Source organism: Mercenaria mercenaria, chromosome 9 (genome assembly GCF_021730395.1).
Source record: "Mercenaria mercenaria strain notata chromosome 9, MADL_Memer_1, whole genome shotgun sequence".
NCBI classification, from domain to species: Eukaryota; Metazoa; Mollusca; class Bivalvia; order Venerida; family Veneridae; genus Mercenaria; species Mercenaria mercenaria.
In genome coordinates, this window is record NC_069369.1 from 50,413,859 (window position 1) to 50,485,947 (window position 72,089).

Below are 72,089 nucleotides of genomic sequence, written 5' to 3' on the forward strand. Positions count from 1 at the left end.
TATATATATATATATATATATATATATATAAAGCTATTAACAATTGTAGACTGCCAGAATGCAACTTTTTGATATATATAGCTAAATACAGTATTGATAAATGCATTATTATAATTGCAGTACATAAGGTTGATATAAAGAGCAGCTCTGCATTGACCAACACTGGTATTAACCTTCTCTTGTGTATTATTAAAATACAAGTTTCATTAGTACCATATATATGTCATGCATTTCATTTGTTTATTAATTTCCTTCCTTTAATCAGATGAAATATTTCATTATATATTTTTATATATTATCTTACCAATTTGAATCATCTCGTTAAATCTTTAAAAATACAGATATTAACATTTGAAAGCCTTCATCAATTACAGACTTCCTGGCATGTTCAAATTACATCACTTCTTGATAAATTATATGATATATATAGTAAAGATTTATGCACATTGTTAGTATGTTGTTCCCTTTACTTAGAAGATGTTGTATTTGCATGCAATACGTTTGTGATAAATTTTCCTAGGCGGGACGTTAGTAACTGTTACAAATTTTTGTTCTAACATGAAATTAAGGTTAGCTAACTTAGTTTTTTCCACTTTTTCTAACACGAAATTAAAGAGTATTCAATTCATGTTTTCAAACAAAAATCTTAAATAATTTTCAGTATGGCCATAACACACTGACCGTATTTTTGCTCAGGCTTTTGTCTGTGTATTTTGGGAAAAGGGCATCTGATGAAATTGGGATTTTTTGAGGCAATAAATATGCACAATTAGGAAAAAACAACATATATATTAATCAAGAACCATTTTCTTTCTTAGTATTTTCATGAAATGACAAGGAAAGATTTGTTTCATAATCAAATCTTAAATTTTCATAGTCACAGTATTTTTGCTTATATAGCATTCTTAAACTACAAGCCCATCGTGAACCACGATAATGTAAAGGCTTGGTACATGTCAATGACCCTCAGTATATAGTAATCAAAATTAAGACATAAGAAACATTTTGATCTATTCTAAAAGAGATGAAGCGTTTTGCATTGTGAGTCTAAAATTGGCTTCATAAATGTGAGGTCTACAGAATTTTACACTCCCTTTACCAAAATAAAGTAAAACAAAATGATGCTGGCAATAATGTATGTATTAGGCTGAAAAACAAAATAACTTAAATTAGGGAAATTAGCATCTATACAAATAAGGCCAGGTTCTGTAACAAAAAAAATAATAAAGATAAAAAACATTTTAACTCAAAAGCGGCAAAATTAACTGGAGATGTTGTTTTAATTGCGTTAGAAATCAACGACTGAAAGAAACAGAATGTAGTTCTTTCAGCATGCCCCGTCAATTGGTTCTATTCGTGCCCTTAAGCCGGAGCTACATCGGCTATATACACCGGTGTAGAGACTGTAAAATGTCTCCCCGTACTTGGTCCTTTGGGATCATGGAGAACATTCCATTCGGCTACAATAAAATTCCGCATAAGTCGGTGCTAGGGTGTTTGAGGGGTGTTGCACATTTCATTACCTCTCTCTCTCTCATGAACAGACCAATCAAACCGAGTCTGCTATTTTTTCCCTTGTTGTCTTCTATGCTTCCAACAGATTTTATTGACATACGCGTAAAAAGCAAAGACAAATATCAAACAGGGAATGCCACACACCAAAAACGCAGCCTCCCCAAAACGAAACCCACAGCACGCAGACGCGCACATCACAAACACACACTCACAAAGCCAACACACGAGGACAAAACGAACAAACAAAGGAACACAGTGGGGCACCGCCTTGGAACGGTCAGTGGCAAAAACACCACTGGGGAGCTTAAACTAGTTTATGGTGCTCACCCAACCTCACTCTTACCCCCACCATGTTCCAAAGACAGGGACAGTGTAAATAAAAGTAATCCCCTCCAGGTGAATCTCTAACATACGTAATGAAAACAAAAAGGCATGGTATGTAAAACACAAAAATGCTCGTGTATAAATATATTAGCCCATTGTAAACGTGGATGGAATATAAAAGAATGCCGTGTACTGTTCATGATAAAGAGTAATATTTTGTTTAATAAACTGGACAATAAATTATGTTTGAAAAACTCATGGAACATAAATTTACGATGGGTCCATCAAAACAATAAATGAGCGTCCCCACACCCCTCCACCACAACCACCAGGATTTGTTTTGCAAAAAAGGGACCTGAAGAGTAAAAATGGCACAGTATCTTACTGCACTCTACACATCTTACTGTTTTATCACAGTAGTGACTAGAGTCCCGGTAACCGTTTTGGGGGCCGAATTTCGGACCAATTTCCCCATCCAAAAATGTGTTGAAGATTGTTACCCCTCCAACATTTTTTGTAGTTTCCAGTTAAAAGTATTATACATTGTAGATATGTAAACCTTACACTGTAAACAAGCGTGTAAACATTAATTATAAGAACCTGTATTTTGCAACAGTCACATTTTTTTCATTAAAACAAATCTCCTTTCACATGAAAATGACGGGATAATTCCCCTTAGAGCCAGAAGCCCCAAATTGAAGAGATGGTCCTAGGTATGACTATGACGCTTGTTTTACAGGTAGAGACCTAGATCTCTAAACATTTCCAAATTATTTTAGTCTCTGAACTTTCACCATCAAGTAATTTGTGGCCTGTTTCACTGAGTAGTGCAGAGAAGAAGGATATATTAACTATTATTCCGCAATTTCAAAGCCAAAAGCATCTGTTCTCTTTGCAGTTAAAAGACATTGGAAATACTGAACAGGAAGAATGGTCGATTTTAATTGTCATAATAGATAAAAAAAATAAAATCTGTAAGATCAAAGGTGTAGTTTAAATTAATCCACTGTTCATAACATTGACGGTTGTACGCCCGTCATTATGCTTGCTTGCAAAATCCAAAAGGTGACGGAGGGCTAGTGCTGTGCATGTACAAAAATAGACGAAACGGTACACAAAATGATGAAACGTAAGTATGTTGAGGATTTCAATGAACGTATATTACAAATAAGCTTCTTCCACAGGGCTACGGTTATCATAAATTACGAAAATACCTTGCCAAATTGTACTATCGTAATTCAGATTTGCCACTGACCGTTTCAAAGCGATGCTCCACTGTGTTCCTTTAATTGTTTGTTTTGTCCTTGTGTGTTTACTTTGTGTGTGTGTATGTTGGTCGTGTGCGCGTCCGCGCGTACTGGGTTTGCGTTTGGGGAGGCTGCGTTTTTAGAACGTGGCTTTCCCTGTTGGATATTCATCCTTGTTTTTGTGCAAAAATATATAATGATGGAAATTCCCAAGTAATAAATTCAAAATATAAAAGTCATATTTCTTTCTATAACTATACTGGTAATATCTATATCACCTTAATAACCAAAAGAGATATAATATGTACGAAAATATATGACCAGAGATATTTTAATTTTGATGTTCACTCGCCTTGTTGTAGATATACCCCTTGCTAATCCTTAAGGTATTTATAGGAAGTAATTTTAGTTACACTGCCTTTTTATGAAAGAACAGCGAGGTTTGACGCCGGGAAAAAAGTTTGAACTACCCAGTTGTGTTGTTTTGCCACTGACCATTCCAAGGCGGTGCCCTGCTGTATTCCCTTCTCCGGTATGTTTTTGTTTTATTGTATTCGTTTACGTGAATGTGTACATGTGCTCAATAGTTCGGTACGTGTAAACATTTACCCATACATACATGTGGGTTGCTGTATTCTTCGAATGTGGTTTATCCTGGTCCATTTCTTCGCACAAGTTTTTTTCTTCTGGATATTTATCCTTTTTTTTTCAATCATTCGATATAAATGTATAAGGGTTAAGGCCAAATCATACACATAACAGATCTTGTAACGCAACACTATCATAATGATTACTAAGAGCAACATAATTATCATACTTTATGAAGAATGATTATGTTTTAGATGAGATACATGTATCAAATTTCGCCAATTATGCAATGACATCAACGCTTAAAAAGTACAATTGGGGCCTCCGTGGCCGTGTGGTTAAGATCGCTGACTTCAAATCACTTGCCCCTCATCGATGTGGGTTCAAACGTTACTTGGGGCGTTGAATTCTCCGTGTGAGGAAGCCATCCAGCTGACTTTCGGAATGTCGCTGATTCTACCCAGGTGCCCGCTCGTGATGAAATTATGCTAGGAGGGGCACATAGGGTCTTCCTCCACCATAAAAAAGCAGGAATGTCGCCGTATGACCTATAATTGTGTCTATGCGACGTTAAACTCAACAAAACAAATAAATAAAAAGTACAATAATCGAATATATATGTATGAACAATTGAATTTAATTCTTCTTCTTCTAAATACGCCTATACGAAAAGCACAAATTCGATATATAGTTAATAAAATAGTTTTTTTCTACAAGGCATCAGAAGTAACTATATTATTTTGACAAAATAGCTTATTTACAAAATGTAACCTAAAATCGTTTAAATTGTTTAGTGTGATTTTGTACCTAAAATGCTGATTGTCAGATTTTTTTCAAGTGAAAGACAAATAACGTAGAATTAGGCATTATTAAATGCGAATTTTGCACATTTATAGAGGATATTGAAGACATGAATGTCTTTTCATACTGAATTTATTAAACTGAGTAAAATGCGAGGCCCGATCAAGAATTTTAAATTTTTAATGAGAACACAATTGTAATATTAGTTTTAACACTTGTTAGCTTTTTTTCAGCTTTCTAGATTCTCTACTTGTTGTAGACATGCAGATATAGTCAGTTCAACATAATATTATGTCCTCTATACTTAAAAGGACGTCGATTGCAAAATGTGATTACATTAGTGTAATAATATGAAATAAGGCACTGCCTAAATCGGGAATTGATCAGACTTCAATTCATTCCATAACATTTGAAAAGAACTGTCTAATGACGGCACGGACCGAATGACACAATATTCAAGTCGATAGTAAATATCTCATTCGGTATATCGCATGATACCGTAGAGGGATTGATTCCGATTTTCGTCACTTCGCGCAGGATCGATTCCCTATCAATTTAAAGGTAGGTTTTGGAATAAAAACAACACTGCCCATATGTGTACTGATGTGAAAGACGTTGCGGTTCGGACAAGGTATGTGGACGCTTATTAGGCACAAGGAAAAAGCGTATTCTTCCAAAAAATCCTAAGTCTGAAGCTCTGTGCACGCGCCGGAAGTACACATATTTTAATTCGATAGTATATATCTCATTCGGTATATCGCATGTAACCGTAGAGGGATCGATCCCGATTTTCGTAGCTTCGCGACAAAAATCGGTAGGATCGATTTCCTAATAAATTAATCCAGGGCTTCATACGACATCGGACATGTAATAAATATGTGACGTCAGACATGTATGTGACGTCAGACAAGTAATAAATAGACAATATAATAAATATGTGACGTCAGACACAATAAATATAAATCAACATATACAAGTATTATCTTTGTGGCATCGTTTGGAGCGCATAATACCATTTATATGACATCAAAGATTTTAAAGAACCGCATTTAAGTTAGAATTTTATCTTCATGGACTACAGGAAACGTCTAAAAGCACGCCATGTAAATGCCTTTCACATTTCTATGGATTATAAGAAAAGAGTAAAGACAACGATACCGTTTTAATTACTCCCGTATTTCACTATGAATTCTATATTTGTTGAAGAGGTATCAACTCGTTAGTAATTGTGTGAGCAAGAAGTTGATCCGGCTAGCAGTTTTTCAGTCAGGCTTTACTTGTAAATTAACGCAATGTCAGACATTTTGTCTCCTGAAGAAGAACATCAAAAGTCAGGTACTTCTATAAGTGTCACACTCTTCAACTAATGTGACATTAGGCTGTCCGTTTCTACCAACTAATCTTATCATAACAATGTTTTTCCGTATATATTCGGGTTAATTTATTTCATTAACTTTTCATTGCCACATAACAATAGTGTTTTTAGAATTACTTAGCACTAAAATTTTATAGCTCTATTTTGTATGTAAATTTCAATGACAATTTCTCTAATTGAAGTCAAAGCTTGTTTCATTCTACAAGACGGGTTTTTTGCATGCAACATGCTTTTGGACTTTTATTGTCACTTGAATATATTTGATTGTTGGCAAATTAATGTACGCAAGTGCCTTTAAAACAAATCTGTTAAATTAGATATTACCCAGGAACAACATTATTCAAGACGAGCGCAACTGGAGCAGAACATACGTTCGATTAATTTGAAAATACTCTGTGTAACAATATAAAGGCATAGTGAATCAATTATTCGAACAAAACTTCCAAGTAATTTCATATTGTTTTCGAATTATAAATATATGATATATAGAAATATATAATAAAGTAAATACAGATTTATCACATGTTTGACGTCACGGGAGTGTAATAAAGCCATTGAATAAAAATATAATACACTAGTTTAATAAAGCTTTGACGTCGACGTCAGTTTTACTATAGACGACGTCGGTCAAATTGTCTTGTTTATATAGTAAAAGAAAGTCGATTTTTTTTATTTTTGGACAAGAAAGGCTAACATGTGATAAAAAGAATATTACATTTGTGACTTTCCATATTGAATTTATTAAACTCGTTGAATAAAATTGATAAAATGCTCGGCAGAGCCTCGCATTTTATTATTTTATTCAACTCGTTTGATAAATTCAATATGAAAAGACACTCATGTAATATCCTCTATATCTAGTATGTTTTACGTATTCATTAACAAATTCAGAATTGTAAACAAATTATATAAATTTGGTCTTCTTTATCTTGCAAACGTATTGAAACAATGACAATAACATGGGCACATTTAAGGAATGCCAGTGTTTTACAATATGTATGATTATTTTACACAAGTAGTTGTTTAAAAGAAACGAAGTCGTTTCATATATCAGTTGTAATTGAAACTGTATCGCGATATCAATTTGTACAACTTACAAGAGGGGTTCATAAAGTTAGATAGGGAAGCTATAACTTTCGTTCGAAGAATAGAATGCAACAAAGCAAATAGCAGCAAAGGAACATTATAGCTGCAAAAATCCATCATCAAGCCACTATTTTATCACGATGAAATCAATGTAAAGTAGGGCTTGGGATTTGGGAGCACCTTAAAGATACTACAACGTACATAGCAAATAAAATCTGGAAAGTAGATCCCTCTGAAGCACCGAGAACAAGGCAGATAGTGCAAATTGCAGACTCGGTTTGATTGAGTCTGTTCATGGGCAGTAATGGAAAAAGCAACACTGCCCACGCCCCCTAGCACCGGCTTAAGCAGTATTCAATCTTCAAATCTAAATGAGTTGAAATCAATGATCCCGAAGGACCAGAAAATATAACAACACTGAGATGAAGTCGGGGCGACTTTTTACGGCCGCCACACAGCACTTAACACACGCTGTTGTGAAGTAAATAAAATCTGGAAAGTAGATCCCTCGGAAGCACCGAGAACAAGGCAAATAGTGAAAATTGCAGACTCGGTTTGATTGAACACTGGTAGGACAAAGGAGCAGGTTGAAAAAAAATGAGCTCTGTTTCATGAACAGTATTAACATAATTTGTTTATTGGATTAAAGGAATATCTGAATATATATTGTAAATAACTTTAGGATAATGAATATCGATGTGCTTTTTTTCACACACAATCTTCTTTTCATGATTAAATAAATTAAATACGTTGACATCTCTAAATTGGGCAAGCTCAAAAAGGAAGTAATCCTGTTAAAGCGCGTACATTATCATAGAAAGACAACGGTCAAATTAGAAAAAGCACATTCTACGCACACAGTCCACTCGAATCGGGGACCAGAAGCGCTGTAATAATGTATATGCTTATTAGTCTAAGTTACAAAAAGTAACCCTTTAGAGATTTTATGTACCAAACATATAATAAAGCTGGATTTTGCCTTAAACGTATTGCATGATCATTATTTGAAATAGACTCGTGTAATTATTTAGAAGTTTAAGAAATATATTTGGAATGGAATATGTTGTCAGCAGAGTTTGTTTATTTTTATAATATAATATGTTCTGTAAGCTTATCAATTGCGCTCCAATACGGTGATCTGCTACCAGTGCTTACCGTGTTGGTTGGTATATTTGTTGTGTTTGCGGTTTCCTCTTTTTTTGCAAGAAATAACACATTTTCTATAAATACAGTGATATTAATTCATAATACTGGCTTGATTATACTCATTTCTAAAGTAAAACCAGTCGAAATGAGATGATGTTTGGTGTATTTTAGAGTGTTAATGAGGGACACCTCATAACCTTTTACTAGAACATAAAAAATGAACTGTATTTAATATAAAATATCTATCTTTTTATAATTTTTGTAGTCCTTATGAGAATAAAAATGGATTATTTTTAATATTACTTTCTTTTTCAAAGGTATGGGACCTGAAGGGTGTTGGTTGCACCTTTCATTATCTCTCAAGATCAGATTCAATTTAACCGAGTTTGCCCCATTATTTTGCTTGGTTGCGTTATAAGCTTCAAAGGATCTTTTCACAGATTTTTTTTAAACATATTTCGTGGAAATGGACCAACTATTGCGCTGTTTTTAATTTTCAACAGAAGCATAATTCTGTATTTTAGCACATCTGTTTCATCAATTTGTTAAGTTTATTTCATTTGGGACATTTTTACTTATATTTTTAACGTTGTTTTATTGCCAGGACATACTTCAGTCATCATTAAGTCTAAATGCCACCCTGTCACTTGGTTGTTGATATTTGACATTTACGTTTTTTGTTTCCCCCATAATTGGAATCTTATTTTACAGTTTTTATTAATTTTTGCAAGTATTTAGTAATTCTTGTGTTTTTGTTGTTGCAAGACCCTTATACAAACGAGTCAAAATTAATGGCAAAGTCCTTAACATCCGCCAACACTGTCAAATAATTATAGTCCGTAATTGCTGGTACCTGACATATGCGGTTAATAGAAATCTTTTTGTTAAAAAGCACATCTTTTTAATTAGTTTTTCCTCTGAATTTTTCAACTCCATGAAGAAGAAAAACTGTACAATTAAGAACGAAATAAAAACTGATGGCTAGCATAATGTTTTAGACGTCTCCTTTCTTTTCTAACCGTCCTAAAACAGTATGATTAATAGCTTGTCATATTAATGCCAGCAGCACTGCTTTAGTAATAGTTACATTTTCAGGAAGGCAGAAAATGTGTTGCACGTAGGAATGCACCCGTGTGGAACATCATTTACAACATAGCCTATATATGCAAAATAAATTTATAATCATAATGAACGAATTTTAAATCCTGTTTAAAGAAAAACACAAACAAACAGGTTCAATTTGAATAGCTACTTTCCAAGCAGGCAGCATGTACAAGTCCATGCCAAACCGCACAACCGATTACGTTTTGATGAGACAATGGTCAAAATCTTAGAAAAATATTAAATTTTAGAACCGAATAATCGATATTAGACACAGAAGTTAATTTGTGACAAAAAAAAAATGTTTTTCTGTGGTTTCTAGTAGCATAATAGTACTCTTTTTCCGACAAAGGATATTAGCTATTCATTAAGAAATATTGATGGAAAATGAGGTAAATGTGTTGCGTTGTCACCTCGGGAACAGAAGAATGATCGTTCGAGCCCTATTGGGATCCATTTACAATGCGACCGATTCTGAATGTTGCCTGGCATTAACGAAAGGAATTCGGGCGGTATATGTGCACAGGACATTGATTTTGGTGATTCAAAGTGGCTGTTGACAGTGTAATTAAAAAAAAAACACTTAACCTTTAACCTTTAACAATTATAATAAAACTTTATTACAATTCATAGAGTTTAGACACACCCCAGGTCAGCTTCGTCTTATTTACAGGTATCCAGCATTTGCCGAAAAGGTTGTTTTGAATCTGACTATTACACATGCTTTAAATTTTATTACAAAGGCTGGTAGATTCAAAGTTACGGCACTTGTAAAACCTTCGATAGAATATGACGTATATTTTCATTGGTAGGGCGACCAATTAATAAAAACTATCGCATGGTTGTTATTTTATGGTAGTTATTCGTAATACCATTGCAGCAGGTATATTTTTTTTCAGAATAACCCCTTCATGTATTAAGCAAAAACTGATTTCGGTATTCCGCCTGTGGCCTATATTTACAAGCATGCTTATTACTTCTTTAATATATCTCCAGATGCCATTGGTAAATGTGAATCTTGTTGCTAGAAATAATTGTCTTAATTCTTATTTTATGACAACTTACATATCTACTTTGCTGGGTTAACAAAAACTTACTTGTTTTTTTTTGCAATTAACGTAAAACAAAATTCATTAAAAGTCTTGACATTTTTACCAAGGAAATACTAATAGTTCAGCAATTTGCATAAAATATGCGTAGAGAAAGAAATATAAAAAAGAACAGATTTATTAAGAACATGTTTCAAAGATATGACTTATGTTGTTTATGTTATTTTGAAACCCTTAAAAAGATATTGTGCTGTAATGCCTAAATTTAAAATAATTTAATGGACAAAGCAGAGACATTGATGGAAGATAATTGTATATAATACTAAACAGGCTGGCAATTAACATTTTGACATTTTGCATATGTCAAGAAAAAACTTCCAAACTAGACATGGTGGAGAACATTATGAGCTTAATTATGACTAAATCAAAATACAATGTACATAAAATACACTTGTAATTCCTAAAACAGGAATGAGTGGATGATACGTTTGATTGATTTTACTGGTTTGCAAAATAACAACTAGTATATAATGTACATTCTGCAATTTATTGTAACCTTCTTAAAATTAAATAACCTTTAGGAATCCATTGTGTAAACATCCCAGAACTGTTGAAGAATTGTTTGATTTCATATTTCCAAAAGCAGCTACTATAAACTATTATTTATCGAGTACTTTTGTTGCGTTCTTTTCAACATTCACTTAGTACGCCGTATACACCTACTCGTATCTTGAACATTATGGTGTATATGCTGCTCAACGCTTGCTCAGTATACTTATTACAGTTGCTAAATGCTTGCTAAGTACGCTGAATGCAGATGCCAAACTCTCGCAAAGCATGCTGAACGTTTTAAAATTATGCTGTCGCCGGCTCAGTATGTTGTATACAGCTGTTCAACGCTCGTACAGTGTGGTATATACAGCTGATAAAAGCTTGCATATTATGCTTTACACAGTTGCTCAATGCTTGCTTAAGACGCTGTACAGAGTTGCTAAACGTTCGCACAGTATGCTGTATTCAGTTGCTTAACACTTGCTCAGTATGCTATATACAATTGCTTAACATTTGCTCAGTATGCTATACAAATTTGCTTAACACTTGTTCAGTATGCTGTATTCAGTTGCTTTACACTTGCTCAGTATGCTGTATACAGCTGCTTAACATTTGCTTAGTATGCTATATGCAATTGCTTAACATTTTTTCAGTATGCTGTATACAGTTGCTTAACACTTGTTCAGTATGCTGTATACAGTTGCTTAACACTTGCTCAATACGCTATATAAAATTGCTTAACACTTGCTCAATACGCTATATAAAATTGCTTAAAACTTGTTCAGTATGCTGTATACAGTTGCTTAACTCTTGCTCAATACGCTATATAAAATTGCTTAACACTTGTTCAGTATGCTGTATACAGTTGCTTAACACTTGCTCAATACGCTATATAAAATTGCTTAACACTTGTTCAGTATGCTGTATACAGTTGCTTAAAACTTGCTCAGTATGCTGTATACAATTGCTTAACACTTGCTCAATATGCTATATAAAATTGCTTAACACTTGTTCAGTATGCTGTATACAGTTGCTTAAAACTTGCTCAGTATGCTATATACAATTGCTTAACACTTGCTCAGTATGCTGTATACAGTTGCTTAAAACTTGCTCAGTATGCTGTATACAATTGCTTAACACTTGCTCAGTATGCTGCATACAATTGCTTAACACTTGCTCAGTATGTTATATACAGTTGCCTAACGCTAACTCAGTATGCTGTATACAGTTGCTCAACACTCGCACAGTATGCTGTATACATCAGCTCAATGACTGCTCAGTAGTTGTTTATAGCTACTTCATATTTGCACAGATGATTCAAAACAGAGATTAATGAAAAATGACAATTAACCTATGCTTTTGCTCTGAACGCGTTATAAAATGAGCATTTAAATAACACGTATATTACTTTTTAGTTTCATAATTTTGATATTGTTGAAGCACATACATCACAGACTGACGCGAAAAACTTTAAGCTTTTGTTTAGTGAAGTTTAAATAGAATAATTTATTGTTCAAAGTGGGCCGGTGGTCTAGTGGTAACACGCTTGACTGTCAATCCAGAAGTCCGGGGTTCGAATCCCGGTCCAGGCACTGGAAATTACTGAGTTGCTATAGAGTGTCTCTCACCTAACTAAGAAGCCTGTACTGGTTCTTCCCAGAAACGATGGCTTCGCGTGTACCGGTGCTATACACCGGGCACGTTATAGAACCAGACTGTCTATTCGCAAAGAGCTAGGCTAAGTTAGCCGGACAGGTCTGTATCTAAAAAGAATTTCTCTCTATCTGAAAATGGGTGGAGGGGGCTTTATCTCACTCTGTCCCTCTGGTCAGATCGCTCTGTGTCTGTACTAGTAGAGGATGAATTTCGCGCCCTGTGTGGCTGCGTTTGCTTTATGTAACGCGCCTTTGAACGTGTTTTTCAAGAAAAGTGCGCTCTATAAATCTGGTATGATGATGATAATAATAATAATAATAATAATAAAACGTGATGGTAACTATACTCATATACATGCTACTGTCACGTGAACAATTACGCCGACAAATATTTATGAAATTTAAATCAGAAATGGATTACTCTGACATTGCCCAATTACTATTTTAAATGTTGTATAAATTCAGAATTCTTTTTAGTGCAAACATGGAAAACTTATTATGGTTATATTTACTTTGCCATTATCTGAAATACGTTTACCAAAATTATGGAGAATTATGTTGACTCATATAATGCTATGAACAAAACTTGACTAACTTTCGGATGGTGTGAATTTGGACATTATTGCCAGTATCAGTTTATTCAGAATGGGTTGTTTCAAACTAACTGAAACCCCTGTCCGTTCTGCATTCTGATGCATGCTTTTCTTTTTTTCTCGAGATGATAAGATCATAACCTCTGTGGAGGAGTTTTGTGTGTAAATTGGGATAACATCACATGATAGTTTTCGGAGTAGTTTAGTCAACATGATCAAATTTTATGATTTATCACAAGTGTATTCAAAGTGGAATTTCAAATGCATAGCGAAAGGCGTCGTATGTCGAGTTTATAAATATTTTATTGAGATAAATTTTCAAGAATCTGAATTTACACATACATAAATGATAATGTATGCGAATGACATGAATACGATTATTATGCTTAATTAAATCATTAAAGCAGACGACACTTCAAATTCCATTTAACTTCTTTTTTATTCGCCCGAAAAATTGATATTACAGCAACATCATTTCTAGTAATGCATCATAATAACACATTTGACGGTAACCACTAAATAACAATAAAATTTTACCTACGCAGTTTGGAACCTTAATACATTTACCGAGTAGGTAACAAATAAATGTATATTGATGTTTTTATATATATATTGTTGTATATTTACATGTTGTAACAGTTTGATTATTTTGTTTACATGTAAATTGTTGTTCTTGATAATAAATTGTTGTTCTGGGTGTTTTGATTTCACATACAGTTAAGTCATAAACAGGTCATAAAACTGTTTTGATAGCGGTGAGATTCAAACAATTCCACTTGGAACATGATCGCATGTGAAAAGAAGTTCTTGTTTTATAACGAAATAGTCTCTTTCAATGTCATAACTGCAATTTCTCAGCATCAAGAGTGAAAAGAGGACCTATTTTGAAACAAAACAATAAATAGCACAACAAGTACACAATACCATTTCACTAAAAAAGCACTAATAGACACAAACTTATTTTCAATTTATACATTGTTAGCATAATTAACTAATCTTATAATCAGCGTCTCTCCTACGATGCAAATCTGAGGTCAATGAAAGACATTGGCGCCTTTCAGCGCAGCATGTATTTCACAGAACTCAATAGACTGTACACTTTATATTGTCTCTAATCTAGCTGTTAATTAAGGCACAACTAATGAAGCACAATATCAGGTCTATATCGGAAACAAACTGTGAAACAAAAGACTTTCAGTACAGTATAAATAACTAGATGCGCTATTTTGATAGTATAAGTTTATCTACTTCAAAGACTTGTTACCCTAGTTACATATTTGAAAATAGAATAATTACTACACAGTAGTTTTAGTTAAAAGTTTAAGTCTCATTAGTGTACAATGCACAGGTGGGTACATTTTTAAATTAATGTTTAACATACTGTAAAATCATTTAATTTCGTGGGCATGAAATTTCGTGGTTTTGGTCAAAACAGCAATTTCGTGAGGATGTGAATTCGTGGATTTGAACTTTTGAACATAAAATGAATGGGAATTTTACTTGTTCGTTGGGATTAAATTTCGTGGATTGACTCAACCACGAAATCCACGAAAATTAGTCCCCCGCGAATATTAATGATTTCACAGTATATATGCACACTGTCATATAAATAAAGAATTAGAGGAGACTACATAACTACACAGACATATGATATACTTTCCAAGATAAGACCATTCTCACGTAGAATAAGATGTATACTACAATGCAAAATTAACTGAATGATATACTGCCACACTGTTGTATTATGTAATAAGGTGTATACAACAAATTAGATGGTACATCAATATACTGATAGATTATTTGAAAAGCACTGAATTCCATAAATGCGTATCATAGATTTAAATTATCGACCTCATTAAAAATCATTGAAAAAAATATTACTATGAAAACACCCCAGTCTACAGCAATTTGAATACACTTTGCCTAGCTGTATTTATTAAAATACGCATTAAAAAAATTGTGGAACTCTGTTAATTCTGACAACTACAATATATGGTGGTGTCTAAAACTACTTTATCTAAGAAATAGAGATGATCTGTCACAGGTGCACAAATGGTACACAAGTATGAAATTCAAATACTGTGTATCTTCTCTGATCAGATCAAGAATGAACAGAGTAACAAATTTCTCCAAATATCTAGTAAACCGATTTTCTAAGAGTAAAACAATTCCATACCGTAAATAAATGTAACAACTGCCTTTATAACATATTATCGCAATGAGCTCTGTTAACTGATCTCAAAAAGGCTTGAAACTTGTTAAGATACTTTAAGTTAGGTCTGAGATATGACTCGTCTTACATATTTTTAAATACAACAAATTATTTCTAACTTTTAACATTTCAAAGCAGGTTCTTGCTAATATACTTGTCATAAACAAGTATTTAAGGTTTTAAAATTCACTTAAGCTACTACAATCAATTGGATATAACGTATTCACCCTGGCAAGTAGCTGCTGTCTTTCCAACATGTACATAGGACAGTCAAGCAATGCATGCTTTTTTTTAATTTTCAATGGTACAAGCACAGAATTGACAGACCAGCTCATTCTCTGGTGTGTTAGTGTAACGCCCTGTTTGCATCCTCATTGGGCCACGCCACACCTGAATTTAGCTAAAGATGATCTGTAGGCAAATGCCATATAACTTTCACAATAATATTCTGTTCCGTAGGAATTCTTAAAAAGCCTGTATGTTCTAAGCTTACCTATGGGTTTTTTAGTCACATCGGTATTCCATTTAATAATATGTTCATGAATAAGTACCTTACCTTCTTTATCTATGAATTTGCTTTATGAAAACGGTATATCAAAATATGCATGTAAACGAAAAAAGATTTTAACTTCTCTTGCACTGTAAATTTCCAGTTCCTACACGTTGCATTCCCAAAGTTTGTAATTGATTCTAGCAGCATCATACCTTAAACACCTATTCCAATTTCAGTTGATCAACTATAATAGGCTTCCAACCCATGCACTGCAGCATTTGGCGTGTACTTCCCTATACCCGTAACGAATCTCATTGTCCTGTTTTGTATAGCATTGGCACATGGCAATCTGCGCTCACCCTATACGTAGGACCCATAAGATGTAGCTGTGACTACGCACGAGTAATACAACTTTGTATTAACGCTATAGGGTAAGCCACCGCTATTTTTGAAACAAGCAATGAGAAGCCCCAAGGCACGACCAGCACTCTGAGCAAACACTTCTGCTGTTACATTGTAATCAAGAACGCCCAATTAGTATAATGCCAATTGTTGTTGTGTGGAAGACCCCGGCCTCTCCATGCATCATTTCGTCACTGGCGGGCGCACGGGTAGAACCACTTACCTTCCGTAAGCCAACTGATTTGCTTTCTCACATGAAGAATTCATTGAGAAATGACAACATCAACCGAAAGTCGCAGTTTTTAGAATAATATCACCAGCGTACAGTAAAATACAGATTAGTTCATTACCATTCTGAGTATTCTTTAAAAAAAAACCTGCCAGATCATTGATGTATAAATTAAACAGCAACAGTTGATAATGAACAATCCGACGGAAACCGGTGTTTACAGCGAACCGATATGTATAAGGCCATTGATTCAAATACAAGATGAAATCTCATGGTACAACGCTTTTACTGCAAAGAGCATTTTTGACATGCAAATATCGGCTAATTTACCCCAAAAGACAATTACTGGTCTTTCTACGGAAACTTATTTGCTCCTGGACAACAAGATTGTTAGCATTTCATAATCTCTCATCTAATATACTTGTATGTACTTTGTACATAATTACAGCTGATATAATTCCACGGTATGCCAATAGATCTCTGGGATCTTAGAACCAGACTTCGGTATTGGGTTAATAATACGTTTAGATTTTTTTCCTGTTTAGAAACAAACATTACATTGGCTATGTAATACTAAACAGATTTTAATAACCGCTGAAGGTATCATATCAACCCCATCAGCTTTACCATTTTAAGCTTTTTCAATCGCCTTAACTATTTCGAGAATGTTTAATATTTTGGTCCAACTCATCATTTACAAAAGTGACATCAGAAGCACTCCTTTCTAACCTGTTATAACTATCAACATTCAATAAGCTACACAAATCATGTTTCCATTTATCAAGAACATCTTTCAAATTGCTTGCTGTAATACCATCATCTAGAACAACCTGTATTGGTATGGAATTATAGCGGTCAGAAACAATGCCCCTATATTCTGGTCAGTTTCTAAAAACAAAGACAAATATCAAACGGAATGCCACGTACCAAAATCGTAGCCTCCCCAAAACGAAACCTACAGCACGCAGACGTGCACACCACAAACACACACACACACACACACACGTGCAGACACACAAAGCCAACACACGAGGACAAAACGAACAAACAGAGGAACACACACACATACACGCGCGCACTAAGTCTAATAGCAAGTACTTCTGTATAGTAGCTTAAACCAGTGTGCTCTTTTACATATTTGCACCTCTCTGTCACACTGTTTCCTAATACATACATATTCATATTTCAACAAGCCTTTGCATTTAAACCATTTTCTTACAGCAGCATGTACATTTTGAAAAAAATTCTGGGAGGTCGGCTATTCCAACATGGTTTTGGCTTTCTAATTTTCTCAGCAAAATACAAACTAGGTGTAACAGATTTATATGGTAACATGAAATAAATCTCCTTCTTAAGAATGTCACACCAGCCATCATGGACTGTGTCAATGTCTGACTGCTTCCGGAATCCCTGTTCTAGTTTGTCAATCAGACAATTAATTTCTGCTAAAGTACTATTATCTATCAAAAGTGAATCTGGTATATTCTCCAGAACGAATTTATCAAAATTCATTGGGTGATTATTTTGTTAGAGCTTTGGAATGCAAAACGACATCCATAGCAATATGAAACAGAAGAACAGAATGGTCAGGCACATTTTTGCAAACGTATTTTGAATACCTAATGACATCAAAACATCAGATACATGTAGGTCAGCAAAACCAGTAAAATACTGCAAGTTTTCATGACGTATTACATAATTGTCAACAACATGAGTGTGTTTATAAAAAGTATTGTGTATAGATATAAAATACTTCACACTAGATCACGTTATGAATATAAAGGACCTCTCAAAACTGGATGTTTTATAATAAATAGTTGTTACTAGGTATGTTGCTTAATTGTGATTTTATCTTGCAACTTTTTCTAGACTTAAATCAGTAGATAATAAACATTTTTTATAAAAGTAAGCATAGTAAATATTGAAGAACGCAACATGTCAGTAAACGTTATTGGCAGCGGACGATTTCAACGCATAGGTTCGTTCTTTCTTAGTGCAAAGATTTATTGTTGTAATAAATTTCAAAACGTTCGAAACACATCCGGTACAAAGACTTTAACACTTATTTAATATAACTTCATTTGCATGTTTTGAATTTTCTCCGAAAAGATAAACATGCCATATTTCTTTACTTTCTGTACCCATTCCACCCGTAAAGTGGTTTAATTTATAAAAGCCGATTCCGTCCAGATCAGTAAATATCGTAAGACTTCAGTAATTTCATTTGGCAGTAAATGAAACTAGAACATATACCATCTCATTCTCAAAGAAACTAACTGGAAAAGACCACACTGGTGACTGCTAAAGGACGATGAAAAACAAACTTTCTTAAAACACTAAAATTATAACTGATTTCCAAGAAGCAAGTGAAGAAAAATATACCTGTCAACGACAAGTCAGCTAAAGAACAAATGAAATGAGCCTGATTGCTATAGTGTTTGAAAACAGATGGAACAAACGGTAATCAAAAATCTATAAATACATTTCGGGGAATAAATTACTTTACCTGTTAAAAACTACCTGGAAAAGCGAATAAAATTTTGACCTATTGCTTTGAAATCGGCTTTATGAAAACGATTCATTAGGCATACAGTTTTAGAGGTTACGACATTTTACTGATGGCATTCAATATCAAAAGGAGAAATAATTGGTCTTTTTGCTACATGTTCCTGCCATCAAGTTCTAATGAATCGCAGGAAAAAGCAATATCTTCATGATTTACGTTCCATAAAAACAACTTTTATAGTCTTGCACTTAACAAGCTTAATATAAATGACATTTACATTTTAATAAGTATTGTTCAGGGCCGTTGTAAACAAAAGACACCCAATCATAGTCGAACGGATTGCTTTAAATGACGCGATAATGAATTTAATCATTACAACAAATATACACGTAAACCATTCATGTCACAATATAAATATGACATTGGAGATATAAAAAGCATCGCACCTTAGTTTACTAAAGCATAAAATATGAAAGATGCTATCTCTGGAGTCAAAGTGGGTACATTCGCCTTAAATCATATCTTAAAATCATATAGTTATATCGCCATGCCAGAACTCACAAGTAGAACCATAAATCTTTTGGAAACTGAATCACGAGCTTCACTCTGTTTTTTGCAGCGCAGATGTAATCTACATTCCCTATTCATGTGGTATTTATTGCTACATTTTGATTCAGAATGGTACTTTTCAGTCTAAAATGACTAAAATATTGCATAATTTAATCATACAAATATTTAAGCAGTATAATATGCATTTATCTACAAAATAACAAGAATGTTAAATTCAGTTTAAAGGTGTAATTACTGTTTTAAATATGCAGTAGTGGAAGTCATTTGTGATACAAAATTAGCAAAAGAGTTATCGCATTAAAATAGAACCTAAGGAACACTTGTAAAAGACGTAACCCAAACGTTGTATTACTTAAACCTACCTTTGTACAACTTGAAGGAAAATTATTCAAAATAAATTATAACGCATGTGTTCTGCGTAAACTGTGAACAAATGTCTTTGTAGAAACAGAGTACACATTTGCAAAGTTTATTACTGTACAAATGAATTACATTTAAAGAAGTACCCGATTTTTCACGTTAAGAAAAGAAAACGAATGGCAGAGAAAATGAATGGCACAGCGGACACAGATGCATATTTTAGGATTAGCTATTATTTGGTCCACTTTGTAGTGGTATTCTAATAAATAAAAGTGTATGGAAAGAATAAATGTTATGTAAGATCTCATAATAAAGTTTGATAATCTGAAATTGGTGTATAGTTTTGTTATCAGAGTAATTATTAAGCTGTTTATTTAGTCTATTTTGACATTACCTTCTTCAGCCGCGTTCAATTTATTCAAATTCAAAAATATTAATTCCCTCAAAAGACTATAAAGAATGGATCGATCAGAAGAAAATAGCGTCCATTTTGCATTGAAATATTTTTGACTTGCCGGTGCGTAATTGAATGGTGCAAGGAGATATAAATGTAGGTCTTTAATACAGTAGAACTTTCTGGAATAATAATACGTATGTTACAGATATATTAAAGTAAGCAAACTATATTCAAGCTTCGTTAAAGGATATGAGTCTAAAGCAAACATTTATTACTGATACTTATTTATACTAAATGTAAACAAGGACAAATATTCAAAACGAATAGAACGGAGAACCCTAAATCAAAACCCTACAGGAGTGTATGATTTTCGTGTGAACATAATGGATATATTCGCACAAAAAGAACAGAGACAAAAGTGAACAAAGACGATAGGGATAAAGGAACATATTCACACACCACTAACCATTCAAAGGTGTTGCCCTACTGTGTTCCTTTGTTCGTTTTGTCCTCGTGCGTATGTTCTGTTTGTGTCTATGCATGTGTGTGTGCTGTCTAGTGAGCGTCCGGATGCTGGCTGTGGGTTGTGCTTCTGGGAGGTTTTTGGAACGTGGCTTTGCTTATTGGATATTCATCCTTGTTTTTTGAATGAACACAACTTCAAACTACAACTAAAGTCAAATTCCTTTTATAAATAAGTGTTTTACTGCGGGTTTCAACTATTTTTATTGAGTTAAAAATACAAATATATGAACTGATTTTTTTATATAACTGTTTCACATTTTTTTATTTTTGACGGCTTTAGAATATATTAGAAATAGACGTGATGATTATTATTATTTTAAATACATTTCAAAGATTATTCTACCTCAAAACTCTTGTGATCTTTGTCTTTCAACTTCAAGACAGACTTAAATAGACAACACTGTTCAAAGAAAATCAGTCATTATTTCATGTCTTTAAATGTAATTAAAATGGATTTTAGTGATTTTATATAATATTTCTAAAGGGATCATTGAAAAAGGGAAAATAATATAAGGCAAATTAAGGATATAAATGACAGTATATATGACGTTCGTTTGAATCTTATTAAAGTTTGAGCAGATATAAAGAGTTTAGACGTAAAATTGTTTTCAGTTTCTAAAGTAGACATTAAATATCATACATTAAAATCAGAAATTACATATTATATGTTACAAAACTAACCATAGATTATAAGTAAACTTGGTTGCATAATGTGTAGGTTGGCAACTCTTATAACAAGAGTCGAATATATTTAGACCTAGCTATTGTTACAATTCACTTCCACCTGTTGTTAGTTTAGAAAAGAACTATTCATTTACCAGGTCATGAGTATTAATGAAATTAGTCCAGGTAGGGGCAAAATATGGACACGGATTTGCACCCAGTCATGCTAACGCAATACTGAATTTTGATTTCGTATTTATTCATGAAGTAAAATCCGTTTGATTTTTTAAGCAACCCGTCTACAATATTTTTCTTTTACAGCTTCTTTTTGTTGTGGGTTTTGGGTACTCTGTGCTTCCGGGAAATGTATCCTTACCTTTTATCTTTACACTACTTTCGAAGAGCACAGGTTCATTTATTGCTTCATGTTGTTAGAAAAACATTTATAACTCATCTTTCTCTTCGCTTATCAATTTCCATGACAATTTCAAATCCTTATTTATTACTTTGACATTGTTACGAAATCTCTAGCAATGCGTCATTGTGTAAACCTCGTGTTGTCTTGTTCTCAAGCTGTTGACACTTACCAAGTAAGTTATATTTTTATTACCTTTATATAAAAGACGAGTTACATTCAGTTTTTTAAGTATGTTCTTGAAACGTAACTTTTTTACTTTTAGCTGTTTGTTTTGATTTACGATATTTGTAATCTTTGCTGCCTTTCTTCAGTCACTCCTCCTGTCTTGATACAGAAAACAATGTTTTAATGCAGCCTATTACATGTACAAAATCGCAGACACGTTAATTAGATGAAATAGGAGAATATTTTAATTTTAGATTTTTTTTTCAAATTTAGTACAGTTTAATATTTCCTTCATCACGAGCGAAGCATCCTAAAAATCTTAACAAAAACAGGTCATCAGGATATTATTGCTGTCCAAGTCATATTTTAAAAATATTTTTTTTTGCAAAATATTGCCTCAGTACCAATACTTGATTTGTTTTAAACTATTTACATTGAAAGATAGTACAGTCTGATTCGTATGTAATCTAAGGAATTTCTTCCTTTATCGTTCTAAATATCAGTGTGGTAGATGGTAGTTTTGGATTTCATAAATACTTATAGCTGTTCTGGTTCTGCTGCTAACATTTTTTTATAGGAACACATCTATGAATGTTACAGATTGTTCATATCAACACATTGTCTTTATTGTGTTACTGTGTTATATAAACATTTCAACCGAATTGTGAAAAGAAAATCTTGTCACTGAATATGTGAGGATTACAGTGGAATTATCTGAATTCACGGCTTTTTATCATGTTTACAAGAACAACAAGATACGTGAATTTTAAAATCATCTTTATTTTTAGATCACATGACATGTCACTAATGAGGCTTCTGTGGTGGGTCTGTTTTACGACATTTTATAGTACCATCAACGCTTAATCGCCTCGGATCAATGCAAAAATGATGACAATGGTGCACGTTATGCATGACTTAGAGCATGTCTGGTCTAGATTACAAGATTAAATATTGACGTTTTCCTAAAAGATCGGGAAAATAGCAGTAACTAACACACAAATATAGCTTGAGTTAAGCTTGTTGTATGAATGTTGCTTGCATAATTTTATGGATTATATAGCCTGTATTACCATTGTCATTTCGAACAGTGTTAGACAGGTTTCGAGCACGGCAATTAAAGTGGTTTTTTTTTCTGCAGATGATATTGATGAATTCATTAAATGACTCTTTTTTTTGATAGATGTGTCCTCCTAAATTTTATTAGCATTCATCTTACAGCTGTTTTTGCAACATAAATGATTATAAAATTTGACTTATTTAATTTGCTGCTTGTTGATTCCATTTTGATCATATATACCGATATGTATGAATATATATTTACTTGGCACATCTGCAAAGTTGTATGGTATAGAGCCTGCTTTAGATAATGAAACAAAAACGGCTTGTAACGGCGCTTAAGGCTGTTTCCCTTGTTGCTCTGTCTTATGCAAAGGCATTGAGTACATCCGTTTTAGGTTCTTAAGGGTTGCATTTGTATATATATACAAGAGCATTTTTGTGTTTTACATTACATGCCTTCTGTTGCCTTTGCGTATGTTAGGGTTTCACCTGGTAGGGATAACTTTTATTTACACTGTCATGTGACTTTGGAACATGGTGGTGGTAAGAGTGAGGTTAGGTGCTCCATAAACCGGTTTAAGCTCCCCAGTGGTGGTTTTGCTACTGACCGTTCCAAGGCGGTGCCCCACTGTGTTCCTTTATTTGTTTGGTTTGTCCTTGTGTGTTTACTTGGTGTATGTGTGTGTATGTTGGTCGTGTGCGCGTCAGCGTGCTGGGTTTACGTTTGGGGAGGCTGCGTTTTTAGAACGTGGCTTTCCCTGTTGAATATTCATCCTTGTTTTTTGCACATTATAAATAAATATCCCAAATGAAGCATATATATGAACGTTGTACAGCATGCATGAGTTATAAAATTTTAACTGACAACCTACTTTTTCAAAATAATAATTTACTTCAGAGTTTTTTTAATAGATTACAAATATCATAACCAAATCAAAACACTTCAAATTTAGTGTTAAAGACAGAGTGGACATCCGAGTAAAAAGCATATTGGAGCAGTCTGACTGAGTCACAGTTTCCTTCCCCAAACCATTTAACATTGTTTAGTCCATGTGGATCATTTAGAAATTAATTGGAAAAACATTTTTTTTTGGAAATCTGGGTTCAATGCTAATAAACTTATCAAAACTCCAGTCTCATTAAAAGACCACCCAAGGAAATGAAAAAAAGTGGTCTCTTTACACAAATGGTCTCTTAATACAACATAATTTGTTCTTTAACAACACATAAGGGAACTAAAATAGTGGTCTAATGCAAGTGGTCTCTTAATAGACGTTTTCTTTCGTGCAAGTTTGACTGTAGTTGTTTCTAAGCAGACTTCCGAAACTGGTTAATCGCATATTTGCATTCTGATAACCAAGGACTCGAGTGAGCACTAAAATTCCATTTCATTTGGCACGTTATTAAACGAAACACGTTTATGTACTAATATTCAAGTGTGAAACAGTGCTACAGTACAAAAAATGTACATGCATAAATGTGGTCAGTTAAGGACCAGGACCAAACAGTATCATGAATCTATTCGACAAAATAAAGACCTATGGAAATGGATATATCAAAAATTGTTTCAGGTTTAAACACTGGAAGTGAATTTCTTCTGAAAAAAGAGACAATATTTGAGAACTTGGAAAGCAAGCAAAAGGTGTGCTTGAGTAGAACAGAAACTCTTTTTACCATCTGTTATAAGAGAAATTATGTTTGAAATTCAAGATGTAACAACAAATAGTTTTCATCAGTTTATTTCATTTAACATGTCATGTTACAAATACATTCTAAATTTTAACATGTCTTCAGTCAATAACATCCTTTGACAAAACAGAGAACGGAGACGTCAATAAAATTTCTTATTTTGCCGTTTAAACATTTCCTATACCAGCTGTACATAGCTTAAAAGAAGTAGAATAACTATTTCTCGTATGACATGTTTTAACAAAAGAATTGAAGTAATTGTGACGGTACGAAAGGAACGTAATAAAGCTTTATGCATACCTCAAGTGATACTTCAGCCCAAATCAAAATCAAGCCATTTCTGAATTAAAACTATAACACAATTTATATACTTGCCAAAAACATTCAATCTATTTATACATATTTGATATCTGCAAAAAAAATATATATAAATTAGATGCCCACGAGCCCGCCAGCTGTCAAAAGGACTAATATTTATGATACTATTTGGCGGCGACAGAACTGATTGTGGCAAACATTTCTGCCAAGTTATTTAAGAACATCCCCATCCATGGCTAAGTTACAGCCCAGACAAGACCCCTAAGTGTGACCTTGACTTTTCAACTACTTACGCCTGAGAGACTGTCTGATTGAGCAAAACATTTATGCCAAGTTATTTAAGAAACCCTCAGTCCATGGCTGAGTTACAGCTCGGGCAAGGAAAACTGCACCAGGTTTTGACCTTTGACCTCTAAGTATGACCTTGACCTTTAAGTTACCAATCTTGTTATTGCACATGATACATCATCCTATCCAGACAAACATTTGTGCTTAAGTATTTAATAATCTCTCAATCCATGGCTGAGCTACGGCCCGGACAATCAAAACAGCACCGAGTTTTGACATGTGACCTCAAAGTATGACTCTGACCTTTAAGCTACCAATCTGGTTCTTGCACGCGACACACCGTGTCATTGAGGCAAACATATGTGCCAAGTTATTTAAGAATCCCTTGATCCATGGATAAGTTACAACGGACGGACGTACGCACGCACATACACCGAACCGCCATTGTGACAACTATGTCGAGCTCACCGCCAGCGGGCTCGAGAAAAAACATAAACGCTTGATCTCTTCATGGCATATACATAAAAGTAATTCTAGTATTCCAATATAACATAAAATGTTAGTCTTTATTAAAGTACTATGACAAATGTAACTTTTTCTTAGAATCAATATTATGTAATTTCTTGTGTAAAATAAGTTTCAGTACTTGATCTGCGCAGTGTTATTCATGTTTTCTTTACCTGTTTCTTCTTTAGATAAAAACATAAAATACTTAACCTCTGCGGTCAAACTCTGTCATATAACTAATTTACAATTTCAATGGTGGGTAAAAAGAAAATATTTCAATGCATGCCACATTAGTAAGTGACTCAAAAGTATTGCACTTAACATTTTCTCACCAAAAAAAAAATAATTTATCGCATGCCCAAACAATACCGTCGGCATATCAGCGTTGCCATAACAACAAGTGTAATCTCACTTTACTTCATTATCTGACTCTGTTCTTTTAGGACTTGTTGATACAACATCATGTTTCATTTCTTCTATATCACGTTTAAACTTTGCTCTTCTATTCTGAAACCAGGTTATAACTTGCGCACATGAAAGTCCAAGTTTAGCAGCTATCTCGTCCCTATCACTGGGTGTCAGATATTTCTGCAAAATGAATCTTTTCTCAAGTTCATATATTTGTTGATTTGTGAATGCTGTTCGTGTTTTCCGTTTCTTTTTCGGAATTTGTGACTTTCCGTGTTGATCGTCTTCTCTGTTTTTACGATCTTCTGAAATACATTAATAATAATAATAATAATAATAATAATAAATACCCAGTAGACATATATCTCTTGGTTAGTTCAATTTATACATTAAATGTGCTAAGTAACATGTCAAGAATAACACAACCCATGTTCAAAATATATGCAAGTGTTCCGTGCAAAGCAGGTTCAACTTGGATATTGAACAATGATACGCAAATGTATACATAACGTTTTGAAATATTTGCTTGAATCATACTTGAAATGACTTTAATAGATGCCTATGTCTATCTAGTCTAGTGAAAATTGAATTTTTGCTTGTTAATATCAATATTTTAAAAATTGTTTAGTACAAGTGCTTACTCAGTACATAGTTTTTTTATGTGTATGTTAGTAATATGAAATACCTATTGTAAAAACTTAAAATAATTTTATTTCTTATATGTTACGTATATGTTGATTTGATTATCATCATTACTGTTATAGTCTCATCATTGTTTTATGCTTGTTTTAAACTGATTATTCAATGTTCAAGGAAAAGTTCATGTAACACAAATAACATCACGTGCACAAACAAACACATATTGTGTTGTGTTACCAATGTTATCTGCAATGTTTTGTTCTCCAAGCAAAAACCTGCTATTTGTAACTTCGTTTATCTAAAACATTTATGATATAACATTTTGCAGTTTCTCAAGTCCTCAAAACAACGCTATTGTTACTTGGTTTCCTTTCTGGTATCTCAAAACCTTTGCAAAACATTCTGTTTAATTTCAGACTGTCAAAATTAAACAGATGCCCAATGCTTTGTGAAACAATTACTCCCTCAGTTTCTATGTCTAAATATCCTTTCATATGACAAATTTCTCTTTTTAGATTAAATAGTTTTATGGTGAAAAAACTACAAAGAAACGAGTTTAAGGCAATATGTGTATCTAAACTATGCTACTCAGAGGGGCAAGTATTAGATATATTAATAGAAAAAATAAAGTGTGTGTTAAAATTGACTATTTCCTGCTTTTGAACAAAATAATCGTTTATAAGGAACGTACTGTAAACAAAGAATTTGCCACATTTTTTCACCGTCTAAAATGAATACTTTGACAGATCTTGATACATGTATGTGATAAATTTCTGCATAGCATTAAGCAGCCACTACTGCGCAGCATTTGTTACTTTGGGCAGACTTCCTTGACTTGACAGCAAAATGAAAAAATATTCAATATTTTTCTGTCGCATACCAACTTGTAAAGTATGCGGTACTTGGTATTTCCTCGGATTTAGTTTTCTAAAGTATAGTTAAGCATAGGATCAATAATCTAAACCGACAAACAATATGTAACGTTTGAAATAAAACGGACGGAAACATAATAAATATTGTAGCTAGTTTACGAACAAAATAAGTAGCAAGTGAAACAAACATTTCTGCTCTCTTAAAGTCTCTTTAAATTATCTAGACAGTAAGTACATTTTGATTTGTGTCATTGCCTAGTTTTTACAATGTTCTTACAAAAAACAAAGACATTAACAAATGTTCTTAAGATCGATGTCAAAACACTTCCATTTCGTTTAACATATTGAAAATGTCAAAGGCGAAATTGACACAGAGACCTTGTCGCATGTCATATTTCTAATCTGACACGGGGTTTTCTAGGTTTTGTTTCTTACAAACGTCCAGCTGCATGTGCAGTCCTCGTCAATTAATGAAGGTATTTTTGTATGTTTCGTATCACTCTACAGAATTATTATCATGGTTTATGTAAATACCATTGAAATGATGAGGTTTTTGCAGCGACCTATTAGTGTGACATTATGTCATTGAGGTATTTCATGTTTAGTGTCAGGATGGAAACTGCATTATGGAAGAGACAAAAAGCCAAAATGTATTACAGATAGTATAACACCATCTACGAAGAATCTGACGCTGTGCATTATAAAAAAACAAGTGACTGGCTCTAAACTCATGCATTTGGTACTTATGTAAAATTTGTGCATTTGGAATGTCTTAAAACAAATCACCGAAGTTGGCTGATGAAATAACTGACGCAACTTGGTGATAAAAGGCGGCTGCTTTCTTTAATATACTTTATACTTTAGTCTTTGCAGAGCTGATTTAAGATTTTTAAATGGCTGTGTTAAATAACGTACATCTTAGGTTTTTACTTTTTGATGAGGTGGCAACTTGTCATATATTTTTAAAGGCAATACACCAAGCCAAGAGAATCCTTCAAACTCGCTTAACTACAAAGTGTTGGACCAAATGTATTTAAATTTCATGTTCTATAAAAATGACCAATGTCATTTGCCACCATGTTTTTAAGACATTTAGATAAACTGATCATAAAGTACATTTTGAGAACTTAGTTTGTTCTATTTAAAAACAGTCTTATAAATGAATTCTTAACCATTTGTTTTCATAAAATTTCATCACGGCTAAAAGAAATGTTGACGGAAATTTCAGAGTTATATATGATTGCAAAATATGTCCTGATATTCGTGTTTACGAGTATACACAGTAAAACTCAAATATAAAAGCCTGTAGATTTGCAAACACAAATATAAAGACCATTGTGTCATTCAATTTTCAGCTGAGTTTCAGTGCTCGAAAAATTACAAAACACATATGGAAACCCGCCCATCCCCTACAACCACGATATTTTACAAATATGCGGAAACTAGTGTGCAAAGTACAAAAGTTCAGCTACAGAATCATCTGTGCCATATTATGTTAAATTTTCAGAGTTTCTATCCATACTTATACAAAATAAGTGGTGTCCTACTCCTTGGCGGTCAAAACAGAACAATGATAATCCCAATTGTTGCTGTAAACAGCAAACATTCTTTGCTGATTCAATGCCGTGCAAGAGGTTATATAATTGTTGCCCACTGCTTTTTAACCAAACTATTATTTTATACATTGTGTCTTACAATTTACAACAATTATTGTCTGTTGGGAACCATTATTGAACCTATTGAATGACAAAATAACAGTATGTATTAATAACGAAAAAGAATGGAATTTTACAGTTCGTATTCATTATATTTATGACCAACAGAAGCTTAAAGAATAGAGGAGAAGGACGTGATTACGTTTATATTTCAAGCATATCACATAAACAAGACAGATATTGATTAGAGACCGGGTTGCATGTCAAAAATGGATCGCTTTATTTTGATAGATTACTTACATAATCTTTAATGAACATATAAACAATTTTTGTGACTTTGAGGAAATAAGGTAACATTCAAGGAAAGGTGTCTAAGCGTTTCATTTTCCCTTTCACAAAAAGACACAATCAAACCAAGTTGTCTGCCACTATTTAACTCGGGTACGTTCGAAGTTTCAAAGGTATTTTCTTAGATATTTTATTTTAATCAAGACTTCTTATAGTAACAGCGATTAAAGCTCGTTCTCTGCGTAATCTGCACAAGATGGCATTAGCACGCTTTTCGTAATAAGTATCCATTTCAAACGTATTTTAGCACTATATCATTATTACTACTACTACTACTACCACCACCACCACTACCACTATCACTACCACTGCCACTGCCACTGCCACTACCACTACCACTACCACTGCCACTCACTGACCACTACACTACGCCACTGCCATCCTGCCACTGCCACTCATCCGACTCCATCACTCACTACCACTACCACTCCACACTCACTACCACTACATCTACTACTACCACTACTACTACTACTACATACTACACTACTATCACGACTACTACCACTACCACTACCACTACCACTACTATCACGACTACTACCACTACTACTACCACTACCACTACCACCACCACCACTACCACTTCTACTACTACTACTACTACCACCACCACCACCACTACCACTACCACTTCTACTACTACTACTACTACCACTACCACTACCACCACCACCACTACCACTTCTACTACTACTACTACTACCACCACCACCACCACTACCACTACCACTACGACTACTACTACTACTACCACGACTACTACCACTACCACTACCACTACCACTACTATCACGACTACTACCACCACCACCACCACTACCACTACCACTTCTACTACTACTACTACTACCACTACCACTACCACCACCACCACTACCACTTCTACTACTACTACTACTACTACCACCACCACCACCACTACCACTACCACTACTACTACTACTACTACTACTACCACTACTACTACTATCATTATTGTATTATCATCATCATTATTACTACAGCATGAGTATTTCTCGGTATCTATGTTATTTGCATTTGTTATGTTTGCATACGTAAACATCAGACGCGGCAGATGTATAGCCACTTAACGCAAGTTTACTGCATGGTTTATTTCATGCTCATCTTTAGGTTTACATGCAAAAACGCACATGTTTTATGATAAAGTGACACCACTCGGGTTAGTATTTGAAAACATTTGATAGTTCTTGATAATTAATTCCCAATACATGTTGTGGACCCACAGCGACGTAATATCAGGTGCTGTTTTATCGTAGATCTAACTTTCATTCGTTTACTTTAAATGTATTAATTTAATGTATTCACATGGGACAACTTTTCTGAAATATTATTTTAATCACCTATTATTACATTAATTCTCGGGAGCAAGACGCAAGTTCAGTATTGCAGGTTAATGTAAAAATCACTGATACTAGACGAGGTAATGAAATGTTAATCTCCAGACCAATGCAAAATTAAACTAAAAGAAGTCTAAATCTCTAATGCTCCGAATATAAAGTAAGGTCATCCTAATTTTAAGCCAACAACTCTATCTTTTGAAATAGAAAAAGTGGAAACTGCAAAGGTCGCTCAACAAGACAAAAACGAAAATGTTGCAGGCTCGGTTTGATTGAGCCTGTTCATGGACGGTAGTGGCAAAACAAGCTACCGTCCACGCCCTCTAGCCCCGGGTTGAGCAGAACTCAACATTTACACATGCTACAAGTACAAAAAATAATTAAGAAACATCCGCAGATATATTCATACGGCGGTGCACATGGAACCTTTAATGATACACCAGCGTGTAATTCAATGAAAAGCAGCGTATGGTCCCCAGTTAAAAGAATGGGTTTGCCCTTAACGAGAAAACAATGGACAGAACTAAACAAACTGGAATTTAGAAAAGGGATTTGAGGTTATGGAGCGTAATTTGAAGGCGTAATTAAGGTATGTATAAGTGAACAAGCAACAGAATGGGATGATTCTTCGAAACAGTTTCACAGTGTTATAAAAATAAGTCACCTACCCGTGACACTAATACTACATAATGCTTGATATATAATATTTATATATACATCTGAAAGTAGAAAATAACAGTACTCTAAAGCTAGCTCTTAATTTCTTTATGTTTCTACGTCAGGAGTTTGAAATCAGCCGGGCATCTAGGTACCATCTGCGTGAGGACTGAAATGGATTATTGTCCAACCTTTAAATGTTTTGTTTATCTACTGTATATTTCCACTGTATATGTTGTCAAAAAAGGGGAAACAAAATACATTTGTTTTGTATGCTTAAATATTTACAGAAAAAAACATGTGGACATTTTTTATTTTCCTGACATTTTTACTTTTCAGCTGAAGTCCATTTGGTTAAAATATTTATTTCGAATTACTTTTATTCATTTATACAAATAGGCAAGTTATGTGAGTGCACAATCATATTTGAAGATCCTTGACGCAGCAAAACTGTATCCACCGAGCTAGATCTGTGTGTAGGCATGACGACAAACGCCGGTAAATCTAATTACATTATTTGGTATAATTGTTCATGTTTACATAGTCTTGCTATCAAATAGATATTTTCAAAATATCTTTCTTAATTTACTGTTCTGACTATCTCTCGAGAAGAAAATGGACCTAATTGTATAGAATATAAGAAGTTTTTAGAACTTACTCCATATGAATAAAACGCAGGGTACATTTATAGTAAGAACAAGTTCAGCTAAATCTTGATCATTAAAATGTTTAAATAATTATAAAAAAAGAAAAATCTGCTCTCATTGAAATAAAAACAAAGTTGTAAACATGCCCATTATATGATATCTTACAACTCCACATAGTTGAAAATACTCTGGGTAAATATTCACTTGTTTATTGATATCGTTCGAGGTGAGTGAGTGAAATGGATTTTACGGCGAATCGACACAAAAAGTCATACATCGCCGAGAAGAAATTATATTGAGAACATAAATTGCATCTCTCAATATATATTTAAAAACGTATATACATATAAAGGGATAAAAATATCAGTGGCAAACAATAATGTTGCAAAATATGTGACTCAGATATTTAATGTTCAGCTTTTGTGATGAATGCCATAAAAGGGATAAAATATTGCCGACTGAAACTTTTTCAAACAACTCTTTCAAAGATTAAACGTCATAGAATGTCCACACAGCCGATTAAACACGTTTAATAAAAAGCGGTGTTCGACATGGTACACATTCCGGTTGATCTTCTTTGTTAAGAAGATAAGAATGAGTCAAACGGGTATGGCCTATTCGACAACGAGAAAGAATAATTTCCTCCCTGCAAACGGATCTGTTCCCTTGGTGCCATTCGCCTAAAGTAGGTTTTGTATTATGATGTTCACCGAACGAAGATTGTTCCATGACGATTGCCATTTAGATAAAATGTATTTATTTATATTTGGTTTACAATTAGTATATGGTAATTTCAAATTAAACTTTGCTAATGACAGGGATTTCTTAGCTGCAATATCAGCACCCTCGCTTCCATTAATACAAACATGGATTGGAATCCAACAAAATATGATAGACATTTTAAAAGATAGTGCATGAACCTTTGGAAGAATATTTTGAATGAAAGGATTTTCCATATTTCGAATTGACTGTAAAACAGAAAGTGAATCGGAAAAGATAAAAAAACAAACTTTTCCTCACTTTATTCTGATACAAAATTAAGGGCTAAATCAATAGCTTTTTCCTTGGATGAAAAAAATGCTGCGGTATTTGGCAAACTTAGTTTCGATCAATGAAGGTGGCTGATAGCAGCACTGCCAACATTTAAATCATTTTCTAACCGTCTTTGTAAATTGGGAAATAATCATTGTAAGTTGATTTGATTTCATTATATTTGGATTTAAATATTTTATTTTAGGGTTAGTTAACGGCAGTTTTCATATCAAAAAGAACTATAGGGTAAGCAAGGGTCCATGGTGGTGTATCCGGAATGGAATTGTCTTTTATATCATTGAATTCAAAGTCAGTTTCATTCATAGAATATTTATGCAACATCCAAACTGCTGGATTTGTTTTTTTTTTCTCATATGAATCGAAGTACATGTACTTTTGTTTAAAAATGATTTTATGAGCAGGATTAGGTTTCTTGTTTGCAGCCACCCTCAAAGCAGATTGCAAAGGAGTGTGTAAAGAAAGGGTTCGTTTTCTTAGACATACAAACGTTCAACGGGCGATGACCTAAATGCACCAAAAACAATACGAAGATCTTGATTATAGATGGTATCTAACATCTGCAATACGAAGACCTTGAGTTTTACACTTAATATTGTAAATTTCAAGGAAGAGCTCTGATGATTCTTGTGATAAGTATTTAAAAGTTGATTATGAATTTGGTCTGACCAGCTGCAGTATCGTGACATTTCTAAAGAGAGTCAAATAATTCTGTAAGCGAATAAGGCTTGTTATAGTCTTCATCATTATTTGAACTAAAATTTAAAGGCTTATTTTCTTTAATTTGAAAACGCTGTTCATAATTGTTTGACGAAGAGTTCTTTGAAATATTGTCACCAAGAGTAACTAGTTTAAATTAAGGGGTTCTTTTAATTGTAACCTGGTTGATATTCATATGATTTAGACATTTTATTTCCCTCTTACACGACCTCTTTGTTGAATATCAGCTAGTTTCCGATGATTTTTTCTTTTCTTTACGATTAAAAGTTAAACCTTATTAACGCATTAACTGATAAATGAAATTAGTACTTTTTTCTTTTAAACAGTATTGCATTTAGTCTAGTGTCGACCATTCAGTGAGGCAAATAGTATTATACATCAATAATAACCTCCCTTTCCTCAATCTGAATCTGAACCATTAAACAAAAGAAATGACAATGCATTCGTTTGAATAGTTCAATCGATTTTACTGTATTTTATACACTGGCAATTATCGCTCTAAACTGAACATATGCTAAACTTAGTTTTAATATCACCTTTGCATTTTACCAATCTTTTTAATGTTAACTTTATGTTAAAAATCATATATATGACATTCTATATTATGCTATGTATGTGAGCAACACTTAAACAAGCAGTATATCAATATTTGGTCAGTCATTTTATTCCAAAGTCATTTTAAGGATTTGCAGAATGTGTTTCCTATTAAACATTTAACAAAATTGATATAGTATAAACTTTTACATTTTTAATTTTACTACCTGAAAGATGTCTGATCAAATATGATGGGTTGATTTGTTTATTTTGGAAAAACGACATACATTCAACAAGCTTTAACAGACTATTATTGGAAGCATAAAACAAGAACCCAACGTTATAATGACAGACTGTTTAACAGACTTTGTTCTTGAGAAAGGAATAAAAAGCCCAACGGGGCCTCCGTGAGTGGTTAAGGTCGCTGACTTCGAATCACTTGCCCCTCACCAATGTGGGTTCGAGCTTCACTCAGGGAGTTGAATTCTACATGTAAGAAAGCCATCCAGCTGACTTACGGAAGGTCGGTGGTTCTACCCAGGTGCCCGCTCGTGATGAGATAATGCACGGAAAGGCACCTGGTGTCTTCCTCCACCATCAAAGCTGGAAAATCGCCATATGAACTATAATTGTGTCGGTGCGATGTTTAACGTAACTAAAAAAGCCCAATAGCACTCAAGCCCTTTGCACCAGCTTAAGCTGATCTCAATAGAAAGTTTAAAATATAATTTATTAAATGAAATAAGATACATTTTCATCTGTGATAAGCTTCACTTTACAAATATTTTGTCAAAATAGGTATTGAAATACCTTTATTTGATTTTTGTGCTCCAACTATTTAAAAAGCTGTCATAAAATGAAATTTATGCATGATGAATGCACAGATACATTTAAATTTAACTGTCTACTTTTTCATATTTTATTTCATTTTTGTGCTGTCGTTGACAAAGTACTTGAAATAGTTTACCTTACAAATTTCCTGCAAACACACAAATATATTTATTTATCAACTTGAGAGGTAATTGAAAATGTAACACCACTCACGCCTACCGACTTAAGCGGAATTCTATTATAAAGATATAGAATCGACTACATGATCACAAAAAACGGGTAAATACTACTCTGGAAAAACGAAATTGGAAAACAACAGCGAAGGTTAGAAAGCCAACGTTAGTACATCATATCACAACTTCGCTTTCTATTGACAACATCCAATAAAACGTTAATTTAATGCACGTATCTCATATGACGACATGACACGTGTTAAACAAACATGGCCGACCAATCGGGTGTTTGACCTTTTGAATAAAGCTGAAGATAGAATTGCAATCATATTTAGACGCTGTGTTATTACTTTTATTACAGTGTACTCCATACGAAAACAGAAACATCGTAACTGCTGAAAATTTCTTTTTCAAAAATATGTCCTGAAGAAACCAGAAAATGTAAAAATGAGAAATATGGTTAACTTTTTGAGAAAAAAGTATGATAGGTGTTTATATAATGCATTTTCCTAAGAAAGAAATTATTCATAAAAAATCAACAAAAGAAAAATGCAAGGATAAATACAGTGAAAGCCACTTTCCAAGAAAGAAGCTCTCCTCAAATTTACAGATGAAAACAGGTAATGGTAACAACAGACAAGATATATCAATGTATAGAATAATCTTTGAATGTATTCTATGCCTTCTCAGAGAAAAAGAGTATCTAAACACATCCGACAAAATAAGTTAACAGCTTAGTACCAATGGGCTGAAGAAAGTCTTTCACCTAAATCAAAGAGAAAGGCTTAGCGTCCAGCATGGGTCATAATCTCCTTCTGTAAGTACTACTTGTACTCTGATAAACTGTCATGACCCGAAATAATTTTGTAAGCAACATTATTGCACACAATGGATTTTGATATCCAGCTTTTCAGAAACCAGTTGTTTGATGCAACTGCCTATATGTTGAAGCAAGAAATTATATAGTTTTATTATATATTTTGTATTTACAAAAGTATTTTGCGTGAAGCTGGCAAATGTCTGTTTACAGAAAAATATACCCCTTTTTCCATTTGTTTCGAAAATTTCTATTTAGAACATTACCTTTAAAACAAAGAAATTTTTTAAGTATTGCAATATATATTGCTGAATGTGTGTCCTTTGTGAGCAATGTAAATATTTAATATATTTACCATTATAACCGCTTGTATGAGTTTATCTTATACATTTGACCTTTATGTCAGATGTCATACTGTTACAAAACTTGAACTGTTTTTTCTTCCCTTTTCTTGATGTTTTTGTTTTAAATATACATAATATGTTCAGGATAAAACAATGTAGCTTTTCTCCCAGTTCTCAACCTTGCAATACCTACTTTTAAAAAGCCAAACAAAGAACTGCTGTTTTTTTTTCGCCTTTTTCTTGACCAGTCCCTTTCGTGTTAATACATGGCGACCAATAAAATATGTTTAAACTAAAAATTAATTTATAAAATATTAAAAAATTGGGTTTCAGTGAGTAAAGTGATTCACCATATGAGCCGCGCCATGAGAAAACCAACATAGTGGGTTTGCGACCAGCATGGATCCAGACCAGCCTGCGCATCCGCGCAGTCTGGTCAGGATCCATGCTGTTCGCTTTCAAAGCCTATTGGAATTGGAGAAACTGTTAGCGAACAGCATGGATCCTGACCAGACTGCGCGGATGCGCAGGCTGGTCTGGATCCATGCTGGTCGCAAAGCCACTATGTTGGTTTTCCCATGGCACGGCTCATATGTTCAAGAACTTATTCACCTCTGTCGGCAATGTAATTTGCAAAAAAACAAAACAAAAGTAATAAAAACCTCCACCCTTCCACTTATGTCAAGAAGTCACACGCGTTGGTAACTCAAACATGAATCATAATTTGTTTTATTGTCAAACTTATAAAAATCCGTTTATTTAAATGGAAATGTTTTCGGTTAGTTTTTAGGCATTTTAATGCAAATGTCTCTGATCTTAATATTTTAATCATTCACAATTGTTTAGCAATGCTAAAACTGTTTAGAATAAATGTTTTAAAAAATGGATAAATGCTAAAAGTTACAACGTCTTTGCAGCCATCTTATGCAGTATAATAATCATACAGGAATAGGTAGGAATTAAACAAGCATTTAAATGAGACCGGGCGTTTTCACTACCTTCCAACGGTTAACGAATACCCGAACACGCTCTACTTATGTTTTACTGATATTTTTATTAACCAGATTAATGAATAAAAAGAGCAAGTTCAAAAATTATAAACTGTAGGATAATTTATTCAAGGTCGGGCTTATTTGGCTATTATATCTTTAAAAACATTTTGATGGGGTATTTCCTGTTGTATCCTTCTGATATTTCAGGCTAAAATGTTTTACAATAGTACGCAGCAGTTTGACATTTGTGGTTGGGCCCTTAACCCTTAGCCTGCTGGCGGCAAGTGATTCTGCCTTTGCAACCAGTGCAGACCAAGATCAGCCTGCACACCCGTGCAGTCTGATCATGGTCTGCACTGTTCGCTATTTAGTCAGTAATTTTTCAGTGAACACCCCTTTGAATAATAAGTGGTATGGCCCAAATTGAATGATGGACCGGTCCATTTTAGATATTTAGCAGGGTAAGGGTTAAAATAGCTTCCAAGTATTGCAGTAAGGAAGAAGGATTTTATTATATGGAACTTTGATACCTAGCACCTAAAACGATACTGAAGGCACAATTGTGTATACATTTTATTTCATGTTTTTAATAAACTCTGTAAAACTAATTCGTGATATCCAATCAATTAAAAACAAGTTAAACATTTGTGAAAGTGTTTCTTATAAAGTTTTCTAATTCCGGAATATTTATATGTTGTGCCACACAGCTACTTAAAGAACTTGAATATCGTTTTTTATTGCAGCAGCATTCCATATTATGTCTCACTAGTTCATTAGGTAATGGTAGTGTATACAAAATCAGAAAAAATAATTAATATTTAAGTCTGATTTGAGCCACCTTCATCGGTCAAAATTACGTTTGCCAAATAACGCAACAGTATTTTTTTTCAGCCGAGGGAAATGCTATTGATTTATTCCTAAATTTTGTATCAGAATATAGAAAAGAAACGTTTATTATCTTTTCCGACTCACTTTCTGTTTTACAGACAATTCACAACCAATATATATGGAAAATCTTTTCATTCAAAACATTCTTCTCAGGGTTCATGAACTAACTTTCAAAAAGTATATCATATTTTGTTGGATTCCTAGTCATGTTGGTATTAATGGAAACGAGGATGCTGATACTGCAGCAAAGAAATCACTTTCAGTACCACAATCTAATTTGAAAATTACCATATACTGATTTTTGGCCAAATATCAACAAATACATTTTATCTAAATGGCAATCGTCATGGAACAATGCTTCGTTCAATAAACTTTATGATAAACCTACTCTAGGTGAATGGCACCAAGGAAGGGAAAAGATCTGTTCACAGGGAGGAAGTTGTTCTTTTTTGTTGTCGAATAGGTCATACCCGTTTGACTCATTCTTATCTTCTGAATAATCTGAATGTGTACCATGCCAAACACCGCTATTAAACATATTTTAATCGACTGTGTGGACTTCGCTCCTCAGCGCAGTACATACTATGGCGTTCAATCTTTGAAAGAGCTGTTTGAAAAAGTTTCAATAGACAATATTTTATCCTCTTTAAAGCAGATTGGCATCATCACAAACTCTGAACATCACATACTTTTTATTCACATATTTTGCAATATTATTGTTTGTCACCGATATTTTAACCCTTGATATGCGTATACATTTTTACATAAATGTTTTTAGAGATGCTTTAAAATCTACGTTTTTAACCCTTTATACGTATATACATTTTTACATAATTATCTTAAGAGATGCTTTACAATTTAAGTTTTCAAAACTACTTCTTTCCGGCGATATTTTGTGTCGATTCGCCGTAAAATGTAAAATGTAATATTGGGTATAGCTGTTTCTTCATTATGATATGATATACATTTGAAGAAAAAACAAACAAAAACAGTTGATATAAATTGTTGAAGACTAAATTAACCTATTTAGATTAAAATCCTGGTATTTTATCACCAATTGAGCTTCACACTAAATCTATATATTCAGTGTTTCAGTTCGTTGATTTGATATGTTTTCGCGACATTAAATCTTGTCCGAAAGCAGCTATATAATTACGTTTTAGTTCAATATATATCATTCTGTTGTTTGTTTCTCTGCAGCCTCCATGTGTACAATTAACACATCCATAAATGTAATCACTCAACCGTGGTGTATATCTGATATTTACAGTTTGCTTCAATGTTTTACAATTTTGAGAAAATTATAAATAATAAACAGAACTATGAAAGCTAAAGGCGGTTGTAAAAATTAAACGTTATTAAACGTTATTAAATCACTTGACAACGCAACCTTTCTATTATAACGCCTAGTAGAATGCAAGAATCTCATATGACAACGTTACATAACAATTAAAGCCGCTCGGGCGTTGTGATCTCCGGAATGTTCAAACTTTACGTGACGTCAAAGCTATGCGAGATCGCTAAATTGGTTATATAGGTTTATAAGCAATATAAATGTTACAAATAAAAGATGGAAAATCTTTTTACTCCGTTCCAGTAGCTTTGCCGGAGAATGTTACAACAGAATTGATGTTTTTTGTGCTTAATTATTTTGACAAATTATATAGCAAAAGCATTTGTAGTTGCAATTGCAATGTATCTGTTGTGTCTGCAGTTATAAAACGCATTATTTCGTTATCGAGAATATACGAGATAATATATTGCAATTATCAGTTTAAAACTGAGACGTTAATTGGTCATGGGCACTGATCTATGTGAATTTTACAATTATGCAAGAGTTTACTCGATAGTTCTCCACAAATAAATTCTAAATAATTTGAATATTTACGAGTCTCAAAATCTACACAGAAATGCCAGTGAGCAGCGATATGACACAATTTATGCGCTTTGAAATAGTGCAGTTTCACTTGGTCTGTAAATCATTTCTCTATTTATATCATTCTGTTATGATATATAGTTTATCAAGGCAAACCTTTACGTTTTATTTAGAATCTTTTACTGCTGCATTTATTCAGGAAAAATTATATTGCTTCGCACCTAAAGAAAGTCGTCATTTAGACATACTACTAGAACGTTGCTTTTTTTTCTGCCATATGCATTGAAATATTGTTTTACATAAATTTTCTAGAGCAATAAAACATAGTGCTGTACTTGTATGCTTTTTGCTACAGTAATAGAAGACTAAATCATGATTAAGATGTTTTATTATTTTAAAGTGTAAATGACACAGGCACTTGTCACTAAATGTGTGCTCAATATGGTGCCGTTTTAATATTTATTCACTATTTTTATTACGCTAAAATCGTTTTGTGATAACCGTAATTCATCTGATGATATCATTAAATGTATTTTAGGATACCACTTGTTACAATTTAAGGTATTTAAATGTATTTAAATTGAGCCAGCTGGACAAAGATATCACGCACTGATCACGCCGCGGTTCCATACAATCTTCTCATCGTGATAATAAGTACCAGACAAAAAAGGGATGTTCAGTAAGTACAACGCATGAGGGTTGACTAAATTGTTCAACTGTCCAACTGGTCAACCAAAACCACTTTATCTTCGATGAAAGTACCATATTTTGATATCACAAAATGATTTAAAGATATCGTAAAATGATTTGAGGATATCTGCAATTGAAGATTGGATATCTCTTAATTCAACTTCTTTTTTATATTCTTAATTAATTATGATATCCTAAAATCACATAATACATTTAATGATATCAAAAAAATATTGAAAGATGTGTAAAAATATGTTTGATTTTACGATATACTAATTCAGTCTGTTGATATCAATTATTCATACACAACTTATTAAATGGTATTAAAACCCCGATTATCCAAAAATAGATACTCGAATAATGGTGATACGTAACTCATTTTTGTAATATATATAAATGCATTTAATGATATCCAAAAATACTAATAATTTATCACATAATGAGTCTTTCATATAAATGAATGATTAATAATAGCACAAAATGAATTTGTGATATCTAAATGAATTAAGGACATCTATCAATGGATTTAAAATGAATTTGAGATGAATTTAGGATATCACAAAATTGTGAATAAATAGTAAAACGGCAACACATAGTGCTTTGTCTGGACAATTATATCTGAAGAGTATAAACTTAATGTCATAAAAGTCCTTTTCTGTATACCTACATTTTTTATGGGAAGGGTTTGCTAATTGTTGATTTCTTGTTGTTATTCATAGAGTACTGACGTAATATGTTATCCTCTTGAAATCGAAACATCGAGCTACAAAGCATTAAGATTTGCTTGCATCAATCACACAGTACCCAGCTATGGCCAAAAAGTCATGGGGATAATTAAACATGAATAATTTTTCCTCGAGATGCACAGACACACTGAAACAGTTTCCTTGTACAAAAGAAGGAGTTAGACACTTTTCATTATGATAAAAGATACTCAGAATTACCGTTCATTCTTTTGATCATGTCGCGGCCATAAAATCTCTCCCCGCACTTTGACTCGGTGTCTTTACTTTCTTACTGTAGAGTTCCGTATAAATCGGTACTAGTATAACTCAGTCAAACCAAGTCTGCAAGCATTTGACATGATGGCGTTCGGTGCAGGATTCTTTTATTCTTTGTGTAAATATAAATAAATTTATTAAGCTTAAATCAATTTTCTTGGCATTGTTTATTGCTTCAATTTACTGATCGTTTTTACAAAATGATTTATCATTTCACAGTAAAGGTTTACCTTCCGTGTTAGAGACATGTTTTCTTTTGGGAAGAAAGCACAATTCATTTATTAATAAAAGTTTAATTATGTACACTGGGCACTGAGCACCACACTAGGGTATCGATTTATAGTGAAAATAATTTAATTTCCTTTGATAAGAGGGGATTTTAATTTTAAGGGAGGTTTAATTGAATAAAGTGACAATTTCAGTCCTTAAGTGTGTGGATTAGTAACACATCTGCTCAAGACAACTTTTCTTAACAACAAAGATTCTTGCTTGTGATTGTTCTGCTCGGTTGTTGTTCTTTTATTTCTTTTGACGCCCTTATAGATAACCCCGTTTATCTCGATTTCACATATATTATATTCATATACATTAAGTAAACAATGTAATAATTCAAAATGATCATAAGAACCTGTTTCCGATTCATTTGCTTTAACAGCATTAACACCACTATGTTGGGTATTTCAGTATAAAGAATAGAGGACAACAAGAACCGTTTAACAGGGGCAGTCTTGACCAGTAGAAACCTTTTACATAACACTAGACTATGACTGTGGAAAAAAAATCGATATTAAAAGCTCTATCATTTAAAACATTTCAAACAAGTACATACTTATGTCTATCTAACAGGGACCAAATAGACAAAAGATCTTTTTATATATTTAATCAAAGCCTTGAAATGTCTGATGGTTACGCGTTTTTGGTATATTTATTTTCTATTTAAATGCCAGTCTATGAATTTATATGAATGAATACAAATTTAATGTGCCTGATATATCTAAGATGAACTCTGCCTGACCCAGCTTGTGATGTAACCATATACCTTATCATTGATAGATCTTATATGATCTAAATGGTCAGTGCGGGTGGATACAGGTTGAATAAGAACTGCTTGATCACTGATTACTCATCCGCATTGTTCATGAATGGGACTGTTTTGTGTAGCACATGAACATCCTTTGGATATGATTTGGAATCAAATAAAGGTGCTATGATTGTCAGAAATACACTTTAACTTTGGTAGCGGGATAAACCCGCAACCTATAAGCGCTGTGGCTTCCGAAGAAGGTTCCACTTACTCTGCACGAGTGTTGTTATTATTTCAAACTCTTTTGGATCACCCTTAAAACAATCAATATTTTTAGGAAGGTAGTATGTTTGACGTGAGAGGTGTTGCACATTTAATTTCCCCTCATGACAAAATCAGTCATACAGAGTTTGCTTTTTTTCTTGGGTACATTTTGACCTTCCAATGTATCTTCTGTATTGATTTATATGGAAGCAAAAGGGAACGAAAAAGAGTAACAAATAGACTGCATAAATATTTCATCACTTGTACTACACACCGATGGTACCACTGATTACTTTTTTCTACTTTTGACCAAACAGTAAAAAAGGACGATATTATTTTCATAAACCAATGGTAATATGCGACAAATTTACTAACTGAACAATTTCATTGAAATTACGCAATCGCCAGCAGAACTGGCAGAAATATCAGTGATACCAAAAATGTATGAAAGAAGAACATTGCAACTCTGAAAATTTTAGTCCAATTTTACGCTATAATATGAGGCTGTACATTGCTAAATGATGGACCGTCAACATACTTGTCAACGAAAAAAAGGCAAATTTAATTCAGTTAATAGTAAAATTTATTTACATGTTGGATTAAAATTAAACTGCGATCCAAATTTATCTAAATACCTACTTGCAATTTCAAGAACTTGGGCTGATGCTTCAGGGTAAACAAATGCCTTTAGTAAAAGTTTTAGTAATTTATAGTCTATTCATATTTCACACTTTCTTAAATGAATTATAGAAAATGGTTGTGAATTTGTTATTTACATATTTGGCGCACATAAATTGCATATTACCTATCATTATTCGTACAGAAATAGTCTCTATTTTGCACTAGCTATTTGTAAAAGTGAAGTTACTTCTTTTAAATAATAAGCTGTGAAACCTTTGGATATGGAGCAATATTTGAGAGAAATCATCTTTATATTATCGTACAAAGTCATATAAATAATATTTAAAACTTCATACAATTTTTCCATGTTTGCTGATTGTCGGTCTGTTTTTCATGTATGTTATACAGTGAGCTGTGATTTCAAAATTTTATACTGATATATCTATAAACATTTTTTTTTCATTAAATGTTTAGAATTATCTTAAGCAAGTTATCTATTATTTCATTTTTGAAGTTTATTTTGAGTTAATGAATGTGTAATTTGTACATTATACACAATCTGAAAAGCTGTATCAATTTTGACATAACGTCAACGAATCTTTGTTGGAGAACACTGTATACACAATAATAATTGTTTCCATAATTTAATGAAGCCTATGCACTAACATCAGCAAAAAGAACTAAAAGTTATAAAAGCCATATATTGGTACCCCCCTCCCCCACCCCACCAAGTAATTTTTCCATAATATCATAATGTAATGTAATATTAAACGTGTCCGCGCACTTTAACATCCGCAAAAGGAACTCAAGATGTATGTTAGGTGTTTGGAGTGAAATTCTCCTAGAAATTCGTTATGGTGGTATATTTCTGCCAGCCACATATCCATATATTTGTGTAGATATTTTTCTTTCAAGATGTCATATAACTTAGTGCACACATCCTGCAAAATCATATCAACTCAAATATGTAAATATCGCTTACAGTTTCTGCCAGAGCTAATATATGATTTCAAAGACGCTAAGACAAAACAAGATATGTGTTAACTAGAAAATCATCTTATTAACCAGTAAACATAGCAGATTTATTGAAAACAAATCAAGTTACCTAGTTATTGTGATGGCATTAGTTGGCACTGACAGACAGATTGTTTAGACCATTATCTTCATAACAAAAAATTCTCTCATTTTCTAGAAAGTAACTGAATAAGAAATAACTTTTGAAAAGATTTTCTACATAAATGAGTGAATAATCAGTGGTGAAATAAATATTCACATTTATTCGTACCAGAAATGTTTATCATAAACATACCACTAGACTTCAAAGACATTTTCACCGCTTTAAAATTAATTGTTGAGAAGAAATATATTTTACCTCAGGTTGATGTGTTTAGAATATACATTTCTGTATTTTGTTTACAGATATGGCGTTGTTTTTTCCCTCCAGATTGTTCCGCAATTACCACTGTTTAAACATAACGACAAACCTTGTAAATTGCAAGTGTATGTAGAATTTTCAAAATTACAAAATTCTACCAATTTTATAAATGATACAAGTATTTTTTTTCATCACCCCAACTATCTAGAGCATTTCGTGGAAACATATTTATTAATGTTTTTATAATTATTATTGAAATATACCATTTGCATCCGAGTCTATGTACGATGTATCCAATTCTAATATAATATAAACCTCACTTAGGAAAATGAAACTAATCGCATATGAAATTTAATTGTTATTTTATTAATTTTAAAAAAAATCTTCGTGGTATTTTATTCTAAATTCGTTTATACCAATGGATTTATCCTTTCTGAAATATGGTACTTTTCTTACTACAGTCAGCTTTCAGAACATTTTCATTTGGAATGTGGTTGTTATCAATTTATATGTTATTTGTTTCAATGAGTTCAATATAAACATTTTTTTTCGAACATAAGTGGAAATTTTATCTTAATATTTACTAAAATATTGAGTCTCTATTGTTTAAAATTTATTTCTATTTTTCATGCATATAATATACTTGGTTATATTTCTTTACTTGGTAAATAATATTTTAAATTTTATGCTTGCAACTTTATTTAGTACAAAAGTCTGACCTTATTTGGACTCCGTGTTGCTTTTGTCGTCCTTGTAGAACACGGAGTCAATTTACTGCGGTCTGTTTAAGATTTGCTATCATGTGAGCGCGAGAGGTGCTGGGCAAGCTATTACCTCTCACTAATTGACTCAATTAAACAGGGATTGCTGCATGCTATGCTTCAAAGAATGCCTCCAAAGGACATGTTATAGATTTTACGTTATAATAATTATACTTGTAGATAATTTAAAAGTTTTGCACTGCTAAGAAAATCTGTAAAAAGATCCTTTGTAAGCAAAGAATGCAACCAAGAAGAATAATAGCAGAATCGGTTTGATTGTTCACTGAAAAGAAGCGAACTAACTTAGCTTATATTTGTTATACTAAGATGAGGTTACATTTTAGAAACAGTATGTCAGAACTTAAGAAAAAATATAAAACCATACATAGCATGTAGTCTGATAATAAATGTCAATGTATAACATAGATACAATTATGTTATGTACATGCCTCAAACTTACCGCAAAATAATCAAGTTTTGAAATAATTTTTCATGATTAATTAAATTTCCTTTGAATAAAATGTAAAGCGATTCGGTGATTATTTGATCACTGAAAGACTTACATAGCTATTATTTTTTATTAACAGTTCCTTATAAATCAAAGAAGTTAATAAATTTCGAGAAATTCAACAGTTTCACTGCCGGTGTGTCCCTTTCTTTAATTATTATGAGGGCGTTACATCGTTGCTATGATATCCTGTCAGAAAAAACTTAAGCCCTTGTTATAAAAATGTATCATTTTAGAGCTTGCAGTTTATCAACCAGCTAACAACCGTAACAACAAGGCATTAAACAGAGTGTATCATATGTGTTCATATTTTATGCATGCACACAATTAATTAATGGTTGATACCGACGTGATGTATGCTTCGCATAAGAGATGTGTATTTTGAATGTAAATATAGAAATAATCATGACAGGGCGGATGGTCACAATGTTGGGTCTTGTGTAAATTATACAGATTAGTGATAAGTAAAACAAAAAGCTCGTCGAGTTCTTATAAACCTTTGCTATCTCTTTTTCAAAAAGTAATAGCTCTGTCGGATATTAACCATGTAGTCATTTCTCGTAATGTTTGTTTGCATTTAAAATATTTCTTCCAAAGCCGAAGGTTTAATGAGATGACATTGGAGAATTTAGATATTATTTGGTTTTATAAATAATGAAAAAAATAATTATGTTCACTATATTATTGCATTTAAACGCTCTTGTGTATGATTTGCATAAGAAAAAATTAATATTTCAGTAATTAAAGCAAATCTCTGAAAATATATCATATGGTAACAATTTAACATGGGTTTGGTCGACGTAAATGGTGTTAAGCATCGTAAAGCTGTCGAATTTCATATCATACAAATAGATAGGATCATTAAATCTAGTAAAACTTTTTTTTTTCTGAAAAAAAAAAAGAGAAAAGACAAGATATAACTTAAATTTTCGTTGTATAGATACTTTGGTACGGAAATCTAGATAAAAAAGGGCCATGAGTGTAATTTTTATTGCCGTTTAATGCGATTTAAACGTCGTAGTATTGTAACGCTGTAGTTTCTGACACAAAAATGTCCACTTTATTTGACCCTTTATAACAGGCGATCAAAGGACATTCACTTTTGAATGTGACGTTTACAGGATTCAAACTATATTTATGACATGAATTGCTTTGCACTAATTTCCACCGATACAAATTCTTTTTATAAACTAATTTTAACATGAAACTGAAAAAAAAGCGTTAATCATTTTACAATTTTCAAACCTTTTCATCAAATATGAACACCCATAACACATGACTTCCATTCCAAAAATAATTAATTCCACGTACACTAATCAGTAAAAGAAGAAACACTAATTTCGCTTCATGCAAACATGTACATGTTATTGTTACAATTCAACTAGATCATTCTGACATCCCAACCACCTTCATTTTATTAACAGTCGGTTAAATTATTCATATGTTTTCTAACCGAGTTAAAACTAAAGCAAGATATCGATCTGTCCGCCTGTCTGTCTTTCTGTGTGTTAATGACTGTTTATATCTTCAAACATTTCATCGTCTTCTTATGAACGATCATAACCGGTAGTAGTTCTTTTTAATAAATTGGTCAAAGGGCATTTTATTTAAAACAGATTTTGTTTTCCATCTAGGTGTCTGTCTTCTTTGGCGAGCTTATTCAAGAGACTCTCCTGGAGCACGTGAAATGATTATTGTTAATTAAACATTGGACACCAGATTCCATAATTATCCTTTACTTGAAGGTAATTTGCATATCTGCTAGATTGTTATCTGTATAAAGCTTGAACTGAATAATTTAGTAATAATATTATCTAACTTGTAATATGGAATCATCCGGAACGTTACTAATTAATTAATTAACTCTTGTCATGGCCCACAAAAGAGATGGTATGATTTTCAAATGACACGTGCGAGGGTGATTGAGAGTGCATATGGTGGATAAGAAGTCTTTCTAGTCAAATGAAAAGAGAAGAAAAATCTAAATTGAAATCTCAACAAAACGTGTTATTAAAAGGGTTAAAAATATTTACCTAAACTGTTTCAGTAAATTGATAAAAAAAACTGTTTCCTTTAATGTTTACAAAGAAGAAAATTTGTTTTTAAAAACAAAAGCGCTGGAATATGCACTTTTACCTTTCCCAAATTAAATAATATAGCATAAAAATATTAATTAATATTAATAAAAAATAATAATGAGAATAATAATGCCAATTTTCATAATCATGAGTACCTTACGCTTTATTTTTTTTTGTAAATTAAGATGCAATTGTTTTGGAAAAACAGGCAACATAAACTGTGTCAATAATTATTAAATTCATTTAGATCTCTGATAAAAAAAATGGCCCGTGTTTCGATTCGTTTTTCGTTTCATTTTCCCGTTTTATTATGCACGTTGAAAGCACGATTAAACTCTTTCTAAAAGAAGAAAAACATTTACAGAATTTGCAATTTCAATTTCATTCAGTTATGTGTCTAATTTAATTCTTTGATTATATAATAATCTACGTTTACCTTTTTAAAATCAATGTGTGTATATATTTTTATTTATTTACACTTTTATTTATTTATTTTCTTACAAAACAACTTATAATATCCACATTTTTGTTTATTAGAAATATTAATTATTTCAATAGATATCGGGGGAAATGATAAAATATAAGTTCAATTCTTCGAAGATTTGTTTTTTTTTTTCATATTTAATTCTATTTAGAAATGTTCCTTCCCTCCGTTATTTATTATTATTATCGTTATTATTAGCTATTTATTTATCTATTGATGCATTCATCGACCGATTACTCGGCGCGAACTTTTTCATAGATATACAAAAATACAGTGTGACTAATTTTAAAAGAATGTACGTGTGCAGGAATACAAATTTAAAAGTATTCTTTTACGTTAATTTTCGATCGGAAATAATCGATTATGTTGATAAATTTATCCGATCAAAATTGTTACGTGATGATTCACACAGGCACGTAACTGTCTTAGCTGAAGACAAAAGAAATCAGTGAATAATAGTTCAACTGGTTCAGCTGAAAAAAATATTTCTAAGATTTTTGAAATTGAAAAATTTATACTCAAATTATTACGTGATGGTCACAAAGGTAACTGTCTTGCTGATATAAGCAATTAATGAATAACTATTTTTCAGTAACCAAGACTAATAAACAACATAATGTATTTTCAAACATATAACTCAATCATTTTATGGATTATTCATTGATGCTTTTATTTTTCAAACAAACAAAGTAGTCCGTTGGGACGCATTTTATTTAGTGTAATAAAATCATCATTTTTTAATCACACAAAATGTATGAATTCTAGAGATAATGAAGTTATATTTACCCTGAAAATTATTTTCTTTTTATACGAAGATATGGTCCAGATAAAGAAGTCAAATGTGTACTTCACGCTCTTACTGTCAGTAAAAAGAAGAAGTAAGTGACTGACCTAACATATGACCACGCACCTGGACGTTTAGTATTGCAATATATCATAAAACATCGGTGTGTAATTTATGTTTAACTTTGATATATTAACAATTGACCTTAAGATGCGTTTGCGTATTAAATGATAGTGTACAATAAACTTGTAAAAAGATTTTTTATCGATGTAAGGTACAGTATTGATAATTTGCTATAGCCAGAAAAATTAAATTGTAAATATATTCATGTACATCTTTTATTTTAGTTTATTCTAATAAGATGAATGCCTAGTATTTAGTTAGAGAAACATATGAATAATTTAAAGGTCCATTACTAAGGGAAAGTGAGTTGGCAATTTTTTTCATAGCCAGTGCATAAACTTCTGCAAGACACTAAATAATGAAGATTGGCAGGTCAAAATTTACAGAAGGTCTTTGGAACTCAAAGAAATGTATGTGTATTACATTGAAATTTCAATGAATCGACAGAATGACCCACCAGGTCTTTTTAACTTTCTTCATACTTCATAGAAAAATAATTGTACATATACTGCGATTTATTTCGAATTTCTACATACCAACTTTCATTTTCCAATAAAATGAATAAGTTTCTGTGCTTTTTAAAAGAAATTAAAATGTTCACTTTCCTTAGTATTGGACCTTTAAACGACTGGTAATAAAAAGGTGGTTTAGATTAGAATCAAAATATTAGAAATCTATCGTAAAGAATATAAAGATACAACCCAAAATTTGAATACAATAATGATTTCTTTTCCTTCTTACCAAAACTGTCTAGGCCCATAAATGTTTTGCTGGACATAGCCATGAGGGCATCTAAAGGAGACATGTCTTTGTCGCTAATGTTTATTGATACATCGCTATCTTCGTCCTCGCAGCCTTCGACGTCAATTTCTTCTTCCTCTTCAGAGTCAAAGTCGCATCTTCTGGATTTATTGCAAAGTTTTAATAAATAGTTTCTATTTGCGTTCCGCACACTGCTTTGGTTTTGCTCTTTTTCAGTCTCTGAGCTTGTGCTCGACTTTGGAGACAAATTCCATGGCCGGATTATATTTTGTTCATGTTGCTCATATTTCTGTGCTCCAAAACTTTCTCTTTTTAAACTGATATCACGTTGTTTTCTTCTGTCTCCGTAAGATTTGTCTTTCAAATTAATGTTGTCTATTTCAGGACTTGAAACAGTCTCCCGTTTTTGCTGTTCATTAAAATGATTTTTCCCCGTTACCTCTGAACTATCAGAGTCGCTTGCATCCGCCAGAATGTCATTTATTCTAAACGAAGTTAGTGGTTTTTCAGGATTTCTAGACCCGTGTTCGGCCATTGCAAGCCGTCGGATGGGCTCGAATGGATCATATAGCGACAGATGCTGTTGTTTTTCCATCCAGACTTGATATTGTTGCAGCTCCAAGAGTCGTCTGGCATCAATGAAATGCAATGTATGCCAAACGTTTCCACTTTGAAAATACATGGATCTTCGAGGAATTTAAATCTATCAGTAAAAGATTAATATTCTTATTACTTCAGACAGTTCGAAATACTGATCAAAACATTAGCAAATTCTATAAAACTACTGCTGCCACAAAAGATGACAAACCGTCGAGAAAGTGTTCAACAATTATTAGCAATCCACATCAGATGTAATTTATTTCAAACACAGTAAGGCATGTCCTCATTTGTTTTCATTCACCATCTTGTAACCTTAAATGAACTCTCACAATTAATTTCCCCTCATGCTGATGCTTCCACACCTAAGCTTAACCATTGCATAACTGAAAAGTTCAATGATAAATGTATCCTTATATTTTGTTAAATTCAATCCAATTCACTTCAATAAGTATATGTAATGATAAATACGTTTTGAAAATGTGTTCCGCGACGTATAAAATTACATAAATCAAGTTAATTTGATAGGTAGGCAGGACTTGAGTGTGAGGGAGCCAATTGGAATACTATATTGGACTCGTAGTTACTTCAGCAAGCCAAGCGTGATTGTAATTTATTTGAATACGCAATAATATTGTCCAAAAGATCACTATGTTGTGTTTACGAGTTTTGCGGGGAGATAACATTGATTTTACCATCACTGCTGCAAAGAAAGGTTTCTGTGGGTGGCCTAACTATTCCGTGTTTGAAAAGATCTTTATTTAAGAATTTACTTTTTTCTTCGTCTTTAAATCAATTTTATTGTCATCTATTTCTGTAAGAAATAAACGGCGCGTCTCTCCCGAAGAAAAATATCACGCATAAATTGTTTGAAATCGTTTCATATCTCGATTAATTATAATTATCTTGCCCATGATGAACTTAATACAAACAACTATAGTGTGAATTATCTGATAATGAACAACGAAGCAAAGAAATAGAACCTAAAGAACACATAAAACTTTAATTCTGATATATAACCATAGACATAATTCGGCAAATTCATTAACATACAAATTTTCATACTTAACAATGATTTATATGAAAGTTCTCATATGCATTTATAAAAATGGGTTAAAATTATTTAAATCTCTTTTATATCTGTCTATCTCAAATCTCAAATTCTGCTTAAAATCTCATTTAAATTCATGGATGAAGGTTATATAAATGTTGCCGAAATAATCTCATGATAAAATATTTTTCTTTTGTATTATTTATTTAGCTATCATAACGTTGCGACTTCTATTTCATATTATGTTGGTAGATTATTTGAAAGCCAGGGATAATTTCGGTCATGTTTTATGCAAATTTTCCAATGCAGAAGCGACATCAAATATTGCAATCGATCAAATAGAGATGAATAATAATACATGAATAATGTTTGGTAGTAATCATTTCTGTTCAATCGACTTCTGCATTGGAAATATTGTAAAATACACCACCAAAACTATCCTGTGCTTTCAATTAGCCCACCAGTAACTTACATAAGTAATGATATATTAAGATGGAATTGTCGAACATGAATTACATGTATGGCAATAGGACATAAATAATGATAAAAATAACTGAATTTAAATAAAATAATCGATAATCATAGTAACGATAATCATAGTAATAAGTTAAAAATGTAAGAATAATAATAATACTTTTTTTATTAGTAATAATAATGATAATATTGATAATAATAATGGTTACTTATAATAATAGAAAATGGTAATAACATTATCATTATTATTATTATTATTATTGTTGTTATTGTTATTATTATTATAAACAGTAACAAAGAGAAGAATATGATCAATTTATTTTTCTTGACTAGGCAAGAACAATATCTTTAACCATGAAAAATATCTTATGGAATATAATCAATTAATTATCAAAAGTCTAAATTTAACAGTACAGAGGTTTATTTAAGTGTACAAGTCTTTTAAATCAAAATCAATCTGATCAGCCTGCTGGCGGCAAGTGATTTGCAACTAGTGCAGACCAAGATTAGCCTGCTATTCAGTCAGTACATTTTCAGTGAACACCCCTTGGAATAATAAATGGTACTTCCGAAATTGAATGACGGACCAGTACATCTTAGATATTTAGCAGGGTAAAGGTTTACAAAATATCAAATAGAAAAGAAAACAATTGGTTGTATCTGTTCAAGTCTGAATATTAAAAACGTTCTGTGAAACCTTTTAAAAATAATTAAGGTTGTTTTACAATTAATACTATTATAAGAATAAATGAATAATCAGTCATGGTGTAGGTGTGTGTTGTTTAAACTGTAATGGAATTTGTCATTAATTCATTATGTATTTATTCCTTCCTTCCGTCATTCATTAGACATGTTGTTTTTAAAGGACGTAAATGTTTCAAAAAGTATCAATACATAATAAAATAAGTGACATTGCTGAAAGTAACCAAATGTAAAAAGAAATGTGTTTAAGAATGTAAAACTATTTTGACGCTAAAGGTAGTGAAATTGAGTTGCCAAAACTTAACACAATTTTGCGTGCGTTCCATCCGTTACATTTAAAGGTATATGATATGCATGTTCATATTCTGAAAATATGTACAATGTCTTAACAGTATCTATGGATACATAGAATAGAACTAACTGTATGTTAGTATTAAATACTACACATTTAAAAGTAAACTGCAGCTCTACACACAAATGTAGGTTTATATTTATGACACATTTATCAAATTAATATATGTCTGATGAGGATTTTCTATATTTAAATCAGTATCTAATGGTGAAGTAAGAGCATAGTATATGCTTTAGCGTTTTAGTACGTAAATTTTCCCTCACGTTTATTTCATTTGTGTTGAAGCACCGGCACAGGTATTGCACAGTTGCTCAACGTTTCTCAAAACACGCGCTTTTCATTCTTATATTGATGTCATATATCATTCATTAAATGCGATATGAAAGAAAAATTTTACTATTTGTATTAAAAATAATAGCAGATGTTATGCGCTCAATAAAATATGGACGCAATTCAAATGTTTATATTTCACACAATTATTACAATCAGAGAGTAATATTGTTTGCTTCCCAGATGTTGAAGTATTTTTTTTAAAACGAGGAATGAGCTTAAATTGTTACATGTTCATTTTAGAAGTAATCATATTTGTTTTTTAAATATTTCATTTACCAAAAATATTTTGTAAATACACCAATATGGCTTCCTACTTGTTTCATCATTTGTATGACAAATCTGAGGGTCGGTCAACCTGACTCACTCAATTCTGATTATCCATGCATTTAGTGACTTACAAATAACAAACAGGAGTGCTGTTGTGTAAATAAAACATAATTTCATACCACACATTTATAGTCGATTAATTTTGATATTCAGGTTATCTTATGCATTTGTCAAATTTAATTGTTTACAATTAATTGCTATAATCTAAACTGGCAAATTTTCTGTTCAAATGAGCGATACACACACGTAAAGTTGGTAATGGATTGGACTGATCACACTTTTGAACAAATTAAGAGACAAGCGTGATATTCAGGGGAATTGCACATTTTATAACCTCCCATGAACAGACTCAGTCAAACCAAGTCTGCTATTATTTTGCTTGATCCCAATCTTCTTCCTTTAGATTATATTAACTATCAAAAGAACAGTCTTTAAGTGGCATATGGTGGCTGTTAAAAGTTTCTGTGTACTTGGATTCAGTGTTTGTTATCTTTTCAGGTCTTTTGGAACCATGAAATATATTCAATTTTGATACAATGAAATTCTGCTTAAACGGATGTAAGGGGTATTATCTTATGTTCAGACTCTATCAAATCGAGTCTGCTATTTTTTTGCTTGACTGCGCCTTTATATTTTATTCATATTACAATCATTTTAATTTGCATGCATTTTATAGAAAGATGGGTACTTGTGTTTCTTTATTTTTCATAATGCAAGACCCAATAAAATCTTGCCTAGGTTTTGTTTAATAGAAGATAACTTTTGTATTACAACACGTTAAAAAAGTGTGTGTCTATCATAGTTTAACAAAACATACGTCTCCCTATACTTCATTGAAATCATGGATTCCATTCAAGATATCTGTTTACCAGAATTCCGATTAAACGACTGTTAGTTGGTATGGACGTTATGCATTTTACATTACGTCTCATAACGCAGTTTAAGCAGAGTCTGCTTTTGTTTTAGTCTGGGGTTCGTTCTTTGCTTCCAAAGCATCTTCTTAATATGTTTTTTTTTTTTAATGACTAGCACTACTTAAAACTAACTACAATATCGTTAAGTATCAAAATTTAAGTTAAACTTAATGCTCCCAACTATACCAAAATAACCTGACTAAGCAAACGGAAGATAAAATCTTAACCACACTATTTTAATTCTATTATGGTTTTATTACCACGTTTTCATCCAAATTTTTATGTATCAACACTGATAGCTGATAGCTAATGAGATTCCACCATCATAAATAACCATTCTTATTTCAAAATGTTGAACTGGTAATGCATCCCTCTCCAAATTTCACAAAGCTGGGTGTCAGCTACCCCGATTATAAATCATAAGAAAATTGATGTTTCCACGGACCACACAGCTCATAGGAGGGTATCATCAACACAGTTTGACAGATTTTAGAACTGATTTTACGACTTGAGTTTTAAATTATGAGCAATATATGTAAACACAATGAAAGGCCACCAGTACAAATTTTATGACCAATTTTGAAAATTATCACAGGCGTTGAGAAGTGTAAATGGAAGCTGGTAAATTATTACAAATAAAAATGACTGAATGACGAAGAAAAAAAAAAACGCTGACATTCCAACTGTTACAAACATAGCGTTAAATCGTCGTTTACTATCTTACAAACTCTGGTCCTGAATTTGATTGAATTATACATTATCTCGTCACTTAACTATGTCCAGCAATTAACTTTAAATTTCTTTGTAGCATTACGTTTTGTCCAGAGTCTCCGGGATAACATAAAATTATTGTTTCAAATCATGATGTTTCTTGTAGAACAGTTTATAGAAATGCTTTTTTCAGTTTCTTTGTATGATTATAGTGACAGGTCTTTTCTGAAAACGGTCTGTTCAAACATTAGCACAATCTTTATCGCAAAGGAACTTAATTTCAGTTCAGTAATCAATTTTACTTTTTTTAGTCTCATTCTACTTTTGAGCCAACTGTAATAAAATCGGTTAGAGTATTGATTTTAATACGTTTCTTAAATAAACTTGATCATACGGGATAAATGCATGAATATGACAGAGTGTAAACTTTGATTTTTTTTAACAGAAATGATGAATTATTTCTTATGGCGCTTCCAGAGATATAAGCCATGTCAGACTAGACAAACACGTCAGGGGAGAAATAATAAAAAGCCTTGTGTAAATATAATAGATGATACATCCGATAGGAAAGACTTTTCAAGGTTATCTAGAAATGAGAAAGACAATTTAAAACTATTCTTGCAATTTCTAAAAGTTATTTTTGCAATTGTAACACATTATTTATTGAGTAATAACTTATAACGACATATAAACATTGCATCTAAACGAATATTGGAATAGTTTCTAAATCATTTTCATAACAAATGTAAAGCTTAAGACAGCTAAAGCATACTAAAACATTAAAATTTAATTCAAATAAAACGGGTTATAAACTACCTCATGCAACTTTAAGTCTAGACTTCTACTGTGCTAGGGGCTAATACAGCTGAAGTGCTGCCTGGCAATTAAAATCGGAAAAGCAAGCCGGAAATTTATTCAAGGCATAGAAACTGAGCAAAATACTAAATAAGAACTAAATTGCGCTATATTAATTAAAAAGGGACTCATATGTGTCTTATCGAATTGTCACACTTTGCTGCCGGAAAATTCCGTTTGATAAAATCATGTTCATTACTTACTTTATTAAATACCTGACTAAATAATAGCTGTCTATATATTCACATACAGGATGTCGTTTTCATCTGTAAAACAAATATGCTTCGGATGCACTTGAAACTGACTGTAGATGATTTAAGATGATGCAAGTTTCTGATTTGTCCCATCGCTTATGTCAATAATGTTTTAACCTTGTAATTTATTTCAAGTATCTGTTAATGAAAATTTATTCTTTATGGTTAACATTAAATTACCTATTGAACAGTGATGAATTATACATATTGTAGAAATACAGTATCTGAAATTACTGTAACTGATTAACGAAAACTGCTAAATCGTTTATTTTTCTATATTGCATAATATTTAAGAATCAGTCTATACGGAAAAAAACTTTATTGTTTGTGCAGTCATCGATTATGTAAACTTGTGTAAAATTGGTAATGTTCGCGTCACTTTGATTTCGCGCTTTTATAGACAACAAACCTATTCGCGATATTAATGAGTTGATAATATTAGGTTATTTAACATTGTTCAGTACAATACGGAGATATATTTGGACTCGTACCCAGCTGAGAAAACCATATCGGACGAGCCGCTAGGCGAGTTCAATATGGTTTTCTCAGCTGGGCACGAGTCCAAATATATCTCGTATTGTACAGTACAATGTTAAATAACCTTTTTATTCTATATCTATTTTATCTTACTATAATAATAGTTTAAATTAAAAATATTTCACTGAATATCGTATTCCTGCCTTTTCTAGTTTTTCCCAGCTTGGTATGAGTGCAAATATATATTATACAGAACAATGTTAGACCTTAAATAACCTTTTTATTCTATATTTATTTCACTTCATACATAATATACGTAATTCATTGAATGTTGTTTTTTTCTGCGTATCATCATTAAAAAGTATTGGTGCAATCTCCCTACAACAGCCATTTGGCGATTTGGGTGGTAATAATACTTGGCTGAGATATTATATGCCAACAAACATTGTCAGCAAGTTTGGTGAAGATCGGATGAAAACTATTCGACTTAAAAGAGCGGACAAGGCTAAATTCCCCGTTTTTCGAGTAATTCAAGGACTATAATCAGAGAGTGCCTGGTACAATTTAGCTGGTTATCGAAATTGGCCGAGATGTAATGCCCACACACATTGTCAGCAAGTGTGGTGAAGATCCGACCAAAACTGAATTATAGAGCAGACATGTTTTGGATGCTGACCGCCCGTCCGTTGCCATTCATAATCTTCTCCATTTTGTTTCTTAACCGTTAAATAAAAACTGCTGAGGTAGCTATTCAGACAGTCAGGGCTGATACCAATTTCTAGGTTTCGTCCGGAACGGCTTCTTTAAACGACTTTTCAAATATTCCAACATCTGATGATCCTTTTTACTGTATTTTTAAGTTTTTGATTATTAACGAACGTTTTAATACCTAAATCAGATAGCATTGGCGTCCCTTGAATCGTTTTTGTGTGTTGTAAACAAAAAAAAAAAAAAAAACTCAAATTAAATCCAGATTTCAAGACGCTGATCAAACCCTGTACATAGAGCGCCTACTTCATCCGATTTACATTCGGAACATTTTCACGCGTTTCGGGCTTTATCGTATGTTTAACATGGGACTGTTGAACCGTCCAAATACAGAAAATACAGGATTTTTTGTACGCGCGTTCGTCCAAATACAGAAAATACATGATTTTTTGTACGCAAGTGCATCCAAATACCGTAATATATTGTACGGTCACGTGTTGCAAATGAACGTTCGCGACTGGATAGATAAAATAGGTATAGAATAATTCTTAATATTCGCGAGTTTGTGAATATGTAATAATTTCAACTTCAACCTTATATTTTATTAAAGTGTCACATGTGAAGCATTCATAGCACTTTATATAATGTATAAAACAATCCAGTTAAACAGTTTTACATCCAGCCATTATTAGCTTATGAGACACCAAAACAGTATAAAACATGAGTATGTACATTGAAATGTTTTGTTTGAAAGTATTCATATTGCTGACTTATCATTTATCTGACGATACCCACGCCACCGCCACAAAAATAATGACGTGCAAATCCGACTAAACAGTATCAAGACTTTCATTGACATTACATCAATCCTTCCATATAGGAAAGTAAAAACATTCTATCTGTAAGGTTAAAAGAGACTAATTGTCAAACAAGCAGAGACAAAGTGAAATGAAGTTATCATAAAACTTTAAGTATTTTTTTATTCAGTCTGCATGTATTTATTATTAAGGCCATCTGTTATTGCTGACACAATACCTTGTCTTTACATTATTTAAGATAAAGAAATGGACAAATGATATGTCAAAGAACCATGCTATTTAAAATTATTATCATGTACATAAATGTATGTATGTCGCTCTGTTAGCGAAAATAAAACCTAAAAGGTACGGGTAGATTTTTCGAAAGCAAACAGCCGGAGCAATACCAGCTAGGCCAGCGAAAAATAATGTAGTTAAAAGATATCGCAGACGGGGCTTCAAATAATTAACATCAAGTATATTCCGATTATATGAAAGTTATACAAAATCAAAACTATCGCGAATATCATCCAATAATAAAGACAATCTGGTGCTTTTGAAACGTAAAGTGTATTACATATTTCAGAATTTCTCATGAACTAACAAGTTTGCTATCATTTTGCTTGGTTGCTATATGAAACTGAAATGTTTTAATAATTATGCTTTCAAACTTATTTTCATTCTTTATGGACGGTTTTGAACAATATAGGAATACTTCAGGTCTTCAAAAAAGACGAGCAATAAAACTCAAATCTGAGTATTAAGAACATTTCAGCAGTAATTTATAAGTAATCAATTTGTTGAATAAATGATACATTTGAAATATGAGCGAAACCAGATTAAAAACATAATTTTGAAACGCATATTTAAGTTTGCAATATTTATGATGCATTTCAATTAAATTAACTGAAGTCATTATTAATTAAAGCTGTATAAAGCCGCCAACTTGGATAATGTGGCTATTCATTTTTGACTATTGTCCATGCTTTTTACATAATTTATATGTAAACCAAGCAGGTAATAATTATAAATACTAGTATAAGAAATAAAGAAATAATGAGAAATACACACATTGTATGCAAATGTGGCGTTTTAAAAAATACAATCTTTGATATGATTTATTATGCATGAGAGTATTAATGTATTGGGAAGAAGGTCGTTGGTGCGAGACAAAAATGTACTATTGAGCTGCGGCACGTAAGTCATACTATGTCTCAGCTGTTTCATTTGAAAATGCAAAGAAAGAACCCATATTTGCACGTTGGTAAAAAAGAAAAGAAACACACACACAATGGGTTCGTGTAAAAGTACAATATTCAGAGTTAAGAATAAAACAACCTGTCGAGTGTAACAAAAGAAATGTTGTCTGTATGATTTTTTGAAAACGTTTTACTCATAGTTTCCACATGGAAGTTAGTCTTACGTTGTTTTGCAAAGTCAACAAATCTATTTTGATATGTATAGCTATAAGAGCAGGATATATTTCCAGACTGGTCCTCTGTTGAAAGACAGACGATGTGGGTTCTCTTCTAGAATTCAATTTCGAGGAAGTACGAACTGGCCTGTTAGCGTATACCATTTAGCTGTAAATTGTTAAACGAAGTGTGATTCAAGGATGATTGCAAATGAGAAAAAATCTAACAAAACAACAAGAATTTGAAGAGTCTATGGTGCTGTTTCAAGGACAGACCCTCTATTAGTTTTTTATGATTAAATAAAAAATTTGCAAACTCCACAGGCCGCCCAACACGTCAAATATGAAAGTAAGATTGAGCCTGTTCATTGAAAGTAGTGGAAATACATGCTACCGTCCAGGCCCTTTAGCCCCGAGTTGAACAGAAGTAAGCATTTGCACTTGATACAAGTACCGACATGAAAGTCTAAAGTATCTGTAAAAAATTTGATACGACAGTCAGTCGCTTTTATGTTTGTCGTAAGAGTCAGTAACCTTTATCTAAAATAATATCTGCTGTGTAGAAAGTTTTGACAATATAAGGAAAGGGGTTTTCATTATATGTTTAAAACGGTTCAATATCTTCTGTTGAATTATGCTTAAGATTGAAATAGAAAAAAGTGGAACAATTACAGGTTGCCCAACACGAAAAATGTAAAAATTGTTGCATGCCCGGTTGATGGCTCGGTTCCAGCTCACAAGCACACAAATAGCCCCATTTAAAAGAGAGAAATCTAGTAAGACATACAGACACAGACAGCAGTATATAAACAAAAACTTATGACAGATTAGAAGCAGCGACGAAAAAGGTCTGCTACAGTAGTCTGCCTGGAGTCTCGCAGAGTAGTCTGTTATAGTATATCAGTTGTTTTTTCTTTGTCCAATCATTTACACTTTCTATTTATTTATTCGTGGATATTTTGAACGAGTGCGGTTGACGTGTCCCTTTCACATATTTCTTACGTCTCTTAAAGCGATAACGGTTATGGCGTTGTCTAATTGTAAATAAGGCCCGATGTATCTAGAATAAGTTTATGTGATCACAAAAAGCTAACAATTTTATTTGTATAACTTATATCTTACATAAATCAGTCTTCTTGATCATTTTCCGTAAAGATTTGAAGCGTGTCGTTAGAACTATCCATAAAGAAGCCGTTTCTTTTGTCGCCTTTCAAATTACACAGTTTGTGTCACTTCAGGTTTGTTTTACTCAACTCTGAAACAAAAATAGCATGAAAGATGGTTTAACAAGACATTAAATCTGTTAAATTGAAATTGCGCATGCATGTAATAAAACAGAAAGTCGTGATTACACGTGTTAGAAAAATTGCACGAAGGTAACAACAAAAGTACAATGAACATTAACACTTGTCTACTCCTATTATAATTTCCGTATTTTCCAACAAATTACTTTTAGTAGCTAATACATTATGCGAATACACATAATTAAAAGTTAACTTGTTGTTTCCATTACGGCCAATATAATGCATCAGTGGCGCTCAACTTTATGTCCCTTAATGGAACTCTCGTCTCGCAGAATAAATCCACAAAAACTAAAATTGACATTAATATAGAATAGACTAGGGTATTAATATTTATTAACCAATTACTAGTTCTAATTGGTCACTTAGTTATTCTAAAGCATATCTTGTCCAAAATACCACTAATTTATCAAAGGATTATTTCAAACGCCCAACAACAATATACAGAATCCGTTTGTGCATAGACAATTAAAGTTTAAAAAAAGTTTTAAAAAACGGTATATATATATATAACTAATTAGTAGCAACCCAAGGTAACCTTGGCAGCGTCATAGCTATCTTGATGAGCTATTTGTTAAAGAAAACAAGTTGACCTTTATATATAACAGTCAGCGTTTTGTATAGCGTATATTTAGACTGTCTGTATTCTGCTTAACATCCAACCCTACTTGATTTTTTTTCTTATTTCCATATTAAAGTAATCAGTAATTCTAAAGGCCACTAGAAAGGTTAACGATAATTTTAGGTTGTCTATTTTGTTAATATAACATAAAGGTCAGTGTTTTTGTTTGTTTTCTTATGTTCATCAAATTGTTGCGAAATTGTGTTAGATATTTTATATCCGCAAGCTTTATGTTACGAACGTCTAAAACTTCGAGCCGTTCAAGTCATTAATTATTTCTACAGAGGTACCCGGCTGTACTAGAATGACTGCTCAGAGGTATACACTGATGCCCACTCCCCGGCAACCCAGGAAGTTGCGTCGCTATAGCCAATTTCACAGGAACTTCGGAATTTATCGGAAATTTTCATAAAATCAAATCACGTGGAGGCTTATCATCTGATCGGCTTGACCAATGAAATACTGGTTCTTAATTGTACACGACTGTCTTGTAATGGCGAGTGCTTCAGCAGCAGACGAGCACCCTTTTATTGAATTAAAAGACGCTTATTCTACTGGAAAACTGCCACAGACTTTCAGAAAATCCAATATTTCTACTATTATTACTTATTTCCTCTATACGCAATCCGATTTTCGCTCAGTCAGGGAAGTTTCTTTCGAGCACTACACGAACGGACATGTCCGAGTAAGTATACATGTATATTGGTATCGTAGCGTATGTAGGTCAAGTTCCAAGACAAAGAAAAGTTAGTTGTGAAGTTTTTCCTGCTGGACTTTTGTTCCTTTTTTCACATTACCAATCTCTGGTTAAACGTACTGAGTGATAGTATAAATATGAAAGTAGTTTCAGTTGACGTTTTTACATTAAAATCTATACTTTAAATACGCGCCGTTGTTTATGATTTATATTACTATTTAAAGCGTATTTTGTACATGTATCCTCCAGCATTTGATTGGTCAGACGATTAGATGTTCGGATCATGATCGCCGATTTCCGTGGATTCTCGTTAAAAACCGTAGTGAAATGGGCTATTGCTTCATAACTTACAGAATTATGGAAGCGTGAAACGTTATGTTACGGAATCTTAATGGCAATGATTCAGGACATAACGTACAACTCATTTGTTCACTGGCATGCCTTTTACCGTTACATGTAGTTAAAACCAAATTAATTATCATTGATTGATAAAGTTCACTGTTTTTCAATTATAACAAAAAATAGGATGAATATTCAACAGGTAAAGCCATGTTTCAATTATAAACCGCATTTAACATATCTCAAGAGGATTTTAAAGCAAGTCAGCTGCTGTTAATTTTAAGTGTTAGTTGAAAAAAAAATGCATTTCTTTTGTGCCAAAACGCTGCTTTTGTATAAAACCAGGTGATTAAAAGTTCTATGAAGAAGTGAGAATTATTTCACTTTCTCTTCAAGAGTAAAAGGTGTTCGTATAAAAGTTATTCACATTTATTATGAATATGGGTGCAGCGACCTCTAGAGTTACACCTACAACATTAAATATCAAGGGTGAAAAAAACTATAATTTCTAACACATAGCCAACCATATTCAAAGTATACAGTACGGTATATATTATATTTTCATTTGACTTATCTGTTTTTGTAAAGATAGTCTGTCCTGTTTTAAACGAAGCCGAAATATAAAATGCCAATTTTAGTCCCAGAAAATAAATTTTCCATAAAGATGAAGAAAATTATTAGGAAAACAGGTCAAATGACCATGTTATTACATATGATAATTCGGGTAAAATGATGCATTGGACGCCATTAACATTACGCACACCAGTGTACACAATACAAAACTTTGAAAAAAAGCGCAAAGCACTGGAATGGTCAGTTAATGAAATTGGCAAAGAAAACGTTCAATGAACATACAAGAAGTACAGTTACTGTGTATATAAAATAAAATTATTCCATACAGTGATACTAATAATAATCAAATATCGAAATATATAACAAACGTGGCAAGTGATCACGAATACAATGCTTATACTTAGCACAGCACTTGTATTCCTTTGTTCATCAAAGTAAATTTTGTCACAAGATTGGCTGTTAGTGAAAGCAGTTCTTGACCATATGTAATTAGCCGTATAGGTTTTTCAACGTTATGCGATCGACTGTATGCTACACCGGGAACGCGTGCTATGTGAATGTGATACGTCTCATGTTAATTAATTATATTATTCCAATTAAAGGAAATTATGTTGGGTAATAAATCAGATTCCACCAAGTGTACTTATTCACATCTATTATGCTCTAGTTAAAATTGATTTATTCTCTTTTTCAGACAGAGTGACACTAATTAGTGTTTATAATGTCATTAAAAAACACGCGGTTGACTTTAATAAATACATTGTCCAATCCTGATCTAATTAGTATTCGATGGGACACCGTCAAATTGCAGATTTTCTTCATTTTAATTAACAAGAATGTCAAAATAGGAATAAAATATGTAATATTTTGAACAAAAGGTTTCTCCCCAAGTCCAATTAGATGACAAAAGTGAAGAGTTATTTAAGCAGATAGGTTGATATGATACATTGCATCTGTCCGTGGGCAGGACGTAAAACATTCATCTACGTTGCAGCAGTAATTTGTGTAAATTTGTGTAAAATGTCTTAACACGCAGTTCAACCGGAAGAAAAGGTGCATATATTTGCCTACTTTGTTAAGGTGACATTTCTATTGTAAGTGAAAAAATGTCCACTTATCATCTTAAAATGCCCACTTATCAGCTTAAATTGTCGTATGTATGCGTGTGTTTTACACCTACCTCTAATTGATCTATGTTGAAAAGAACGAATACGTTGGATTTTACGGCAAATCGACGCCATCTATCACTAATAAACATATAAATTGAAAAAAGGAGATAAATGGATGACTGAATTTCTTTAATATGAATCTGTTAAAATATCAATCGTATATTTGTTAAAAGTCTTTGTCCCTCATTAATGCACTGTGTATCCGATTTTGATACCATTGGAGACATTTACCATAATGGTAATATTTTTTCCCCAACACAGATACAATGCGTGTGTTCTTCATTTTGATGGGCAGCTCATCACTAATCACAATGTACATCTTTACATAGAACAAATAAGCATATCAGACACTAAGCCTATAACATACATTGTAGGCCTCGAATACAAGAATCGACATAAAAAGCGTGCGTATATTATGATATACGCACGATTATTATTATGATATGGTGTACTTTAGTAGTTTTCTTCTAATTATTCACTATTAGCAACTACTCCATATACTGACGTAACGTATCATACTTATTGCCTGTTTTTGTCCTCTAATAAATCTAGGGATATGTTTAGTTTGACAGCTGAGTTCAAAGGAATACTGCGTCTAAACATATAATGTCATATGTAATCACGCAGATGACCTTTGGAGACGTTGTATTTTCTCGTGTTTTTGCGGAGAACCGACAAGTCATGTCAGTAAGCATGTGCGACTGGAATTACGTTTTACGATAAAATTGGGTATGATTTGGCGATATATATGGCTACATTATAAGAGCAATACATTTTCTGTGGTAAAATGAGTGCTCAGGAGGACTTATCTTAAAATCATTGCTTCTTTTTTTACATTAACCTTTAGCCTGCTAAATTTCTAAAATAGATTGGTCCGTCATTCAAGCGAACAGTGCAGACTATGATTTGTCTGCACAGATGTGCAGGCTGCTCTTGGTCTGCACTGGTTAAAAGGCAGACTCATTTGCCGCCAGCAGGCCAAAGGTTAATGACATTGCATGACTATTTTGACTAGTAGTATTTACATAAAAAACAATTGGTCATGTAAAATTATTTCCTACACCTCTATGGCATTTGAGTATGTAAATGTTCACTCACGAAATATCTGATTTTATTGTTTCATATAAAACTGGCAAACTTTCAACGGCTGCAGCATATAAGAATTCAATTTTAATGGGCTGTAACTTACATTTTCTTGCAGAATATTGCCAGTGCTGAATAAAAATCAAAAGAAAAGTGGGGGTCATGTTTGATGCAAGAAAAATAGTCACAGTGTAAAATCAGCTTAAGCATGAGAGCCCAGATTATGGTGGTGATGCATATAATATTTCATTGCGAAGATGCTACAAAGATCTGTCATTTGGTTTCTGCAAAAATGCAAGAAAATAAGGGAAAAGTTCTGCAGAGGAAAAGAAACTACCATATTTTCGGCAAAGCCATATTAAACTCTCTTTTGTCCGGTAGTCGACAAGCTATTGCCAACCAATGAAAACGTTGTTTGAATGCCATGTTATTTTTAGACTGGGTAACAAACTTTGTATTGCATCTATTGATTGGATGATACCGCATGAAAAAAGGCCAATAAAGTACTGTTGTGTTTTCAGGCTTTCATGTAAGGGCTATTTTTATAGTAAATAAACAGCCCATCAATTCCACACAATTGTTTCTGCCTCAAAACTGGTGTGTTGAGCAATTCCGCTTTTTCTATCCACGAAACGCTGTTATATTTTTTTTGAAATATAGAACGCCATCATTAATTTAATTTGCGTTACCGCACATGGCACTACTGCAATCGTCGGATTATTACTTTCTTCATGTTCAAAATGAAATGAAAGAAATGAGTATTAATAATGGATGAATGAGTGAGAGAGTTGGATTTTACGACGAATCGACACAAAAAAGGACATACATTGCCAAAACGATGTTGTATTGAAAACGTAAATTGTAACGCATCTCTAAAAACATTTATGTAAAAATACACATACGCACACACACGCCCACACACAAAGGGCCAAAACATTAGTGGCAAAGAATAATGGTGAATTAAAATATATTATGTTCAGATTTTGTGATAAATGCCTATCTGTTTTAAAAAGGATGATAATATATTGCCGATTGAAGCTCTTTCAAGACTGAACGTCATTGTTTGTACTAGGCTGTGGAGCGAAGTCCACACAGTCGATTAAAATATGTTTAATAGTAAGTGGTGTTTGACATGGTACACATTCATGTTGATCTATGTTCAGCAGATGAGAATGAGTCAAACGAGTATGACTTACTCGACAACGAAAAAACAGCTTCCTCCCTGCGAACAGATCTGTTCCCTTGGTACCATTCACCAAAAACAGGTTTTTATCATGTAACTTTTATGCAAAGTGCCTGATATCACTTGTCTGTTTTTTTTTATATCGAAATTAAGCTTCTCACATATCGACGGACTAGTTTTTACATCAGTTTCCTTAAAGACTGAATTTTATTACAGAGTCCAGTTTTACTTTTGCATGGCTTTTTTTTCTAAACAGATTATTTAATCTCAACTAGGAATTTAACTATGCCTGTCTCACCCCTTCCAGCCCATATCATTGTTCCACGACGATTGCCATTTAGATAGAATGTGGTTTAAAATCAGTGTATGGTATTGTGATAATGTAAGGGATATTTTTTGCTGCAGTATTAGCATCGTTTCCATTAATACCAACAGGACTTGGAATCCACCAATCTATGATAGATGTTTTGAAAGATAGTGCATGAACCCTAAGAAGAATGTTTTGAATGAAACGATTTTCCTTATTAAGCTTTGGATCAGTGAAGCCCTCTGCAAAGTTTAAATTATTATATAATTTGTACCTGTGCTGTCGTGATGCTAAGTCGAGTATTGTACCTGGTAGTACTAAGTAACTAGTAGTGGGTGTCTAATAACAGATGTTGGTACAATTTACCATAGCTTTATGGATCAGAGACATTTACGTTTTGTCGCGGATACGGCCATGACAACTGCGGAGAAGTGTTACACTTGTGGGATGCATATATTATACACTGCAAACGGCTTTGCATTTTTGTGTAGATATCAAGAAGTCAGATTTTCTTTTTGGACCAAGGAAAACTTCAGTGTACGTTCTCATAACATTGTCCGGCATGTAGTTTTCATGTTATTTAGTAGTTGCCGTAACAAACTAAGCTGAATCTAGATCCAATCGCCCTGCAGAAACAAAAGTCAAATAATATAAGAAGAAGAAAAAACAACAACATTTAAGCAATTTTGTATTATAGCAGATTTTGAGGTTACATATAATTGACTGAATATGTAGAAAAATGGGGTAGAATAACAACTTTTATAATCAGTAATGTAGAATTGAATAGTAATATTTATATGAAATTGTTGAATTATTACCAATGTATCACAGTTATATTATTAACTCTGCTTTAAATCTTGTTTTTGTCAGAATGATTTATTTTGTTTAAACTTTGCAGTAAGTAGTGATACCAATGTTAGTTTAGTTTTGGAAAAGCCATAGAGCTTGTTTGTAATATTTGAATTGAATTTTTCTGAATAAACTATACCCCCCCCCCCCCCCCCCCCCCCCCCCCCCCCCCCCCCCCCCACACACACACAAAAACGACTTTGAGGCTATGCATGCATTAAAGAATTACAGCGCGAGCCATCTTACTCCCGGGATGCAAGACCACGTTTTCCAGCACCGGCAAAATATATCTGATAAATGCGGCTACAAGAAGAGCTTTATGTACAAGTGGTGAACGTATGGATTCCTAAAAAATGGATTTCTAACCCCCCCCCCCCCCCCCCACTCAAATCAACAACAACAAAACCATCGTATGTCTTAAATTTATGCTTATGTCAATCCAGCGGATCTCATTTGTTTTGCGTATTCCAGTGTCCTTATAACCAACAACATCGTGAAACAATAAATTTTAAAAATAGATACGCATTTGAAACGTTATATGAGCCGTGCCATGGGAAAACCAACATATCGGCTTTGTGACCAGCATGGATCCAGACCAATCTGGTCAGGATCCATGCTTTTCGCTAACAGTTTCTCTAATTGCAATAGGTTTTGAAAGCGAACAGCATGGATACTGACCAGACTGCGCGGATGCGTAGACTGGCCTGGATCCATGCTGGTCGCAAAGCCACTATGTTCGTTGTCTCATGGCACGGCTCATATATACTAAATCACGTAATAAAATGGTTGAAATACGACGTAAATTTGCGCTGCATTAAAACAGAACTTCGTCACAAAATGGTTCATTTTCATTTAATTAGCAACTGATTTGGTAATTGAATTTAATAACAATAAGTAAAGATGGAATTGTATCCTCATTTAAATTACGGTGGCAATGATTATTATTGTAAAACGAATTTCTAAATTTATACGACAGTTTCGTAAATTAAAATATAATAAATTATCAATAAAATTAAAGACAACAGCAATATCCAATTTCATAGTGCAGATTAATCACTTCCTATCAAACATAAATCTGATGTGCATATAACCTTGAAATTGAATTTAATAATTTAAAAATAACTTTTTTTCATTAATTTGTTTGCAAGCAATTATATCAAGGTTGACCGAAATTTAATTTGGAATCATGCATTTCGATTTACGAGATTTATTTTCCTTGTAGAGTTGTAGAGATAGCGGACATAAATTTGCGAAGTGACGAATATAGACGTATACACAAAGATCATAAGGTCTCCTCAAGCCAGAGGGCCAAAATTGTCCCCGGACAGCATTCGACCACATGTGTACCCGAGATGCAATGAAGTGAGCAACACCCAGTTTGTATACTAAAGGCTTTTATGATAAACTGTGAAAATCGCAACGGATGCTTTGAGCGATTATTAAGAATTCTAAAAACATCTGTAGACACGCCTTTGTCACTTTAAGAGGTGTTCATACTTTACCTAAACGTGACTCCCGGTTGTAGCGTTCTAATAACTGGCTATGGTAAAGCACAATAATCGGGAGCCAGTCACAATCGTTCCATTATTAGCAGTGGCTTCTATATACTTTTTCATACAACTTCTTATACTAATTCTATGTCCAAGGAAACATAACTCTCCAATGCCTCCATTGATCCAAAACATACGCCGCGCATACTTTGTGATGACCACAAGTATTCTATATTGGAATTCATTAAAAAATGTGGAAGTAGAAATAAAGTTCGTGTCACAAAGAATACAGTAAAATCTCCTACTATGCTTCAACTGACGCTAGTCCGCCCGCTTAGCTCAGTAGGTAAAGCGTCGGTCTACGGATCGCGGGGTCGTGAGTTCGATCCTCGGGCGGGGGCGTATGTTCTCCGTGACGATTTGGTAAACGACGTTGTGTCTGAAATCATTAGTCCTACACCTCTGATTCATGTGGGGAAGTTGGCAGTTACTTGCGGAGAACAGGTTTGTACTGGTACAGAATCCAGGAACACTAGTTAGGTTAACTGCCCGTCGTTACATGACTGAAATACTGTTGAAAAATGACGTTAAACCCAAAACAAACAAACAAATCAACTGACGCTAAAACAAGGGCATGCACATCATCACTTTATTGTGACTAGGTGGATGAAGTTTCATAAGAATCCATTCAGTTAATGAAGGTCAGGTGGAGCATTAATGAAACTTGTGTATAGGTATAGTATTAACAAAACTATAACAAGATTCATTTGTCCTTAAATGACCACAACAAAAGGGGGTCACGCGGTTCGCATTTTATCGTAAAGGTTAGACAGGTACTAAGTAGTAAATGTTCAATCTAAAATATAAACACACTAATTTTACGAAAATTGTCAGAGATAAGTATTTAATACACTTTTCGTACATATAAATGTCAAATACATGTTCACTTTCACGTATAAACGTGTTAGTGTAGTGAGATATATCAAGAGTTTTACGGGGTGTGCTTTTAACGCTCGTAAACTGATAGTTAAATAAAATACTCTTCAATCACGGATACTGTCACCTGATACCCATATAAAACATTTACTTCAATACGAAATCAATGGTATATATATATACGGGTATATCAGTGGTTACCTTTATTGCAAATGATTTAAAGGATGTAAGTTGTGCGGCGGTTTTTATACAATGACACCCATCTTGTTCGATTAATATATGCAAGTTATCAGCTGCAAAAATATGACACTTAAAACGCTTCAGGTGTTAACATGTTCTTATTGCGTAAGACTGAAATTTAATATTCTAAATATCCTTACTATTAGCCGTTTGATTGTGAATGGTGTGATAAAAAAAAACACTTTTTACGCATAAGTCCCAGGATGTGAAAATT

At 32.8% G+C, this 72,089-nt stretch overlaps 1 protein-coding gene across 2 annotated transcripts; it reads right to left on the bottom strand.

The window, feature by feature from the left end:
• Positions 1–24,754: 24,754 nt before the first annotated feature.
• LOC123547091 (homeobox protein engrailed-2b-like) lies at positions 24,755–52,154 on the bottom strand. 2 transcript variants are annotated; one of them, XM_045333897.2, is made up of 2 exons: positions 51,100–52,154; positions 24,755–26,543 (listed from the first exon to the last, which is right to left on the bottom strand). In XM_045333897.2, exons 1-2 carry the CDS (start codon positions 51,800–51,802, stop codon positions 26,242–26,244), a joined length of 1,005 nt encoding a protein of 334 aa, XP_045189832.2. In that variant the 5' UTR covers positions 51,803–52,154; the 3' UTR covers positions 24,755–26,241. The 2 variants fall into 2 exon arrangements, with proteins under 2 accessions (XP_045189832.2, XP_045189831.2); XM_045333896.2 differs by having other exon boundaries at positions 24,755–26,546.
• Between the last annotated feature and the right edge of the window lie 19,935 nt (positions 52,155–72,089).

Excerpts from the sequence above, each read along its gene's own strand:
- LOC123547091 (XM_045333896.2), bottom strand. The coding sequence starts at position 51,802 with ATGTATTTTCAAAGTGGAAACGTTTGGCATACATTGCATTTCATTGAT. Across the intron at positions 26,547-51,099 it reads TATGGGCCTAGACAGTTTTG|AAGATCGTAAAAACAGAGAA; the intron begins GTAAGAAGGAAA and ends AATGTATTTCAG.